The 60,000-nt window shown below is 40.1% G+C and overlaps 1 protein-coding gene across 1 annotated transcript; it reads left to right on the plus strand.

Annotated features, from left to right (window-relative positions):
* Positions 1 to 15,100: 15,100 nt before the first annotated feature.
* Positions 15,101 to 47,758, plus strand: LOC137617338 (serine/threonine-protein phosphatase PP1-beta catalytic subunit). Its single transcript, XM_068347361.1, has 7 exons — positions 15,101 to 15,312; positions 41,247 to 41,378; positions 44,560 to 44,790; positions 45,336 to 45,512; positions 45,743 to 45,894; positions 46,457 to 46,591; positions 47,357 to 47,758. The coding sequence occupies exons 1-7, from the start codon at positions 15,261 to 15,263 to the stop codon at positions 47,456 to 47,458; spliced, it is 981 nt and encodes a 326-aa protein (XP_068203462.1). The 5' UTR covers positions 15,101 to 15,260; the 3' UTR covers positions 47,459 to 47,758.
* The last annotated feature ends 12,242 nt before the right edge of the window (positions 47,759 to 60,000 follow it).

Genomic DNA, 60,000 nt, shown 5'->3' on the forward strand with positions numbered 1-60,000 from the left:
GCCAGGCGCCAGAGCTGAGCAAGCCATTCATGGGTGAATACATTACGAGTATAAGATCACATGACCTTGAGCTTCACTCAGTATTTCGGTAGTAATTTTAGGGCCTAAATAACATGTTGCTTGACACGCATTCATTACTTCCGTTGATGGATTTGCAAACAGGTGATGTAATCTTCCGCGTTAGTTTGATAGTTTGTATGTTCGCGAGATGTGTTGAAAAGTGTTGATTTTCATATGGGTCAGCTGTGAGCCAGGGAAGAGTTCATTGGTTTTCTAGATGGATTTGGAACACGGTTAGATTTTGAGATGGATTTGGAACATGGTTAGATTTTGAGATGGATTTGAAACACGTTTAGATTTTGAGATGGATTTGAAACACGTTTAGATTTTGAGATGGATTTGGAACATGGTTAGATTTTGAGATGGATTTGAAACACGTTTAGATTTTGAGATGGATTTGGAACATGGTTAGATTTTGAGATGGATTTGGAACATGGTTAGATTTTGAGATGGATTTGAAACACGTTTAGATTTTGAGATGGATTTGGAACATGGTTAGATTTTGAGATGGATTTGAAACACGTTTAGATTTTGAGATGGATTTGGAACATGGTTAGATTTTGAGATGGATTTGAAACATGATTAGATTTCAAGATGGCTTTGAAACACGTTTAGATTTCGAGATGGATTTGAAACACGTTTAGATTTCGAGATGGATTTGAAACAAGTTTTAGTTTTCCAGATGAATTTGAAACATGATTAGATTTCGAGATGACTTTGAAACATGTTTTAGTTTCCGAGATGGAGTTGAAACATGATTAGATTTCGAGATGACTTTAAAACATGTTTTAGTTTTTGAGATGGATTTGAAACATGTTTAGATTTTGAGATGACTTTGAAACAAGTTCAGTTTTCGAGACGGACTTGAAACATGATTAGTTTTCAAGGTGTATCTGAAACAAGTTTAGTTTTCTAGATAAACTGAAACAAGAGACTGATCATATATGCATAGGATCAGCGTCCTAGCCCCTTCTCCATCCACGCTGGGACCAGGAAGGGCCAGGAAATGGCTGCTGATGACTCAGCAGGTGTACCTATAGGCTCCACCAAACCCAGGAACCTTAGCTCATAAGGATGGTGAGGTTGCAGACACTACTATAAATTATCGAGCTTTGGCAGGGACGTTTCTAATAGGCTACCACAGCGCAAATTTTAAGACAGTTCTAGAACTTTATTATAAGTTTTCGAGATAGATCAATATCTTGTTTTAGAGGTGGAAATGTCTCCTTAATTTTCAGATGTATCTCAACCTTAGCTACGATTATATATGGATCTATATCCTCATTATGTTCTGTGATGTACATTATTTAAATGCTAATGAAGAACCATTCAAATATGTCATTTCACCATTAGGACATTTAAACCATAGGCGTCGATACCGTAGACTTAATCGACATCTACTGTAAGTCTAACAGCTGTTGTCTTCTCTACTTCTAAAAGACTAATAAGTAAATCATGAACGTTAAGCGGATATTTTATGTAAAATTTTTATTTTACTCAAACTATCAATGGTCGGGTCATTTATCTTATAATTTTATCGTAAAAAATACTAAAATATTAAATATAAATATTCTTTATAATCTTTCCAGAAGAAAACAAATAGGATTAAGCTGTACTGATAAGATTATGAAATTAATATATAAAACTAAGACTAAGGCTTTACTAAGGCGTAAAAAGAGTTTAAAGGTACCAAGTTGTGATGATAATAATAATAATAATAATAATAATAATAATAATAATAATAATAATGCCAAAAGGGTCCCTCAGTAGAGCACAGACCTCCGCCGCGGCAGCTTATTTCTCGACCTTGACCTTTGACCTTAACATGTATTAATTGGCGTGGATTTTCATACACTCACATATGAACCACGTTTGAAGTCTCTGTGACAACGATGTCCAAACTTATGGCTGATTACGTAAATTGGATATTTTACTTGACCGTGACCTGGACCTTCTAAAATTTAATTATTTCCAGCTTTTTACATAGCAGATTAAAATTGTGGCCAGGAAGCTGTTCACAAAAACAAACAGGGGTTAAACATAACCTCCTTCCAACTTCGTTGGCGGAAGTAATAATAATAATAATAATAATAATAATAATAATAACAATAATAAAAGTAATAATAAAAGTAATAATAATAATAATAATAATAATAATAATAATAAACAACGAAGCTTTCACTATCTATACATATCAATAAAAGATGAAAAGAACAATGCCTCAACAGCTGAGCGAGAATTTCGCGCATATTACCCAAGGACCTAAAAATAGTAATGATGAAAAAAACAAATGAAATATCAAACAAGCTGATGAACCAAGTTTGAATTCTCTGTGACAACGATGTCCAAACTTAAGGCTGATTAAGTGAATTGGACATTTTGCTTGACCGTGACCTTGACTTAAATTTAATCATTTCCAGCTTTTTACTTAAAAGTTAATCCCTGCATGTTTCATTACTCTATGTTTAAAATTGTGGCCAGGAAGCTGTTCACAAACGCACAAACAAACAGGGGTTAAACATAACCTCCTTCCAACTTCGTTGGCGGAAGTAATAATAATAATAATAATAATAATAATAATAATGATAATAATAATATTAAGAGTAATAATAATAATAATAATAATAATAATAATAATAATAAAAGTAATCATAATAATAATAATAATAATAATAATAATAATAATTATCATAATAATAATAACAATAATAATAATAATAACAACAATAATAATAACAATAATAATAATAAACAAACAAGCTTTCACTAACTATACATATCAATAAAAGATAAAAGGAACAATGCCTCAACAGCTGAGAAAGAATTTCGCGTATATTAGCCAAGGACCTAAAAATAGTAATGATGAAAAAACAAATGAAATATCAAACAAGCTGATGTTCCACGCACGTACAAACTATACGTACAAGCAACAGCTCAGCAGCATCCACAAATTCACACTGAACATGTTGCTTAACCGGAACTATATAAAAAGCAGGGATGTAATTACTGATGACAAGAGAGGAAAAAAAGGGTGTTCTCGTAATTATACAGTATTACTCCCTCCCAGTCACTGGTTTAAGGGAGGAAATGCACTATCTCGTCCTGATGCAGAACTATGTATACGTACATAACCTATGCACGTGTATATATATATATATATATATATATATATATATATATATACATATATATATATATATATATATATATATATATATATATATATATATATATATATATATGTATATGAATATATATATGAATATATATATATATATATATATATATATATATATATATATGTATGTATATATATATATATATATATATATATATATATATATATATATATATATATGAATATATATCACAAGAACACGAGATTTTATATATATATATATATATATATATATATATATACATATATATATAAAACAGTATATAAATATATATATATATATATATATATATATATATATATATATATATATTATATATATATATATATATACACATAAAACCGTGTATATACATATATATATATATATATATACATATGTGTGTATACATGTACATATATGTGTATATTTTTTAAACTAAGCCATTTCCCTAACAAGGGGTGATTCCAACGAAAATAATACAAAAGTCACGGTTACATTCATCTCTTAATTGCACAATCCTGCACTGTTGGGTGTTTAAAGTCGGAAATGCACTATCTGGTCCTGATGCAGAGCTCTGTACACATACATAATCTATGTACGTATATAAATTTATATTTTTTTTTTTTCAAAACTAAGCCATTTCCTTAACAGGGGGTGGTTCCAACGAAAATACTACGCAACAGTCACTGTTATATTCATCTTTTAATTGTTGGATCTTGCATTAACGTCTGTGAAACAAATCATTTACATTAGTCGCTTTATGCCCCTACGCAGAAGTCTGGTGACCATCCCCATACACAGCACCATTCAGCTCTATATTGCAAGCACTCATTTGCTTCCTGGATATCAAGGCTCCTCCTCCTCCTCCTCCTCCTCCTTCTACTTCTTCTTCTTCTTCATTATGATTATTATTATTATTATTATTATTATTATTATTATTATTATTATTACAAACTAAGCTATAACCCTGATTGGAAAAACAGAATGCTATAAACCCAAGAGCTCCAACAGAGAAAATAGATTAGTGGGGAAAGGAAACAAAGAAATAAACAAACAAGAGAAGTAATAAGCAATCAAAATAAATTATGTCAAGATCAGTAACAACATCAAATTATATCTTTCATATATAAACTATACAAACTTACAAAAAACATAATAGGAGGAAGAGAGATAAGATAGTGTGTGCCCGAGTGTACCCTCAAGCAAGAGAACTCTAATCCAAGATAGTGGAAGGCTATGGTACAGAGGCAATCGAACCCTTTCTAAGTCTTTCTCTCATTATACCTCCTAAAGATTTTTAATTTTAAGTTCTTTCACTAACAATTCAAAGGTTTGAAAGCTACTCAGGAATGGCAGAGGCATGAGACAGTGACAAAACCCTAGCACGACAATGACCTAGAGACTGACCATATATACATATGATCAGCATCCAAGACCCTCTCTATCCAAGCTAGGACCAGGGAGGGCCAGGTAATGGCTGCTGATGACTCAGCAGGTACACCTATAGGCTCCCCCCAAACCCCCATTCTTAGCTCACAAGGATGGTGAGGTTGCAGACACTATAAGAAACTATTGAGATTGAGTGGAACTTGAACCCCAGCCTGACAGGTCACAAAGCAAAGAAGTTTCTGGTAGGCCACCACAACCCTACCATTCTCTACACATGACCAAACCACCTAAAAATACTTATGATTAATCCGTTCACCTCTGCTAACCCTTAAAACCACTATTATGTATCTCCCCATTTCTTACTCTATCAATTCTTTTTACCCTACATTTACTAAGCAAAAAGTTTATCTCAACATCTTCAACATTCATTTGTATTTAAATACACATTTCCCTTCCCTAAAGGATGGTTACCTCAGCAATTCCACACTAAAATCCCCAATCAGGTTCCATGGACAATTCATGACTCAGCCAATCTTTTGCCAACATCTTGCTACCTTTCTTGCATCGCCTATCCTGTGGCTCGCCTTTTCTCTTATCTTACTATTAGACATTATACTCACTTTCAGATACATGAATCAACCAATTCCATTCTTCTACTACCCATAATTACTTTCATTAATCATTTCTTCCCAGTTATTTATCTGTATTTCTGTACCCTTGCTTTCCTTCCTTGCAAACACTTTCAAATTCTTTTACCTGTTATTGCACTTTCTCTTTACTCTCCATAATCAGTGTAATACCATCAGCAAACATCAATCATTCCACATACCATTTCAGACTTATTTTCATGTTCTAAACTTTCACATGATCAACCTATGTTCTTTCTCTTATAAAACTCTATCACTAAAGATGTTGAACAGCCATGGAGACATGATACACTCTTGCTTCAGACCCATTTTCGCAAATAATCCGTCGCCTTCCTTGCAGCACGTAAGCTTTTCTTCAATCTTAAAAACTTTTCATCGACCTCAACAAATCATCTATACTGCACAGTACTGTACATTCTCAACTTCATCCTTCAGTAATACAGAACCAAAGCATGTGTACAAAATGCTGGTCTAAAAGACAAAGCCTTTTTATCAAATGGAAAGATCATCAATGACCTATTACTGTCCCTTCATTTTGACCTTCCCTTTCACCTGTCCCATAACACACAAAAAGAAGTCCACTATACCTTGTGTTTCACAATCGTACACTGTAACGGCATTTTCTTGTTTTCTATTGTATATCTCGCTTTACACATATCTGTTAACAGAACCAGTTTTAGCCTATTTTTTATTGCATTGATCTGTTTCAGTTTTTGTGACCTTCTTACACTGAAATATGTTGTATAAAAAGCTCACTGTCTGTTGAAATAAAGTTAGTTGCATTCCTCTCCCCTCTCAGTTATCACCACCTAACTGCCTGCTCGTACACCGGTTTTCTAAACACAAATTTGGTCAAAACACAGAAGGAACATAGGTTGAAAAAGAAAATTGGTTAGGTCTCCAATGCCTATATCTTAAAACACTTGTAGAGATGAATCTATGAATATCCTTTCTAATCCAAAATAAGTACCATCAAAGCACTAAATCTGCTCCAATTTGTTCTTCCTGTAGACTTGTGGCAGAAGCACTGCCACATCCCTGTAGTTTCAATATCCTCTGAGATTTTGTTACTTAGCACAAGTATGCTCTGCCTAAGGTCTTTCTAATCTGTTATCTTTTCAAATTAGTTACACCTATCCTATTTGTTAGGTTAATAATTTATCAGATGACACCACATTTACCATTCACCAAAATAAATCCCTTCAGAAGATGAGAATTTTTGAGTCATCCCTTGATGCTCAATACTTCCAACACCAAAGAGATATCTTTTCTTAGCTTGCAAGCAGCAGTAATTATTACCTTACACTGCAAATTTAACATTATGCAATTCTAAATCATTTTCCCCAGTACAAGTACAGTATGTCTGGAACACCTAAATCAGGGACCATACTCCTCTATTAGAGAAAGAACATAGCCACTACTTTATAAACTAGTCTCGAGTTGCTGCTGAAGGTACCGTCCATCACATATATACAAATAGTTCTCAAATACTCTCCCTAAAGCTCATAACTCTTAGGTTGCATTTTGCAATGCTTCCTTTTTTGTAGATAGGGTGTACAGTAACCTATACAATATTCTACTTGAATGGTCCAGTTTCTTTAGTTTGTAAGAACATAACACACCCTTTACAGAAGAGAATAAGTCTCAATATATTTCTAAATTCTCTTCAGATCATACAGGATCAGAACTTCGTGTCGTTACATCCAAAAAGGGTACACCAACGCTGATTAAGTCCAAACCTCTTATTCTTTTTCATAAACTGGGAAACTCTAGCAAGAAGTGTGAAATTAAAATTAAGCTTGCAATAAGATTGCAGTAAAAGAGGATTCATCAAGCCTAACATAACTCAAGACTACTTACTGATTATGATAACTTCTCTCTTCTATCATACCTCCAGCCAGACAAAGGGTTAGTACCCAATTAAAATTTAACATTCTGACTTTGCTTTTGTTTTACAACCCTTTGTGTAGCTTTATTCTCCTCTTAATTTTCTGATCTTGGCAAGGTCAAAGATCTGAAACCTATTTGCTGGCATTTTCAGAGAATCAATATAATAGAGTACATATATTGGTTTGGTATGACCTATGTTGTATCATAACAATCATAGTCCTGAATATCCTGGTTTCAGGCATGGAGTCCATGTAACAAACTACTGTACTCGCCTCAATCTTCGAAAGTATCTAGTCAAGCGAGGTCAGTCTCAAGCATGTCAGGCCCTAGTCTGGAGTAGTGTTTTACATGTAACCTTCTGGGACATGTCATTATCAAAACTGTTCTCCATTGTTCCCGTAACGTGATACGACGCTACTACTGTCCACTTTCTCCTATGTCCAGTAGGCTATATGTTTCCCCTTCCATTTCCTTTTCTGGATAATATACATAAGTTCAATAAATGCTAGGGCAGGGCTGTCCAAGTTGTTTAGTCTGAGGGCCACTCTTAAAGACCAAAATGTCATGCAAGTCATCTGTGTGTATGTATATGTGTGTACTGTATACAGTATATATGCCTACTGTATATATATTACTAAGAAATTAAGAACAAGAAATTGACAAGGACTTATTTCAGAGGAATTCAAAGAAATATTCCTTTCTAGTGGGCCACTTTCAAAATCAAACAGCCCCTCTTGGCCCACAGACATGGGGTTGGATGGCCCTCTGCTAGGATGAAGGTCGCCTGACTACCCGGCTCTCAAATACCAATCATAAAAACACAGTTTTTTAAAAAATTACATACTGTTATTAACCATTATATATGGTAAAATACTATGATAGGATATTGCCCACAGTACTAAGGTAAACTACTCAATATGAGGAACTAACCTAACCAAAATTGCAAACACCACACAGAAGATGTTGTGGTTCACTATCTATAAAAAGATGACTATCCTACTGATACTCTCATACCTAGCATACAGCACTACTATTGGACTGTGGAACAAGTGCTGTGCAAGAATTCATGTCCAAGATAAGCTTAAAATACTACCACTGGACTGTGAAGCAAGTACTACACAGTATAAGAATTCATGTCCAAGAGAGGCAAATTAAAATTATTCATTTCATTATTACTATTATTAATATCATCATTATCATTATTCACAGCAGTAAATGGAAACCCTATAATACAGTAAATAAAATCCTATCTAATTTTAATGTACAAGCTTTTCAATTGATCACTCAAGTTATCACTGAGCAAAAAACACTAAGAATAAAGCAAACGGTACTTGTAAATTTACACACAATAAACTGTACAATTCATCCGATATAGTGTTATACTGTACACTGTATGCTAAAAAATGCAGACTTACTGAAGTGATATACCTCCAAAAACAGACATGAAAAAATACTGCCGGATTACTCAACGCCAACCATGTCTCATCAAAGAAGTCATGAGAGTTCTATTTTGTTAATAAAGAATTAGGAAAACTAACCAGGGAAAATATCTAAAAAAAGGGTGAAAGCTATTATAGTTGTAAAGAGAAAAATGCAAACTACAAATACAATAAAATGAAAATATAAATCAAGTTTATGAGAGGTATGCCATTCATGAACGTTACTAATTCTAAATGGCAAAGAGCTAGTTAAAATTAGCAATGTCCTTATGTAAATACAAAATCCAATCCCTAATAACAATAATTGCAAAAAAAATCAGCAAATTATGTACTTAGGTTGATCATTTTATATATGCCATCAGTCTTGCCATTTCTATGGGCATACAAAAAACAAACGTCTATTTCTATAACCACACAATAAACAAAATTGTTAGATGTCATTAAATTCATCTTCAATTCATACCAGAGCAATTTTTCACAACACTAAAACATTTTAAAGAAATAACTAAAGATTACTTTACAAACTTCAATCATATTAATAGGATGGAATAGAAGAAGAAAACCCTGGCTACAGTTCTTTGTACAGAGTGAAACAAGTAATTGATAAAAATAAGGTGTAAGTTTAGCTTCATATTACTATTAATTTCCCTTCCTGGCCTATGTCCTAAATTAAAATAAGATTTTTCTTCACCTTGAAGAAAAAAAACAAAACATTCAGGGATACAAGGAGTGAAAATCTATCTTAAGGTTGTGGTGGTCAATGTGGTAGGTAACGTCCCTGACTGGTGAACGCCAGACTGGGGCTCGAGTCCTGCTCAAACTCAATAGTTTTCTTGGTCACTGCAACCTCCCCATTCTTGTGAGGTAAGGATGGCATGTCTGGGGAGCCTATAGGTCTATCGGCCGAGTCATCAGCACCCATTACCTGACCCTTCTTGCTCCTAGCTTGGGTGGATAGGGGCTTGAGTGCTGATCATATGTATATATGGTCAGTCTACAGGGCATTGTTCTGCTCAATAGGGCAATGTTACTGTCCCTTGCCTCTGCCATTCATGAGTGGCCTTTAAACCTTTAAACTACAAAAACAAAATATGTGAATTATACTGAAAAAACACATATATACAGTATCAAGTTGAGGGTAATAGTAGAGGCATAATCAATTAGATATAATATTCACAAAAAAAAAAAAAAAAAAAAAGATCTGAGGTAAATTCTTGTTTTATTTTGTGTTCTTCTCAATATCAGTTTGTTTCATAGCAAAGGTTATTCTGCATAAATGATATTGAAATAAGTTTGTTAGTTAAAAGACGATCATAAAAATGGATTTGATCGAAAGTCTTTTTTAGCATCGTTAAGACTCTTAATTACTGCATCTCTAAGGGCAATTTTATGCCTGGTATAATTTTTCAAATAATGTAACACTACACAAACAAGTAGTTTAAAAATCGTAAAATAAAAAAGATTTACTTACTATTATTATAATTTCATCCATTACATAATAAAAAATGTAATAGTTCTATATTAGAGAAGTATCGAGGCAATGACTTGTTGAATTCTATTTCCATCAATAAAGCTCAAATTACAAAGTAAATCTATCATGCTTAAATAATGTTTGAATGAAAATAAAACATCTTCAGTAAATAACTAAAATCAGCTAGACTTTTCTCAATAAAGTCAAATCTATCAGATATATTCTGCTCAGATTTGAAACGAGCTCCCTAATATAGGTTAGGCAAAATATGAAAGCCAAGATTTCAATTTCTAGCCTGGGCTATGTAGTTTCAAAATAGTATCACCAGCCAACATTCTACCATATGAGATAGCAAAGTGGTTCACTTAACAAAAGCCATTCACATCAAGCCATCCCTTAATTTTGATTCATGTACAATGCACGACTATTTTTCCCTTTCAAATACATACAGTATTTAAGCTTAATAATATTCCCTACCTCTATGTCTATTTTAGGAAGTCTTTAGTGACTAATTTAATCAATAAAATCATGTAATTCCACTACTGAATCATGCCGTAAGGCTGAATTTTGAATTCAAGTTGAATTCTGATGTCAAAGTGATGGCCTGATAGAAACCTTCAATATTGATATCAATATTGTATCAATATCTAGAATAAACTAAATTTTACCCCTACAGCCTATCCTAAATTGACATAAAATACATTCCAGACATGTCATACAGACAAAGCAAACAAAATTCACAACACTCGGGCATGCTGGTCTATCTTATTTCCCTTCCTCTTGTTTTTTCAAGTTTTTATAGTTTATATATAAAGGATCTAATTTAATGTTGTTACTGTTCTTGAAATATTGATTGTTTATTCTTCTCTTGTAGTTTATCTAATGCCTTGTTTCCTTTCATTACTGGGCTATTTTCCCCTGTTGGTGCCCTTGGGCTTATGGCATCTAGCTTTTCCAACAAGGTTATAGCGTAGCTTATAATAATAATAACAATAATAATAATTAATAATAATAATAAAGAGCATAGCCATGTAAAAACCGTAGGAATGCTTTGCCTACACAAATACAGCAGTTAAGAGATAATATAATACAGCAGTTAAGAGATAATAAAATACAGTAGCTTGATTATTTTTGTATTTTCTTGGCATGTAATGTACTACAAGCTTCTTCCCCTATAGACACTATACTAGTTGAGTGTGAGCACCCTGTGTGCTCACACATTAGTGCCGGTACCCCTTGCTAACTAGCGGCGGGTTGTTTACCTCGAGTACAATGTTTATAGCTAGTTTCCAGCTTCGCCGGAACAATATAGCCCATAGTAAAGAGCGTACGGTTTGTATTTCTGTAGGAACAAACATAAGTTAAAAACTCATACAGATTAAACAACATTCTATTTGAAGAACAGTGCATAAATTAGCATGGTATGAGAGATAGCGTCAGATTTGCAGTACAAACTTTATAGAATCAGCTTCTCAACATTTTTATGACTAAGCAATAGAACATAGCAATTGTCATCAAAATTATCATAGCACGTTATCTAGAAGCAAGTGCAGTACAACGTTACAGTTAACCTACACTCAACATTATAAGCTAGTATTTATGTAACTTCCCATAAGATACTGTACTGTAAATATTTTACATTAGGCGAGTTATGTTTGCTTGTATTCAAGGGCTTAGGCCAGTGTACTGTCAACAAAAAAAACAGTAAGATCTCATCCTTCGGCAATACAGTACTGGAGATTCTGTTTACAAACAATTCCAACATAAAATAAAGTATGGTCCGCACATCTACAATACAACATCATCAACGACGACAACGACAAAATATGCAGCCGTTTCTAGTCCACTGCAGGACAGAGGCCACAGGCATGTCTTTATTCATGTACGGGGTTTGGCCATTTCATCAGTGAAGATTGATGATGATGGGAGACCTGTTTGATTAATCACAGCAAACCAACCTAGTATGGGTGGCTCTGATTAGTACTAGAGAAGCAAAACTGTACATTTACAATAGACTGCATTATATACCATATTTGTAATTTTGTGAAGAGCCTAAGATAGGATGAAAATTATAGAGTAATTTTTTTACTTTAAACAAATTATTGCTCGAGGTTAGGCCTATCCTATTCCAGAATATAAACAAATAAAACAAACAATTTAATTGTTTACCAGCCATTATCCTACAAACCATTAGTAATAGGAATTCATTATTTATAACTCAAGTCAAAATTACCAAAACTTCCAGCATACCTTAACACTCCGGTCTTATATAAGCCTAATGCCATGCTACTCTAGGTTAAGGTAGGCCTATGGAGCTAGCATATTCCCTAACAATAACAAGCAAACCTATTTATTTACTTTGATTATTCATTAATTGTTATAATCTAGCTGTTTTGAAGAATAGCCTTCTGGTTGGTGATAAAATCCCAGTTCATTGACCGGTCTGCTTGAACCTAAATTAGTACTGTATACTACCGGAAGACGTCTGGAGTAAGCCTATCGAGTAGGCTTCATTAAATCAGCTAATATGCCTACTGGATTGCAATATGGAAACACAGTTAAGGTAGAAGTAAGCTATACTTTCGAGACATTTGTGTCCCTAGACATTGACTCGTGTGGTTTCTTAAAACCTTTAAATTTAAATAGCGAAGTCTACAGTAGGCCTACCGGGTAGGCTTCATTAAACCCATATGCCTACTAGGTTGTAATAAGAAAATAGTTTTACTAAAGGCAAATTACATATTTAAGACATTATATTCCTCGAAATCGACTCATGTGGCTTCTTAAAACCTTTGAAATTCAAAAGCGACCACCTGTCAACGTAAGCCTAGACTCACTCTCAACTCACCTAAATCATCCATTGTAAAAACAAGCGTAAATCCAGGTTTGGGTCGAAATTATCCACAGGCGCTAATAAACCTATAAAAAATAATTCACTATTTCCAAAAACAGCGCAACGCAACGCTTACAACTTTATCTGTCTTATCAAATTCACTGTTCACTTGACACTTCAGGTTTATCTCGATTGCCAAATATGGCGGACATCTGGCACAGAGCCAAGATAGATAAGACTTTGCGTTTATTAAATCTCTCTCATTCAAGATTTAATTATTACCACTGTGTTTGTAATTTAATGCTCAATTAAAATTTATAGAGACGATATCGCTGGATGCTATTGGTTAAATATCTGTAACGCTTTACTTTAGTCTTTTACTGCCATGGCGATGTAAACAAAGTTATTTTCACTAATATTTACGTTATCAACAGATATGGAATAAATACTTAAATGCGTATGTTTGCTTATATTCAGTTTATTCATTCTATTTGCGTTTGGTTATGTTAAGGATAATTGTGCTGTACCTAGTAAGTATCTAGTGTATTAGATTACAGAAACACTAATTGAAAAAAAATAACAGTAAGAGAATTCTTTGAAATGACTATTCTGTATCATAAGAGTTATTTTTTATGGTCTACCACTCCACCCTTTCATAAAATCAAAGGTAAATTTAAACATAAAATATTAATTCTATTTGAGATTAATTAATAGGTAAGTAAAATATATTCTGATGCGGAAATCTAAGAGAAAAATAAATATGAAAATAGCAGATATCTCAGTAAACAGCGGTAAAGTCAATACTTGGTTTTATTGATGTGTTAATAAACTAGCGTAATGAAAACGTAAAATAACACTTTAAAAAACTCCGAAGTCAAACTTAATACAACCTTGGTCCTTTATTCACTCAAATTTCGAATCTTCTCTCAGTGCTGGTCATCTTTTTATATCAGAGAGAGAGAGAGAGAGAGAGAGAGAGAGAGAGAGAGAGAGAGAGAGAGAGAGAGAGAGAGAGAGAGTTAATCACATTAGCAATGTCATACTAATTGAATTAACTTCCTTTTAGTTTTTAAATGTAGTACTTGTGCGAAAGACGAAAAAGTAAAGCATTTTACCGATTTCTCAATTTAATTCATGTTATATGATAAATATTCCCAGCTTATTATTATTATTATTATTATTATTATTATTATTATTATTATTATTATTATTATTATTATTATTATCTAACTTACAACCCTAGTTAATAAAACAGGAGGCTATAAGTCCAAGAGCTTCAATATAAAAAAATAGCCCAGTGAGGAAAGGAAATGAATAGTCCAAGAGAAGTAATGAACAATTAAAATAAATTATTCTAAGAACAGTAATGACTTGAAAACATCTTTCACATATAAACTACATACACTTCAAAAGTATTATCTATCCCAATTCGTCCTATTTTCATACGTAAATTATAGATAAACATAAAAAAATAAATAAAAAATTACTTCTAGTGACAACTCAAGATACTTGATATGGAGACCTTGGATAAGTAACCTAATATTCTAGAGTACCGGCTAAAGCTATAAGAATACTCTCAATGTTTACATTATCAGCTGTTAAATAATAAACGATACAAAGGTTCGAAATCTCTTACGTATTCGTCGAGTCTTTAATCTGCAAAATATTAAAAAAAAAAATACAATTAACCTTAATGAAAATAAGACACAATTAAGACTTGGGGCTTTTTCAAATGTGAAATACTCTCCACCTTTAAGCTTACAAAAACAACCACTATAAGTTCAGGCAAATGAAATACAGCTTTGCTATATATACCAATAAATTATCTAGTCACATATTTCATTATTAGAAATATCTGAAATATATTACAAGTTATATTTTCATGACTTTGATATTTATTTCAAAGGGGCTTTTTCAAATGTGAAATACTCTCCAGCTTTAAGCTTACAAAAACAACCACTATAAGTGTTCAGGCAAATGAAATACAGCTTTGCTTTATATACCAATAAATTATCTAGTCACACATTTCATTATTAGAAATATCCGAAATATATTACAAGCTATATTTTCATGACTTTGATATTTATTTCAATTGAAATCTTGATCGAAACTTTATATATAGGAGATATTGACGACATTCTCTTGTCTTTTCGTCTATAACTCGTCCGTTTCGTCAGTTATGTAAATTGAAAAACTTCATGTTCAAGTTCACAGGTTACTGAATAATGAGAGTATTAATCGTAATTTAATAATTATCCTATATGATTTATTAGTGATGATGTGGATTAATTATATCCAGTCCAAGATAAAACAAGTAATTATAAACATATGTCATACTAGACGCAGTCGAACGCAGGAAAACTTTGCAAGATGGCGGATGCAGAACTAGACATTGATAATTTAATTTCTCGACTATTAGAGGGTAAGTGTAAACTAAATTTCGGTTAACCCTCACGAGCGGAATATGTATTGCTGTAATTATGCCTGTGTGAATTAAAAATCCAGTGTGTTCCGTATATTTTGAATAAAACGAGATTTTGTAGAAGGGTTGGGTTTGATAAGGTCTAGGTCAAGAGGGCTCTTGAAAGATCATTGCTACATTAAATATCCTTTAATGTTCGTTCCAGATCGAAATTTCTCTCTATTATCCCTTATTGTTGTAGTATAATATTATTTTGGTTCATTTTATGATTAAATTCTAGTTAAAATGGCTCTGCTAAGCCAGGGTAGTCAAATTTGACGAAGATCTTTCCCTTAATATTCGTTCCCGATTGAAATTTCTCTCTGTCACTCCATATTCTTTTAGGATGATATTATTATGTTTTATTTTATGATTATTTTCTTGTAATTATGGCTTTGCTAAGCCAGGGTAGTCAAATTGGACGAGGTTCTTTTCTGGGTATTATTGTACTGTATTACAATTTTACTTAACTAGTAATGGTTTGGTGTTATTTCGCAACGAACCTATAATTACCTATCATTATAGGTTATTTAATAATCCTTACCCTATCAAATAAACAAAAATCAGGTTCTATGCCCCTTTTCCACTTAAGGTTAGACCAGTGACGACTACCCTATGGCTGATGGCAACTCGCTATGTATACCCTTGTGCTTCGCTTTAAAAGCAAGAAGCCTAACCATCAGTGTCTGTCGTCACCCATGTTTTATTATATGTACGGATATGTTGGTTAATGAAATATTGCAAATTATTCACTTAGTGATATTCGCTTCGCCGGGGCTCGCTACGCTCTTAATTAAAGATTATGGGGAGCCTTTGTATATCAGCGGCCAGTTCCTCACGCATTGATTAAAAGTGGACATCAACTAACCTAAACTTTCTCCCCTAACCTAACCTACAAGCTGTGTCCTTACCTAACGGGGGGCTAACGCCTCCCTGCGACCCCCCTTACATTGCCGTATTCTAAGTTAGACATAATACACTTGTGCACACTATTCTATCTTATTTCTCTTCTTGTTTTGTTAAAAATTTTATAGATTAAGATATATTTTAATATTTTATTTTTCCTTGTTTCCTTTCCTCACTGGTCTATTTTCCCATTTGAAACCCCTGGGCTTATAGCATCCTGCTTTTCCAACTAAGGTTGTAGCTTAGCAATTAATAATAATAAAAATACAGGTGGCCACTATCGTACATACACCCCGATTATTTTATTGCTCCTCTGTTCTGGCAAGCGGTAGATATTGTGCTACGAGTGTAAGCCGAGTTGGCGATTATTTAGGCGGACGAAAAATTGGTAACCCGACCACTTACACACTACCCATCTTTCCTATCCCTGGCTTCCTTATCCTATCCTCGGCTTTCCTATCCCCCCACCCTTTCCCTAGCTCACAGGGACAGTTAGGTTGTCAATCTTGAAATCAATCAACCCGTGAGCAGACCACAAACTTGTACCCACATTTTTTTTTTTTAACCAAACCATGATATGAAAGATAGGCTAATTAGTATGAAGTGGTTTGAGGGAACAGTTAGTATTCCAGTATATTTACCGATTGTAGAATATATGGGCTTTTGTAGTTTGTTGGGACAGACCGTGTAAAAGTTCAAAATTTATGACTGAAAAACCACACTTTAAAAGGCAAACAAACACAAGAACACCACCTAACCTAAGGTTACCAACCTAACCTAAATGCCATATCCTTACCTATGTACCTACCGTGGGATATGCTCCACTGCAACCCCCGTAGACTGCGATATCATTAGCTTATAAGACTTTAAGTCTCTACCCTACGTGTGCGTCCCAGCCAGCTTTACTCCTTGCAAGGTGATACTAGATCATATTTCTTAACCCTTTCATCCCCAATGGACGTACTGGTACGTTTCACAAAACTCATCCCTTTACCCCCATGGACGTACCGGTACGTCCTTGCAAAAAACTGCTATTTACGTTTTGTATATTTTTGGTAACTATATGAGAAACTTTAGGCATTTTTCATAATAATGAGACCAACCTGACCTTTCTATTACGAAAATTAAGGCTGTAAGCGTAATTAAAAAAAAATATATTGCAAAATGTGCTTGAAAAAAAAATGCCTGGGGATTAAGGGTTGGAAAGTTCCAAATAGCGTTGGGGGTAAAAGGGTTAAATCATATAACTAGCTTCATGTTATTGTATTTCAGACCAAAGATAAAGAAAAACTTCCCCATAAATAAAATCCATCTGAAAAATGATAAGAAAGTTTACTTCTGTCCCAATGAACTACATTTACCCTGAATATAGGCTCTGCATAACTAGAGGGTTTATTCCACCTGGACCCTCCTGAAACCCTTGTAATAACCTCAACTACACCCTTCAGAAACCTATATACCCTCCTGGGCTCTCCTTAAACATCTCTTGGATTATATTGAAACCTATGAAACCTTCTCTCAGATATATTTTTTTTCCCAAGGAAGCTGGTCCTATTTTAAAACACTCCCCTCCGTCCATAACCATCCTAAACGAGAATGATTAAATTCCACTTGGAAGGCATTCATTCTAGTTTAATGGATGCACCTTCCTCCCATCCCTTACAGTGCCCACACAATCCTAATCTGAAATCCTGTGAAGTGTCCAAGGCTCTAGTGCATAAATTGTATAAGGTGACCCCATTCTTCTACATGGCCAGATATCCCCCATTCTTGATCTCAGACATGGCCTCGACCAGTCTAGCCTCTTTTTTTTCTTCGCGTTTGTGTTTTCCTGTGTTCTGTTGTCTGTCTGTGCATTCGTGCTTAGATGGAGCATTCAAGCGTGGTGAGGAAGTGCCTGGCCGTGACAAATAATGTTGTAACACTTTCATGAGTCAACATGAGGTTCACCCCCTTTCAACTTGTGCACCTTACAGGAGCCAGTAGTGTTCCCGATCCTCTACATGCCCGGGATGTTTGGACTGGTCAGAGGAACAAATGGCGCGTTATGGTAGGAGTGAGAGGAAGAAGGCGAAGAAGGTTCGCTCTCCTTCTAAGATGGGACCAGAGACTACCGAATCTATCTCTTTGTCTTCAGGCTCCTCTCCAATGTTTGCATCTCTGTCTACAGCACCGGTAGGAGGATTATGTGAGATGCTAGCTCCCATGCACCAGCGTGTTGGATACAAGTTGAACTGACCAGCGAGTCGCCGTTGGTAATAGTCCCTTCTATTAGTTCTTCTGTGATTCTGTCCATGTCTGGGCGGTGTTAGGTCGTCTTCCCACTCAAATGGCTTGACCTGAGAGCCTCTGGGGAGGTCTCCATGCTCATGAGGGTTTTTGAGCAGATTTGTCATTGTCCAACCAGATACATATGTTTAGTGGAATGAGTCATCAGGAAGGTCTTGAGATTTCTAAAATGAGCCCTGTCTAAACCGCTTCGGGAATCGTTGGACAGGGTCCGAAGGCTCGGTTAGCTTTTTCTCTTGAGAGTGGCATTAGGTGAGAGGGTCAGTGAGATCCCCAGTATCCTGTAGCAGGTCTCACAATTGGAGGGATGGAAAGAGAAGACATCCAAGTTTGTGCTGGAATTCATGGCAAAACCCAGTAGTTTGGGATGAATGATTCGAGTCTCTATCTCCTTCCTGCGGACAATATCTAATGAGCCAGAAGAAATCTTTCTCTGCTCTGTCAGGACCATCAGGGAGTACTTGAAATGGATGGTAATCTGGAATTGACAATTCAGAACCTATGTGTGGTCACAGGTAGGATAAAGAGGAAGATCTATAGGAGCACCATCTCTTTTTGACTAAGGAAAACGATCTAGAGGGTGTACGAGAATAGGGTTAACTCAACCCATACTGCTATTAAGGCTCGTGAAGTGTAGGGTGGGAGGGCAATATGATCTTCAGGAAGAACATCTCGGTAAGACAGGTGCTGAAGGTAGGAGTATGGAAGAGACAAACGAGCTTCTCGACGCATTACCTTCGGGAGGTTACGCACAGGTCTCCGGACACCTCTTTTGGTGCTGGTTGTAGTCCATGGCCAAAGTGTATCTTAATTCAGACAAAATGGAAAGGTCTGTAAATGGAAATTGTACGTGTCTTTCTTCCTCCCCTTTCCCTCCTTCTATCAATGAGATGTGGTCTTTCACCCAAGAAAGGAGAAGCGTATCTAGTGAGATTTACAGAAAAATATTGGCGTATGGTACATGAAACACCACCTACCCTTTCAAGGGGGTAGCCAGTGGTTGGCCTGCACACTGCCATCAGAAGTCTCCCTTACGTTTTCTAGACATGATGCACGGCTAAAAAAAAAGGCATAAAACTTATCCTAAAAAAAGCAGCCCTGAAGTCTTGATTGTTGCAACACGGAGTACGTACCTTGAACTACTTTCTTAGGAGGATCTGGGATCTCCTCATTTACCGACCAAGAATTTTGCGTAGTTCCCCCTCTCTCCTTTACTTTGTCGGGGTGCTCCGGGGCGGAGTGATACTCGCCCTGGGGCGACCCGGGGTCAGCACGTGAGGCTGCGCTGTTAGAATGTCAGTAAGCGTCTGGTCGCGGCGTAGATAACATCTCGCCGCTCTCTCTCACTTATCCCGTCCGATCACCTTGTGTACCACGTGTTCCTTTGTGTTCTCCATCCCTTGTGTCCCACGTGTTCCCTCGTGTTCCTTATCCCTTGTGCACCACGTGTTCCCGTTGTGTTCCTCACCTTTCCCTTGCGTTCTTGTGTCGTTTGCGTGTTCGTTTTCCATTATGAAATCCCAGCGTTGTTGTTCCGGGCCCCAAGTTGCTAAGTCTTGTGGAGCCTGGCTCTCTAGGCCAAAGGTCGACCTACACACGTTGTGCTCCTCGTGTCGGGGGAATAAGTGCTCCCCTTCCTCCACGTGCCCGGAGTGCGAGTCTTGGCCTGAATTGCAGTGGACCTTGTTCGCCAAGAAGAAGAAGAAGGCGTCCAAGAGATCTCCCAAGAAGACGAGTCTTACCTCGCCGCGAACGTCGCCCTCAGCGCAGTCGGAGAGAGGTTCTCCTTCACTTTCCCCTACCCAGAGTAGGGGACGAGGTAAGTCCGTTGCAGGGAAACGGCCTATTGCCGTTCCCCAGAGTCTGATGTTAGAGAATCTGTGGTGAAGGGGCCTACGCAGACGAGTGGGGGTCTGCTAGTGTGGCGGAAGTGTGTGTGGTAGTCGAAGGCCTGGTGCCCGCAGGACCCGTCCCCGTTGAAGACCCGGTGTAGGGTAGCCCGAAACAGCGCCTACCCCCACATCGTGGCAGTGCTTTTCAGGTTCAGCGGGTTCCGGTGGTGGTCGGGACAAAGAAAGGCGGCCCACGTGTTCTTCGGACCCCAACTCCATTGTGTGGACGGCGCCTAGGACGCCCTTCAGGTCCCCCATGAGACAAGAAGAAGTTCAAGGGATGGTTCGCCTCTGGCCCCGCTATCTGCTCACCCCCGGCTTCCTCAGCTACACTTCCGCCGGACTTCATGGAGCCCTCAACCCCGGTATCCAGATCAAGGACCCCTAGGAGACTCGTGATTGAAACAGACGACTCGGCCAGCTCTTTTTCCTCGGACGACTACTCCTCCTACAGTTCTTTCTCATCGTAAAGCTCTAGTGGACGGGACTCCAGTAGGAAGAGGAAGAGGTCCAGAAGGAGGAGAGCTAGCTCCTACGCCAGCCCGGCCAAGAAGAGGTCGAAGTCCTCGAGGAGGAGATGTAAGAAGAGGAGTTCCTCGAGGAAGAGGTACATCACGGTAGTTCGGCACCGCCGTGAGCTGAGCAAGACGGTTGCCGCTCCAGTGCCTGCCTTGGTGGCTGGTGGAGCCGCTTCCGTACCCTTGCCCAGTGTCTCTTCGGTTCCGCCCGCTCGTCGGGTGCAGCCATTGGCACACTTCCAGTTGCCCCGTCCTAGAAAGACAGCGGCTCCACCCATGCGACAGGAACTTTCGCTGGTTAGACCCAGCGGCTCAGCTCCCGGACATTTCGTCGCAGCGGCTCCGGCCAAGTTTCGGAGTACACCGCTGCCTCGACCATCAACCAGCACCATCCTGGTTCCCCCAGGAGGGGGTAGACCCATGATGATGCCCCCCCCTCCCCCGGCAGCTCTACCCGCGGTGGAGGCAGCCGCTCCATCACCCCGCCAGGAGGGGAGGGAGGCCTCCGCTCCCACAGATCCCTCCGTGTTCGATGAGGCCTCCGACACGGATGTACAGATAGTGGATGAGTTATTGGGCTCAGGCGAGTGCTCTCCAGACGAGGTCTCGTCTTACCAAAAAGTGTTAGCCCTTATTCGACACCATCATAGGTTGGATGAGCCTCAGCCAGCAGCGGAATAAGCTTGGCTCTCAGGTCTGGGTGGGATGGTTGACAATCCTGTCCAGCAGAAACCATCCCTGACCCTACCTTTAGCGCCCGACGTTGCCCTGGGGATGGAACATGTGGACCGTTTCGTGACAGGCCCGAAAAACTCGTTGAGGGCACAGGGTTCCTTCAAGCTCCTGCTGGGCCTTAGGACCCAGAAGAAATTTTCTATGTGCCATACGGGCGGCACTCAGGGTCCCGCACACTGAAGGAGGCGGTCGCTACCCTGAACCAGGGCAACACCGATGAACGGAGCCTAAACGCCGGTGGTCTTCTCGCAAACGGAGGCCGTCTTTCGCAAGCGGAGGCCGGCATGATGGAAGACACCTCACAGGACATCGTGAATGTAATATCTTGGCTGGACTGGTGGGCGTGCACCCTAGGAGGCTTCCAGCTGGCGCACGACCTGTCGGTCCCAGAAAATCAGGCTCTTTTGCAGGAACTAATCCGCTCGGGGGGCAAAGCTATGAAGTTCCTCACCTTTCAGTCCCTTACCCAGACAGCTAACTGGGTCCTGAGGAGAAGGGACATGGTATTGAACAGGTTGCCCCATAGGCTCCCCGAGAGGGAAGCAAAATTCTTGAGGAACTCCCTTGTCTGGTCCGAGACTGTGTTCCCCCTTCAGGCAGTAGCGGAGACAGCACAGACGGTCGGCAAGATGAATGGTACGGCTGAGCCCAGGCAACAAGTAACAAGACGGCCCCCAATTAGAGGAGCTTCAACAGATGGGGCCTACCCACCTATGCCTCCGGCAAGGCAGGAGGCTTCCTCCTCTTCCTGGCACCAATCCCCGCGGCCCTCCAGAAGGAGTGGTGCCCAACCTTAGGCCTCCTTTAGGCCTAAGTACTCAGGGTCAAGGAGAGGCCGTTCCAACCGTCTCTCTAGAAGGAGATAGGGAGAGAGGCCCCCTACACCTTCCCACGCCTCAGGTGGGGGGGATGCCTCAAACAATATTGGCAAGCATGGCAGGACAACGGAGTGGATCCGTGGACGGTGACAGTCCTCAGGGAGGGATACAGGATTCCCTTCTTGTCAGAACTGCCCCCTTTGATCCCCAAACATCGGGCGAAGTGGCTGGCGCCCAAAGATTCGGAGAAGAGAGCAGCCCTGCAAGTAGAAGTGGAAGCCATGTTGAACAAGGGAGCCCTACAGCCCGTTCACGAGCTTTCCCCGGGTTTCTACAGCAGTCTCTTCCTGGTGGAGAAGGCGACGGGAGGTTGGAAGCCAGTCATCGACCTCTCGGCTCTGAACAAGTTCATCAAGAAGACCCCCTTCAAAATGGACACGCCGAAGTCGGTGCTGGCGGCCTTGAGAGAAGGGGATTTCATGATGTCCCTGGATCTCAAGGATGCTTACTTTCAGATTCCCGTTCACCTCTCCAGCAGGAAGTTCCTCAGAGTAAGGTGGGGTTCTCAGACCCTTCAGTTCAAGACCCTCTGCTTCGGCCTGTCGACGGCTCCACTAGTGTTCACGAGGGTGTTCTCCCTGGTATCTGTCTGGGCATACAAACAGTGCATCAGGCTGATCAGGTACCTCGACGACTTGTTGCTGCTTTCAGCCTCAGAGGCAGACTTGAAGAATCAAGGCTCACTTCTGCTGCAGTTTTGCAAGGAGCTCGGGATCACGATCAACCCCGAGAAGGCCCAGTTAGCCCCCACCACCAGGATGACGTACCTGGGGATGCTTCTAGACTCCCAGCTGACGAGAGCCTTCCCCTCCCAGGAGAGGTTGGACAACCTAGACCAGGTGATTCGCCCATTTCTAGCTGGCACTCCAGTGTGGGCCAAAGATTGGCAGTGGCTAGTGGGTCACCTGGTCTCGTTGGAAGAATTGGTCCCACAGGGCAGGCTCAAGCTAAGACCAATCCAGTGGAACTTGAAGGATCTCTGGTCGGCGGAGGAGTCCCCGCAAAAGATAGTACCAGTATCCCCTTCCTCCAAGGACACGATCCGCTGGTGGTCCGACAGGAGAGACACGCTGAAGGGAATCCCGTTTGCCTCCACCCCTCCGGAGATGCTGCTCTTCACGGACGCATTGAAGGAGGAGTGGGGGAGCTCATCTCCTCAAAGAAACAGCAGAGGGGAAATGGTCAGTGGAGGAAAAGACCCGGCACATCAATCTTCTAGAGCTCATGGCAGTACAAAAAGCCTTAGCCACATTCGCCCATCTTCTCCGGGGAAACTCGTTGGCACTCATGTGCGACAACGCCACGGTGGTGGCGTACATACAAAAGCAGGGAGGCTAAAGGTCAAGGGAACTGTGCAACCTCACAGCTCAGATCCTGGAATGGACCAAAAAGAACCACATTCTGCTAACAGCCAGGTTCATTCCGGGAAAGAGGAACGTCCTGGCAGACGGACTCAGCAGAACAGGTCAGGTGGTAGGGTCAGAATGGTCACTTCATCCGCAGGTGGCACAGGAAGTTCTCCGGCGTTGGGGCTCCCCGGTGATAGACTTGTTCGCCACAAGACTCAACGCACAGCTTCCCGTATTCTGCTCCCTGGTACCAGACCCGACAGCAGCGTTCAAAGACGCCTTCCAGCACTTGTGGGACGGGCTCGACGTCTACGCCTTTCCCCCCTTCAGGATCATCAAGTAGGTTCTCAACAGGCTAAGGCAATCGAATTCCACAAAGATAACTTTGGTAGCGCCCTGGTGGCCGGAGAGGGAGTGGTTCGCGGATCTTCAGGACCTGGCCACCCATCCTCCGTGGCCCCTTCCGGCAAGAGAAGACCTTCTAAGTCAGCCTCACTTCCGAAGGCTACACGAAAACCCCCAGGGCCTGAGGCTACACGCGTGGAGGTTATCAAGTGCCTGCTAAGGAAGGAAGGCTTCTTGAATAAGACTGCTGCCAGGATGTCGGGTTATCTCCGGAAGTCCTCGTGCGTTGTGTACCAAGCAAAATGGGCAACGTTTGTTAAATGGTGTGCCACTCAGAATCTGCGGCCCTTAGACGAATCGGTCCACAGCATCGCAGACTTCCTAGTTCACCTGAGAGACGACCTGGGAGTCTCCATCCCAGTCATCAAAGGAGTCCGTGCGGCACTGGGCCAGGTTTTCCAACTCAAGGGTATCAACCTAGGGGCTTCTTGCCACATCTCCATGCTTATCAGAAGTTTTGAACAGTCTTGTGACCCCCGCTCCTCAAGGGTTCCCCAGTGGGATGTAGCCAAGGTCCTCAGGGCTCTCTCGAGCCCCCCCCCCTTCGAGGGCCGAGCCCCCCCTTCGAGCCTCTTAAAGACATTCTAGACAAGGACCTCACCCTCAAAGCTGTCTTCTTGTTGGCCCTTGCCTCGGCCAAACGGGTGAGCAAGTTCCACGGCTTGTCCTTTGAGGTCTCACACTCGAAAGGGTGGAAGGACATGTCGTTTAAGTTCTTACCAGAATTCGTGGCGAAGACCCAGAACCCAGCAATTGCGGGCCCTAGGTTCGAGGAATTTTCCATTCCAGCAATTCCGCGCTCGGACAACCCGGAAGACCTGCTTTTGTGCCCCGTGAGGACTATCAGGAAATACCTCAGTAGGACATCCAAACTCAGACCAGCTATCAAGAGTTTGTTCGTTTCTATAGGCCCAGTCAAGAAGGCAGTTTCCAAGAATACTATATCTTTCTGTGTTCGACAGGTTGTCAAAAGGGCTTACGAGAGTGATGGCTCCACAGTCCCTGGGACCCCAAGACCCCATGATATTAGGGGCCTTAGACACTAACATGGCAGTGGGCCAAATCTTACGGATGGGCATTTGGGCCAGGCAGTCCACCTTTACAGCCCATTACCTGAGGGATTGTACAAGAAAGTCCCTGGATGCCTTCTCCATTGGGCCAGTAATTTCAGCTATCCAGCAAGTTTAGTAGTTTGGGCCCCGGGTAGCCCGTGGGAAGTAATCGCAAGCGACACAGGTTCCTCCTTACTCTCCCCCTTCCTTGCTACCCTTTTTCCTATCCTCCTTCCATGTGAGAGTGGGATGTGGAGGCACACCATGTCTGAATTATAATTAAAGGTGAGTTGCACATAAGGTAGACTTTTTCAATATTAAACTTACCCGATAATCATGTAGCTGTCAACTCCGTTGCCCGACAGAATTCTATGGAGGGATACGCCAGCTATCACAATACTAGAAGGGGGTGTACTTACCAGCGCCACCTGTGGCCAGGTACTATAGTACTTCTTGTTGACACCTCCTCAATTTTTCCTCTGTCGTGCTTCCGGCAAGACGTTCTGGGATACGCTTATGATCTTCGAGTATTTTCACGGCTTTTGGTGAAGTATTCTCTCAGATTTCGGCTGTCGCTTTACTGGAAAACTTCTATATTAGCTTAGATAGCTATTATTTAGTCCTGATTTAACGGTTAACGATCTTTTGCTTGATTTTGAAACCCCACTTGGCTAACTCTTTTGATTCAAGATGTCTGACATTTCACAAGCCCCCACCCATAGACGATGTAGGTCTTGTAATAGGCGTATTCCGAAGGCCTCGGTAGATCCTCACACCGCTTGTTCTGACTGTAGGGAAAGGCCCTGTCAGTTAGAAGATCGATGTGAGGAATGCGCCGGACTTTCGGAACTTGATTTTGTCCGTCTTCTTAAGTACTCAACCAAGTTAGAGAGAGAGAGAGTTAGGAGGAGGAGTTCTCACTCTTCACTTTTTTCCTCACCTCATGATCCCCTACCTTTTCCTACCCCTGTAGTGGCTACCCCCGAACCTACTATTTGCCCTCAGCCTGATATGTCTGTTGTTTTGCGTGCCATTCAGGCCTTAGGCGATAAAGTAGAGTCAGTGGTAAGTGATCATAAGTCTCTTATGGCCGAAGTCAAGGAACTTAAGGTCAAGAGTGCAGTGGGTGGAATTAGTGCCAGTGCTGTGACGAGTGCTAGTGTCAGTGCAGTGCCAAGTGCTAGTGTCAGTGTCAGTGTGGTGCGTGAGGATACTTCTGTGCGTGCCAGTCGTCCTCCCAGTCCGGGACCTCTTGCAAGCTCCCAAGCCCAGGGGAGAAGCAATGTCGAAGGGCAAAAGGGTTCGGCAGGCCTTGATCGGCGCACAGAAGTATCCTCGGTGGTTGCGGGCGTGTCTTCCAGAGACCGTCACTCCCACCTGCAGACGATTGAGCCCGTCTTTTACTCGTCTGCTGAGCATTTGTCAGGGAAGAAACGCTGGACTCAGGTCTCGAGACCACTCAAACGCAGAGTCCAGACCTCAAGAACTCAACCGGGCTGCAGTCATTGGATCAGCTCTGACTCGCCGCAGTCATCAGTTGAATGCACTCCGCCTAAGAGGAGTAAGGTTCTGCCACAACAGATCTCTGCTGTTAAGGCTTTACCTCAGCAGACCTTAGTGTCTGCCGACCCCAAGTTGACTCTACTGCAGTCCATGCAGTCACAACTTGCGGTCTTGATGCGTGAGTGTCAGGCTGAGCAGGTTACACCTCCTCCTGCGATCGCTCCGCCTGACCGCAGTACTGCCTGCCAGGCGTACGATGTTGAGGCTCCTCAGAATACCTTAGCACGTTCTGAGTTTACTGTTTCCAGTGGTGTGCAGCTCCCTCCGCCTTCCTTAAGGCAACCTCAGCAATGGGAACAGGAAGATCATTCCTTACTTCCTCCGCTTCCACTTGCAGTTCCACCAGTGAGGCAACACTCTCTTGAGGTACAACAACCTCTCCCATCCATGAGTCAGTCTCCTCAGCTCTCGCTGCAGCGAGCTCAAGCCTCCTCAAGGCAACCACAACACCTTAGCCTTGCGCCTCAGGAGCCTCAACTCGCGAGACAATTACTGTGTTCTGCGCAGCCACTACCTCATCGCGCTCAGCTCACACCTCAGGAACCTCAACTCGTTCCTCAGGAACTTGCTACTGCGCATCCGCCTTCCGCTCAGCAAGCGCAACCCTTGAGTTCAGTCACTCATGCTAGGAGTCAGCCTCCTCCACCCATGCGCCTACCTTCTGCTACTTCTTTTGATCAGCCTTTGCAGTCTGAGCCTCAGGTGTTCCCTCAACAGAGTCTTGAAGAGGAAACCACTAATATTGTTGTTCCAGCTCGTGCTGACTCTGCTGTTCAGCATACCTTTCCGATCTCTTCGCTACACTCTGGTGATGAGGCGTCTGATGATGAGGCGGCACACCTGGATCCCTCATCAGACGTGGATGAATCCAAGTCTTCTCCACCTTCTATTGACTTTCGTAAGGTCTTGGCTCTGTTTAGGGAGGTATACCCAGACCCCTTTGTCTCTGCTATTCCCCGCTCTCCGCCATCTGAGTTTTCGCTGGGCATGCAGCCAGCTAAGTCTACCTATACTAAGCTAGTCCTAGCAAGGTCCTCTAAGAGAGCGTTAAGGATCTTAGGGGAGTGGTTGCAGACTAAGCAACACCTTGGAAAGACTTCATTCATGTTTCCTCCGACTAAGCTCACTTCTAAAGCGGGCGTTTGGTATGCCACAGGAGAGGAACCAGGCTTGGGAGTACCTGCCTCTGCCCAGGCTGACTTCTCAAGTCTGGTAGACTCGCCTCGTAGAACAGCAATGAGGCGCTCTAAGGTTTGCTGGACCTTCTCAGACCTTGATCACTTCCTGAAGGGTGTTTTTAGAGCATTTGAGATGTTCAACTTCCTAGACTGGTGCCTGGGGGCCCTCAGCAAGAAGACCTCCCCTGCGGACAAGGATTCTGCCATGCTGTTAATGTCCTGCATGGATAAGGCCATTAGAGATGGATCTGGCGAGCTTGCGTCGATGTTTGTGTCAGGGGTTCTTAAGAAAAGGGAACAGCTATGTACCTTCCTTTCCTCCAGCATTACACCTTGTCAAAGGTCTCAACTCCTTTTCGCTCCGCTCTCGAAGTTCCTCTTCCCCGAAGAGCTGGTTAAGGACTTGTCTGCTGCCCTGATACAAAAGGACACACATGATCTTGTAGCCTCATCGGCTCGTAAGACTAAGGTTGCTACCTCAGTCCCCAGGACTTATCGCACCCCAGTGGCTGATACTCCTGCTACGAGGTTCATACCGCCCTTTCGTGGTAGAGCCCCCAGCCGAGGAAGCTCCCGTCCAGACTCTTCCAGGAGCAAGTCTAGGAAAGGTTCCAAGGCTTCTAAAGGAAAAAACTGACTCTCCGCATCTCCAGACAGCAGTAGGAGCCAGACTCAAGAGCTTCTGGCAAGCCTGGGAAAAGAGAGGTGCAGACGCCCAGTCTGTCAGTTGGCTGAGGGAGGGTTACAGGATTCCATTCTGCCACAAACCCCCTCTGACCACATCTCCCATCAACCTCTCTCCCAACTACAAAGAAGAGGACAAGAGGCTAGCGTTGCACCAGGAGGTGTCGCTACTTGTGCAGAAGAAGGCAGTGGTTATAGTCCGGGACCATCAATCCCCGGGCTTCTACAACCGTCTCTTTCTGGTGGCCAAGAAGACAGGAGGTTGGAGACCGGTGCTGGACGTCAGCGCGCTCAATGCGTATGTCACCAAGCAGACGTTCACGATGGAGACGACGAAGTCGGTCCTAGCAGCGGTCAGGCAGGAGGACTGGATGGTCTCGTTGGACCTGAAAGATGCCTACTTTCACGTTCCTATTCATCCAGACTCCCAACCTTTCCTGAGATTCGTTTTTGGAAAGGTTGTCTACCAATTCCAAGCCCTGTGTTTTGGCCTAAGCACAGCTCCTATGGTGTTCACGCATCTGATGAGGAATATAGCAAAATTCCTCCACTTATCGGACATCAGAGCCTCCCTCTACTTAGACGACTGGCTGTTGAGAGCCTCCACGAGTCGTCGCTGTCTGGAGAGTCTCAACTGGACTTTGGACTTAATCAGAGAACTGGGTCTGTTAGTCAAAGAACTGGGTCTGTTAGTCAACATAGAAAAGTCTCAGCTCATTCCCTCCCAATCCATTGTGTACCTGGGAATGGAGATTCGGAGTCAGGATTTTCGGGCTTTTCCATCGGCCCCAAGGATAAGCCAAGCCCTAGATTGCATCATGAGCATGCTGAAGAGGAGCAGTTGCTCGGTGAGACAGTGGATGAGTCTCACAGGGACCCTTTCATCACTGGCCCTGTTCGTCGAGCTAGGGAGACTCCACCTCCGCCCTCTTCAATTCCATCTTGCAGCTCATTGGGACAAGGGGTTGACTCTCGAAGCAGTCTCTATCCCAGTCACCAAAGAGATGAAGACCACTCTCTTGTGGTGGAAGACCAATCTCCTTCTCAGGGAGGGCCTATCGTTGGCTATTCAGACCCCCAATCTTCATCTCTTCTCAGATGCATCGGACTCGGGCTGGGGTGCGACCTTGAACGGACGGGAATGCTCGGGAACGTGGAACGAGGAACAGGGAACGCTCCACATCAACTGCAAGGAGCTACTAGCAGTTCATTTAGCCCTGCTGAACTTCAAGTCCCTCCTGCTAGGCAAGGTGGTGGAGGTGAACTCAGACAACACCACAGCCTTGGCTTACATCTCCAAGCAAGGAGGGACCCATTCGAGGAGCCTATACGAGATCGCAAGGGACCTCCTCATTTGGTCAAGAAGTCAAAACCTCACTTTGGTCACGAGGTTCATTCAGGGCAACATGAACGTCTCAGCAGATCGCTTAAGCAGAAGGAATCAGGTCATTCCCACGGAATGGACCCTCCACAAGAGTGTGTGCAACAGACTTTGGACCTTGTGGGGTCAACCTACCATAGATCTGTTTGCCACCTCCATGACCAAGAGACTTCCGCTGTACTGTTCCCCAGTTCCAGACCCTGCAGCAGTTCATGTGGATGCTTTTCTGCTGAACTGGTCCCATCTCGACCTTTACGCATTCCCACCGTTCAAGATAATAAACAAAGTCCTGCAGAAATTCATCTCGCACGAAGGGACACGGTTGACGCTGGTTGCTCCCCTTTGGCCTGCAAGAGAATGGTTCACAGAGGTACTTCAATGGCTAGTCGACATCCCCAGGACTCTACCTCTAAGAGTGGACCTTCTACGTCAACCTCACGTAGACAGGTTGCACCCAAACCTCCACGCTCTTCGGCTGACTGCCTTCAGACTGTCGAAAGATTCGCTAGAGCTAGAGGCTTTTCGAAGGAGGCAGCCAGTGCGATTGCCAGAGCAAGAAGGGTTTCCACTCGTAGAGTCTACCAATCTAAGTGGGAAGTCTTCCGGAGCTGGTGTAGAGCCAATTCAGTATCCTCTACCAATACCTCTGTGACCCAAATAGCTGACTTCCTATTACATCTTAGGAATGAGAGATCCCTTTCAGCCCCTACGATTAAAGGGTACAGGAGTATGTTGGCTTCAGTTCTCCGCCACAGAGGTTTGGACCTTTCTTCCAACAAGGACCTTCAAGACATCCTTAAGTCTTTTGAGACTTCTAAAGAGCGTCGTCTTTCCACTCCAGGCTGGAACCTAGACGTAGTCTTAAGGTTCCTTATGTCACCTAGGTTCGAACCTCTCCAGTCAGCTTCCTTCAAGGACCTTACCCTCAAGACTCTTTTTCTCGTCTGCCTTGCAACAGCTAAGAGAGTCAGTGAGGTTCATGCCTTCAGCAAGAACATTGGTTTCACGACCGAATCTGCAACATGTTCTTTTCAGCTCGGATTCCTAGCAAAGAACGAACTTCCTTCACGTCCTTGGCCTAGATCGTTTGAAATACCTAGCCTCTCCAACATGGTAGGTAACGAACTAGAGAGAGTTCTTTGCCCTGTCAGAGCTCTCAAGTATTATCTTAATAGGTCTAAACCTATTCGAGGACAGTCAGAAGCCTTATGGTGTGCCATCAAGAAACCTTCGAGGCCCATGTCCAAGAACGGGGTTTCGTATTATATAAGGCTTCTGATTAGAGAAGCCCATTCTCACTTAAAGGAGGAAGACCTTGCATTGCTGAAGGTAAGGACCCACGAAGTAAGAGCCGTAGCTACTTCGATGGCCTTTAATAAAAACCGTTCTCTGCAGAGCATAATGGATGCAACCTATTGGAGGAGCAAGTCAGTGTTTGCATCATTTTATCTTAAAGATGTCCAGTCTCTTTACGAGAACTGCTACACCCTGGGACCATTCGTAGCAGCGAGTGCAGTAGTAGGTGAGGGCTCAGCCACTACATTCCCTTAATCCCATAACCTTTTTTAACCTTTCTCTTGAATGCTTTTATTGTTGTTTTTATGGTTGTTACGGTAGGCTAAGAAGCCTTCCGCATCCTTTTGATTTGGCGGGTGGTCAATTCATTCTTGAGAAGCGCCTGGGTTAGAGGTTGTGTAGAGGTCCTTTAGTAGGGGTTGCAGCCCTATATACTTTAGCACCTTTGAGTTGATTCAGCCTCCAAGAGGAACGCTGCGCTCAGTAAGGAAGACGAACTTAAAAAAGAGGCAGAGTAACGGTTCAGTTCGACTTCCTTACCAGGTACTTATTATTTCATTGTTATTTGAGATAACTGTTATATGAAATATGGGATACTTAGCTATCCTTTAATCTTGTACACTGGTTTTCACCCACCCCCCTGGGTGTGAATCAGCTACATGATTATCGGGTAAGTTTAATATTGAAAAATGTTATTTTTATTAGTAAAATAAATTTTTGAATATACTTACCCGATAATCATGATTTAATTGACCCTCCCTTCCTCCCCATAGAGAACCAGTGGACCGAGGAAAAATTGAGGAGGTGTCAACAAGAAGTACTATAGTACCTGGCCACAGGTGGCGCTGGTAAGTACACCCCCTTCTAGTATTGTGATAGCTGGCGTATCCCTCCATAGAATTCTGTCGGGCAACGGAGTTGACAGCTACATGATTATCGGGTAAGTATATTCAAAAATTTATTTTACTAATAAAAATAACATTTTGCGTGCTTTCCCCTGCTCTCCTACTTCTCCACTGGGCAGTCTAGACCTAGTCTCCTATCTAGGTCGTGTGCCCCAGGATGTTACGAGATATTCCGAACTGTAAGCCACTCCCTCCTCCTAAGGTATAAGTCTCCTAAGAAAGTTGTTCGAGGTAAGTACTCCGTGTTGGAACAAATCACAAATTTTAAGTAATTTGTATTTTTCCTAACAGTACTTGCCTCGAACTATTTTCGGGTTATGGCCCACCCATCCTACCCCGAGTATCTTACAGGAGTTCAAGGAGGACTTAAACATACGCTTACTGACGTTCTAACAGTGCAGCCTCATGCGCTGACCCCGGGTCGCCCCAGGGCGAGTATCCTTCCGCCCCGACAAGGTAACGGAGAGAGGGGGAACTGCGCAAAATTCTTGGTCGGTAAATGAGGAGATCCCAGATCCTCCTAAGAAAGTAGTTCGAGGTAAGTACTGTTAGAAAAAATACAAATTACTTAAAATTTGTGATATTCTTATCTTAAACAAAGGGGGCAAGCTAATGGTGAAATGACGCATAATGCACTACTCCCTGGTGTTAGTTGCTGTCTGTGTGGGCAAGTAGTTCATTATATCAATGAGCCAAGCCTCATAGCTTGAAATAGAGTTACAAGGATTTTTTTTAACTATCTTATGAGAGCCCGTTCGTAATTGTGAATCATTGTAACTTCAGGCCGTCATAACCCGAGGACTCTCTGTACAGTATACTAGAAGTTTTATTCCTATTGTGACCTAATTGTGTAATGATCTTCAAAAGTTCTATGTTTATTCAAATGCTCCTGAGCAAGTTGACGTAACTCTAATTTCAAAGTTAATCTGTTATTTTTTGATTTAACATTGTTATTTATCATAATTAATTAAAATTGTTTTCTAGTTTGTTCTGTATTTCTTGATTTCTTTTCTGGATCGAGGGGGTTTCCCTATTGGAGACCTTGGACTTTTAGCAATCTGTTTATTTAATTATGTAACTACTACTGTACCTTAGCCTGTAATGATGATGATTAGGATTTTTTTAAGATTTATACACTGGAAGTTTTTAATATACTCAAGAACATGTTATTTGAATATTTCCAATATTAATCTTACCCGGTGATCATGTAGCTGCAACTCTGTTGCCCGACAGAAAAAACCTACGGTCGGGATACGCCAGCGATCGCTATACAGGTGGGGGTGTACAACAACAGCGCCATCTGTCGAGTAGGTACTCAGGTACTTCTTGTCAACAAGAACCAATTTTCTCTCTGTCGTGCCACCGGCAAGACCTACTTGATACGCTGTTGTTTCTGGAGTTGATTTCACGCTATTTGGTGATGTATTCTCTCTAGATATTAGCTTTCGCTGTACAGGAGTTATTATCATTACCTTATCAAGCTTTTTTGATTAGATTTGGATTATTTGTTGACGACTTGGATAGATTTTGGATTCCCCCCTTTGGCTAATTCAAGATGTCTGACCATACTCAAGTCCCCAAGTACAGGCAGTGTAGCGCTAGGGACTGTTCTAGGCGTCTTCCGAAGGCCTCTATAGATCCTCACACCGTTTGTTCCAATTGTAGGGGTAAATCCTGTCAATTGGAAGATCGATGTGAGGAATGCGCTGGGCTTTTGGAATTCGATTTTAATGAATTCCTTAAGAATGCACGTAGGCTAGAGAAGGATAGGATCAGGAGGAGTTCGTCTCGCTCTTTTGATTTTTCCTCTCCCCATGCCCCTCAACCTATTCCTTCCCCTGTAGTGGTGACTCCCGACCCTTCTACTAGCTCTCAGCAACCCTCGATGGCGGACATGATGCGTGCCATTCAGGCTCTTGGTGACAGAGTGGAGTCATTAGCTAATGACCGCAATCAACTCTTGGCCGATGTCAAAGAGTTGAAGGAGAAAAGTGCAGTGGGAAGTGTAGTGAGTGCAAGTGCGGTGAAAAGTGTCAGTGTCAGTGTTACGCATGAGGGTGCATCTGTTCGTGCCAGTCGTCCTCCCAGTCCGGGACCTCTTGCAAGCTCCCAAGCCCAGGGGAGAAGCAATGTCGAAGGACCAAAGGGTTCGACAGGCCTTGATCAGCGTACGGATGTACCCTCAGTGGTTGCGGACGTATCTTGCAGAGATCGTCCCATCCACAAACAGACGAGTGAGCCCATTCATTCCTCGTCTGTGGAAGAAGTTTCTCGGCAGAAACGCTGGACCAAGGTCTCACGACCTCTCAAGCGCAAGGTCCCTTCCGAGCGAGTCCAACGGCCCAGGTGTAGCCACTGGGTCAGTTCGGACTCGCCGCAGTCTTCCGAAGACTGCACACCTCCCAAGAGAGGTAGAGTGGTTCCGCAACAGGCAATCACTCCGTCTGTTGCCGCACCAACCGCTGTAGACCCTAAGTGGTCTATGCTGCAGTCTATGCAGACTCAGCTAGCTTCATTCATGCAGGAGTATCGTGCTGAGAAGGTTGACACTGCACCTGTTAACCTACAACCTGCCACGGTTGTGCGCTCAGCAGACACTGCGGCTGCCTGCTCCCACACTCCGGCTGTGAGAGCTCCACCACCGATGCGCAGTCGACCCTGCCAGACGCATGTTGACGTTAGCCGACGTGCGGCACCCTCCGTTGACATGCGTGAGCTACCGCATCAGCAGTGGGAAGGTGCTGTCAAGCTGCCGTGTTTTGACGCAATGCGGCAGTCTCCGCAACCCACGGCAGTCCCCACCACGCACCATCACTCCGCTTTTGTTGTTGCCAGCTCTCAGACTGACCAGCAGCGGCATGATGTTGGATCCAGTGCAGCTACGCATGCACCCGTGCTGCCGGATTCAGCCGTTCAGCTTTCTTCTCCTCCTTTGCCGCTTCCTCCTCAGCATTCGGATGAAGGAGTCTCTGATGACGACGAAGCTGCGCATTTGGACGATCAACACTCCGACATAGAGGAACCCAAGACTACGCCTCCCTCCTTAGACTTTAGAAAAGTCCTTGCCCTGTTTAAGGAGTTGTATCCGGACCAGTTTGTGTCTGCAACCTCCCTCTGAGTTCGCTTTAGGCATGCAGTCAGCAGCCCCTGCCTTTACGAAGCTCGTACTCGCGCGCTCATCCAAGAGAGCTTTAAGGGTACTGGGAGAGTGGTTGCAGTCCAAGAAGCAACTTGGGAAGACATCCTTCATCTTTCCACCGACCAAGCTTGCTTCCAAATCTAGCGTCTGGTATGCCACGGGAGAAGATCCCGGCTTGGGAGTTCCTGCCTCTGCCTAGGGCGACTTCTCAAGTCTGGTAGACTCTCCCCGCAGACTGGCTATGAGACGCTCCAAGATTTGCTGGACCTTTTCGGACATGGACCATCTTTTGAAGGGAGTTTTTCGTGCTTTTGAGATCTTCAACTTCCTGGACTGGTGTTTGGGAGCGTTAAGCAGAAAGACCTCTCCTTCGAATAAGGACTCTGCCATGCTCATCATGTCATGCATGGACAAAGCCATTCGGGATGGGTCTGGCGAGCTTGCGGCTTCGTATGTGTCTGGAGTTCTTAAGAAGCGAGATCACCTTTGCTCCTTCTTGTCGGCGGGGATCACACCATGTCAGAAGTCAGAGTTGATGTTTGCTCCGCTTTCCAAGTGTCTCTTTCCTGAAGAGCTGATCAAGGGGATTGCCGCCTCGTTGATCCAGAAGGATACCCATGACCTGGTGGCGTCATCCGCACGTAAAGTCACAGCTTTACCTTCCGTGCCTAGACCTAGGATGGACACACCAGCGTCTAGGTTCATTCCGCCCTTTCGTGGCAGAACCTCCAGCAGAGGAGGTACCCGTGCCGATAGTCAACGTGGCAAAAAGAAGAAGGGTTCCAAGTCCTCAAAAGGCAGAGTCTGACTGCCAACCTCTCCAGACAGCAGTGGGAGCCAGGCTCAAGAACTACTGGCAGGCCTGGGAGAACAGGGGTGCAGACGCACAGTCTGTTAAGTTGCTCAGAGAGGGGTACAGGATTCCATTCTTGCGCAAGCCCCCTCTAGCAACTACTCCCATCGACCTCTCTCCCAGGTACAGAGAGGAGGACAAGAGGCTAGCTTTACAGCAAGAGGTGTCTCTCTTGCTACAAAAGGGAGCGGTAGTCATAGTACGGGACCATCAATCCCCGGGCTTCTACAACCGTCTCTTCTTAGTAGCGAAGAAGACAGGAGGGTGGAGACCGGTGCTGGACGTCAGTGCTCTAAATGCCTTTGTCACCAAGCAGACGTTCACCATGGAGACGACGAAGTCGGTGCTAGCATCGGTCAGGAAGGAAGACTGGATGGTCTCGTTGGACCTAAAGGACGCGTACTTTCACGTCCCCGTCCATCCAGTCTCCCAACCTTTCCTAAGGTTCGTCTTTGGAAAGGTCGTTTACCAGTTCCAAGCCCTGTGCTTTGGCCTAAGCACGGCACCTCTAGTGTTTACCAAACTGATGAGGAATATTGCCAAATTCCTGCATTTGGCAGACATCAGAGCCTCCCTCTATTTGGACGACTGGCTTTTAAGAGCTCCGTCAAGTCGTCGCTGTCTGGAGAATCTCAAATGGACTATGGATCTGACCAAGGAATTGGGTCTCCTGGTCAATATAGAAAAGTCCCAACTCGTCCCATCCCAAACTATAGTCTATCTAGGTATGGAGATTCAGAGTCGAGCTTTTCGGGCTTTTCCGTCGGCCCCCAGAATCAGTCACGCCCAAGAATGCATCCAGAGCATGCTGAAAAGGAACCGATGTTCAGTCAGACAGTGGATGAGTCTAATAGGGACGCTTTCATCGCTGGACCAGTTCATCGCGTTAGGGAGACTCCACCTCCGACCCCTTCTGTATCACCTAGCTGCTCACTGGAGAAAGGACATGACGCTAGAAGCGGTCTCAGTTCCTATATCCGAAGAGATGAAGTCTGCACTGACTTGGTGGAAGAACAGCATTCTTCTCAAGGAAGGTCTACCACTGGCTGTTCAGACCCCCGACCACCTTCTCTTCTCGGACGCATCGGACACGGGCTGGGGTGCGACACTGGACGGTCGGGAATGCTCGGGCACGTGGAATCCGGATCAAAGAGCACTTCACATCAACTGCAAGGAGCTACTGGCAGTTCATTTGGCCTTGAGAAGCTTCAAGTCCCTCCTTCTAGGCAAGGTGGTGGAGGTGAACTCCGACAACACTACAGCCTTGGCGTACATCTCCAAGCAAGGAGGGACTCATTCGAGGAAGTTGTTCGAGATCGCAAGGGACCTCCTCACCTGGTCAAGAGATCGAAAGATATCGCTTGTAACGAGGTTCATTCAAGGCGACATGAATGTCATGGCAGACCGCCTCAGCCGGAAGGGTTAGGTCATCCCTACAGAGTGGACCCTTCACAAGAATGTTTGCAGCAGACTATGGGCCCTGTGGGGTCAGCCCACCATAGATCTGTTCGCTACCTCGATGACCAAGAGGCTCCCAAATTATTGCTCACCGATTCCGGACCCAGCAGCAGTTCACGTAGATGCCTTTCTTCTGGATTGGTCCCATCTAGACCTGTATGCGTTCCCCCCGTTCAAGATTGTCAACAAGGTACTGCAGAAGTTCGCCTCTCACGAAGGGACACGGTTGACGTTGGTTGCTCCCCTCTGGCCCGCGAGAGAATGGTTCACCGAGGTACTGCAATGGCTAGTAGACGTTCCCAGGACTCTTCCTCTAAGAGTGGACCTTCTACGTCAGCCACACGTAAAGAAGGTACACCCAAGCCTCCACGCTCTTCGTCTGACTGCCTTCAGACTATCGAAAGACTCTCAAGAGCTAGAGGCTTTTCGAAGGAGGCAGCCAGAGCGATTGCCAGAGCAAGGAGGACATCCACTCTCAAGGTCTACCAGTCAAAATGGGAAGTCTTCCGAAGCTGGTGCAAGGCAAATTCAGTATCCTCAACCAGTACCTCTGTAACGCAGATAGCTGACTTCCTTTTACACCTAAGGAATGTAAGATCCCTATCAGCTCCTACGATCAAAGGTTACAGAAGCATGTTGGCAGCAGTCTTCCGCCACCGAGGCTTAGATCTTTCCACCAACAAAGATCTACAGGACCTCCTTAAGTCTTTTGAGACCTCAAAGGAGCGTCGGTTAGCCACACCTGGTTGGAACTTAGACGTAGTTTTAAGGTTCCTGATGTCAGCAAGGTTCAAACCGCTTCAATCAGCCTCTTTTAAAGATCTCACTTTGAAGACTCTTTTCCTCGTTTGCTTAGCAACAGCTAAAAGAGTCAGTGAGATACACGCCTTCAGCAGGAACATAGGATTTACATCTGAAACGGCTACATGTTCCTTACAGCTTGGTTTTTTGGCTAAAAACGAGCTCCCTTCTCGTCCTTGGCCCAAATCGTTCGAGATTCCAAGTCTGTCCAGCTTGGTTGGAAACGAACAAGAGAGAGTACTTTGCCCAGTAAGAGCTCTTAAGTACTATTTAAGACGTACAAAGCCATTACGAGGACAATCAGAAGCTTTATGGTGTTCTATTAAGAAACCTGCTTTACCGATGTCAAAGAACGCAGTCTCTTATTACATCAGACTTTTGATTAGAGAAGCCCATTCTCATCTGAATGAGGAAGACCATGCTTTGCTGAAGGTAAGGACACATGAAGTTAGAGCTGTCGCTACTTCAGTGGCCTTCAAACAGAACAGATCTCTGCAGAGTGTAATGGATGCAACCTATTGGAGAAGCAAGTCAGTGTTCGCATCATTTTACCTTAAAGATGTCCAGTCTCTTTACGAGAACTGCTACACCCTGGGACCATTCGTAGCAGCGAGTGCAGTAGTAGGTGAGGGCTCACCCACTACATTCCCATAATCCCATAACCTTTTTTTAATCTTTCTCTTGAAATGCTTTTTATTGTTGTTTTTGGGTTGTACGGAAGGCTAAGAAGCCTTTCGCATCCTGGTTGATTTGGCGGGTGGTCAAATTCTTTCTTGAGAAGCGCCGAGATTAGAGGTTGTGATGAGGTCCTTTAGTATGGGTTGCAGCCCTTCATACTTCAGCACCTAGGAGTCGCTCAGCATCCTAAGAGGATCGCTAGGCTCAGTAAGGAAGACGTACTTAAAAGGCAGAGTAATTGTTCAAGTCGACTTCCTTACCAGGTACTTATTTATTTTATGTTTGTTATTTTGAATAACTGCTAAAATGAAATACGGGATACTTAGCTTCTATTGTTAACATGTATGCTGGTCTCCACCCACCCCCCTGGGTGTGAATCAGCTACATGATCACCGGGTAAGATTAATATTGGAAAATGTTATTTTCCTTAGTAAAATAAATTTTTGAATATACTTACCCGGTGATCATGAATTAAAGGACCCTCCCTTCCTCCCCATAGAGACCCAGTGGACCGAGGAGAAAATTGGTTCTTGTTGACAAGAAGTACCTGAGTACCTACTCGACAGATGGCGCTGTTGTTGTACACCCCCACCTGTATAGCGATCGCTGGCGTATCCCGACCGTAGGTTTTTTCTGTCGGGCAACAGAGTTGCAGCTACATGATCACCGGGTAAGTATATTCAAAAATTTATTTTACTAAGGAAAATGACATTTTTTTTTTTTTACAAGCGCCTTACTTTGGAAATTATCTGTTCTCTACACCTTAGTTCTGCCACAAATCCTTAGTTTTTGCGGTGAGCCTGTTTTTTATTCATCATAAAGATCATTGGGTTTACTGCATGATTTCCCTAGTCTGCAAAGCTAAAGTGGAAGTGCCGTTACTTACACTGAACTGGTTTTGTGACGTGAAGAAGGCTTCTTACATCTGAATTGCCTTCCATGTAAAATACAGCACTTGGAAATATTTTCTATCTTTCATCTTGCCAGGAAGAGATCCAGGCAAATGGATGAAAGGTAAAAAGATAGAACGCACCGCAACTAGTGCTAAGGGGATGTTGCGAAAAGACCTGTTGTACCTTTTACAGTGGACCATAAAAGGCACACAGTATGTGATTATTGGTATCCCTCTTTGAAGAGTGAGTAATGTTGCTGGGATTTTTGACAAAATTTGGATGTACTGTATTGATACATTTGAAAGAAATAGAGGAAATAAGTTTTTAAATACAGTACTGTATCCTTTTTCTCTAGGTACTACAAAACTTACTTAGAAGTCTTATAAAACATTAATTGAATTTGTTTCTTATGTATTTTGAGATGGTTCATTGTTTATGGGATTTAGTGTTTACAGTATAAGGATATTCTTTACACTTTCAGAGATGGAAGGCAGAACTGTAATTTTAAGATCCTTTGGTAGTGTTCAGTATGCTTAACTTACAGTAAATACCTTTGTAAAATTGTAGGCTGTAGGGTGATAAACATTCCAGCCCCTACAGTCCTTGTCACCTCTGAAATTTTTTGACTGGTTCCAGCAACTTTCTTAACCCTTTTACCCCCAAAGGACGTACTGGTACGTTTCACAAAACCCATCCCTTTACCCCCATGGACGTACCGGTACGTCCTTGCAAAAAAATGCTATACAAATTTTTTTTTTCATATTTTTTATAATTTTTTGAAAAAATTCAGGCATTTTCCAAGAGAATGAGACCAACCTGACCTCTCTATGACAAAAATTAAGACTGTTAGAGCAATTTAAAAAAAATATACTGCAAAATGTGCTGGGGAAAAAATAACCCCTCGGTGGTTAAGGGTTGGAAATTTCCAAAGAGCCTGGGGGTAAAAGGGTTAACTGCATTAGTTTGATATTATTTTTATTCTATGATACAAAGTTCTTGAAAGGGTACGGTATTTAATTTATATTTACTTTCTTCCCAACAGTTCGAGGATGCCGTCCAGGGAAAACTGTACAAATGACAGAGGCCGAAGTTCGAGGCCTCTGTTTAAAGTCCAGGGAAATTTTTCTACAACAGCCAATATTACTGGAGCTAGAAGCTCCCCTTAAAATTTGTGGTAAGAAACTGATATGAATGATCTACTGTCTGTGATTTATTTACTGTACATTTATGTATAAAAGTTTCTATAACTCCATATACTGTACATTACATATTTATAAATTAAAGTTATGTATTTGTACTCATGTCTCATAGTTTGAAACAGTTTAAATTCATAGTTGTTCCCACACATGTAAAAACCTTTGTCCCTTACATGAGAATGATATCAGCGGAGCTAGAATACGGCATTTAAGAAAATATAACGAGGTGTCAACAATCGGCTGATAGTTACCTGTCGGTGGCGGGGGTGTAACCCCCCTCCTCCCCTGCTGGCTCACTGATAAACCATTACAATATAACCATTAGTGAGAACAGATGTTCCCGCTGGTTGGAATTTTGGCAAACTTTATTTTTTCCTTTTTTTTTCCAGTATGTTTATGAATTGTGTGTTTGTTCCCACACACTATACAAATCTTTGTGCCTTACATAGGAGAATGATAATAGTTCAAGTTGGAATACAACAGTTAAAAGATTAAAAAGGGTGTAAACAACAAGAACTGCCAGGCCCAATATCTGGAAGGCAACTGCTTCCCTGCTTCCTGATAGACAATTCACTTTGATTCTAGCTGTTGATGAGAAAACTTACTACTGTAATTCTTTCTTTCGCTTATACTTCTAGCGAGTGTTTGTATGTTTTAGGATGACAACATACATGCAAACATGTCCTGGGGTACCACTGAATACCTGCAGTACCTTATGAGTTTTAAGGAAATGGATCCTCATGCACTTTGCCCCTCCTGTAGAGGACACTCCTGCAGCCTGGGGTCGCCATGTGCTAAATGGTGCGAGTGGTCGGCCTCCCAATGGATTTAGTATGGCAGAAGAGGAAAAAGTCAAAGAGGGATTCTTCCCCTAGTACTCTCCCTTCTGTTACTTCTCCTTGGTCCTCCTCCAGGGGGTGATCGAAGAAGAAAACCAGGGCAATCCCTGGGGAAAGGGGGTCCCTCCGATTCCCTTAGAGAAACGAAAGCTCCTCCTCTTCTGGGTGAGCCATTACCTTTTCAGATGTTTGATGTCCTATGATTGCTGTGGCACTTGTGGGTTAACTGGTTCTCCTTTGAAGGATCACCTTAAGAACCAGCAGAAGCCTCCTCCTGCAGGGTCCTCTTTTCCACCCTAAGAGGGTCTGGAAGGGTAAGTTTCACCTAGGAAATCTTCCCATCAGCAACGTCCTTCATCTTCTCACCAAAAGTTGGAGGATTCAAGACCCAGGTAACAAGTGTATGCCCCTTTCTATGTCCGAAGGGCTTCCCCTTTAGATTCTAGCTCTTCAGATTATGCCCACAGGGTTGCATGTCAACCTCAGTCAGATCTTTCCTCTCCTATGGAGGATCGTAGACTCGCCCCCTGTAGGCTTCCGAGAGATGCCCCTCTTCGATGCGTCTCTGCCTCACACACCTTGCCAAAGATCACCTCGCTACTCCGACTCTCGCCAGGCCTCAACCTGTGATCCTGCCTTCTACAAACAAAGAACTACCATTGAGCCTCAAGCTACAAGCATGACTCTCCCCAACGAGCTTCACCCTGTGAGCTTACCTCAACAAGACGCACCTTGCCAGGATGCTCCTCGCCTGTACGCACTCGCTCTATACGCTCTAATCCTACACGCCCTTTCTACAAGCGTACATTGACAAGATACAAGTCCTATGTGCTATTCTTCAAGGTGTGCAACCATCAGGCAGTAGTCTTCAGCATGCAGCTCTCGGGAACGAAGTGAACACGCTGATCATGCTGCATCTCGAGTTCATCGCTATGCTTGCTTTCCTGGACGTGCTTTGCCCAGTAGCGCTTCTTTTAAGCTCTCTTCTGTCGACCACTTGTCTTGCAATAGTCACACATCATCTAAACGAACTTCGGATGAATGGGCCACTTGTTCTTGCTCCCCCAGGGTGTGACCAACATCTAGACATGCTTCTTGTGAACCACCAATGTATGTCTCCCGTCTACGCAACGCATCCTTCAGACAACCTGTAACGAGGAAGATGACCCGAAACATCTCCTAGTTCAGCCCTTGTGCCGGTCAATACATTTCCCTCCCACATGAGTGTCAGATTCCTTGATATTGAGATTGTCCCAAGCAACTTAAACACTAGGAGATGCAACAGGAATAGGCCTCTAGTATCTTCTGTAATTTTGGACCAGATTCCTGTTTTTTCGTTTGTCCCTTTTCACCTGCTGAAGGTTTGGAGTTGGGAATCTTTGACAGTTGGACAGAGTTAGGTAGTCTACTTGTCTGTTGTTTTCTTGCTATATATATTTTATGGAATGGTAAATTTGACATGAAACATTTTAGATGTTAAATCCAATTGTTGTTGGACTGAACATTGAAATGATCGGTCACCCTCACATATATGGGTAGTTGATGAAAAACCTACTAGTTCCATTCTGAATGCATAATAATACTTAGTAGTTAATATGTTTTGTGGGATAGTGCTTTTCAATTTTCAGCAGATAAGAAATATTAACTTTTGGAAACACCTAATAAATAAGTTGTCAGAAATATCAAGTTTTGAAAAAAAATATTCCATAAAAATCTTAGTAGGAATACAGTATTTAACTTTTATAGTACATCGTGTATAATCGGTAAGATTTTACCGTATTGTAATTTATTACAGAGAAACTAATCTATTTATGGAGAGCAAATTATCTTGGAGAGTCAGAAGTATTTACTTTGTTTCATTAAACTTTTTCAAGGAATGGTAATACTGTATAGTACAGTAATATAGGGCTTTATATAAACTCAGAGTTTTTATGCTATTCTGTGTAAATGACTAGTTTGTATTTGAACATATTGACATAACAACATTTTCATGGACATTATTTATAACTATTTGATTGAAAATGCTTCATCAACTATTTGTTTATGATACAAGGATCGTAAAGGGGAGAGGTCCCCTTTTATTATTTATTTTTTTTATTTTTGTTTCATTTGTTGAGGTCGGCAACCCCCCAAAATTGGGGAAAGTGCCGTGGTATATGTATGTATGTACAAGTATATTTTTTCTTGGAGACTGTGTTGCTATTATGTCATCGTGGCGTGAAAGCTTAAATGTTTCGTAAAGATAACCGAATAATATTTGACATTCAAGAATGAAGAAAATATCTCTAAAAAAAACTAATAATATTTTATGTGTTTTCAGGTGATATTCACGGTCAGTACACAGACTTGTTACGACTTTTTGAGTACGGTGGCTTTCCTCCCGAGTCGAACTACCTCTTTCTGGGAGACTATGTTGATCGTGGTAAACAGTCTTTAGAGACTATATGCCTCTTATTAGCATATAAGATCAAATATCCAGAGAACTTTTTCTTATTACGTGGTAATCACGAGTGTGCGTCGATCAACAGAATCTATGGGTTTTATGATGAATGTGAGTATGAAACGTCTTTATTTTCTTTGGTGGTAAGTTCACTTATTAACTCAGACATGTAAAGAACATATTTACTACCTGCAGTGTGACTTGTGTGGCGCACTGTGTACAAAATTGGTTCTTTGCAGTGGTCTTTCTGATTTACTTTTCATACATTGTTTTTGGTCTCTTAGCCGTCCAATTTCTGTAGTGTAAACTTTGCTCCAATTTACACCTCTTTTGCAAGCCTTGTGAAACCTGAGAAATGTGATTTCATGGTTTGAGTAAACTTCTAAATGAAAATAAATTGAAGGTAATATTTTTATTCTAATACTAGCTATGGCTTGCTTATTTCAGTGCATAAAAGTGTTGATTTCTTTTGAAAGTAAGAAATTGCCAAATTCTTAATCAATTTAATCAAACCATTTTTAGTTACTTTATGATATTGATATTGGAAGTAGGAAGAAGTACAAATTTATGTAGTTATTTTAGTTACAAGGAATCATTTGATTTGTTGAAATTTTGAGTTTCATCGCCACTGATACCAAATTCAAACACCTTTGCAGGTCGTAGGAGATACGGTACAAAACTCTGGAAAACTTTTACAGACTGTTTCAATTGTTTACCTATCGCAGCCATCATTGATGAAAAAATATTCTGTTGCCATGGAGGTTTAAGTCCAGACTTACAAAGTATGGAACAAATTCGTCGAATCATGAGACCAACAGATGTTCCAGATACAGGTTGGTACTTTTATAATTATCCTCTTACCGTTTCAAGTAGACGCTTCATATTTGCAATTGCATGGATAATGTTATGCCTTAAGTTGGGTTCTTATATGAAACGTGTGTAGGATTCAAGTTAGGTTCTTATGTGAAATGTGTTTAGGATTGTAAGTAGCCCTTTGCTAAAACTTGAGAGACTATAATTCTCTTCCTTGGACGTGTCATTATTAATGTTTTTTTTCCCGCAGGTCTTTTATGTGACCTTCTATGGTCAGACCCAGATAAGGAAGTCTCAGGTTGGGGTGAAAATGACAGAGGAGTGTCTTTTATCTTCGGTGCCGATGTCGTTAGCAAATTCCTGAATCGTCACGACTTGGATTTGATATGCAGAGCACATCAGGTAATGATTTTTTTATGGCTAAATGCTGATGTACATAGCAACTCAAGATGTTTATTTAGCTTCAGAAATGTAAAATTGAGGTCAATTGTGGAGAAAAAATGTTTCATAGTGAAAATGTTCTCCACATCCTGTTTATTACCGCTGCTAATTTGGTATTAATAATCAGAACTTCCCAAATAGAATTTGAAAACTAAAAACAGTCAAATTTAGAGCAGTATACGGTACTTAGATTGATACAAACAGTATTGTGATTAGTTGTTGTAATGGCTTAAATAGTATTTCAATTTCTCCTGAGAAGAAACTAGTCTAATGCACTGGTCATTTATAAACCAGGTAGGATTGTTGGGGAAATAACAATATAGAGATATCATGCCAGATGACAGGCTGCCAACATCTCCATCCTGTATTCACAATATCTTTTTGTATACCTGCCTTATGAATGAATTACTGTAGAAATTATATTAGTATGGTGTTACTGTAAATGTATTTGGTCTTATGAAAATAAAATTTTTGTAAGTTCATCAGGAATATAATTCACTAATAAAGTTGAAAATATTTTCAGGTTGTAGAGGATGGCTACGAGTTCTTTGCTAAACGCCAGTTGGTAACATTATTTTCTGCCCCCAATTATTGTGGCGAATTTGATAACGCTGGGGGAATGATGTCGGTCGATGAAACATTACTCTGTTCTTTTCAGGTAAGTGTTATTAGCTTTAACTTAATATTGATATGTTACTAATGGAAGAAGAAAGAAAGTCATGGAATTCAATTGAGCTAAACTGCAAGACTAAAAATTGTAACAGCAATCTTAATAAGTGTAGGTTAAACTAGATAATTATATAACAAGGAAAGTAAAAATATGAGATGACTAGAGAAAGCTAGCTGGAGGAGAATAAGAATTACAAGAAGACGAGGGCAAATTATTGAGGATTAAGGTTTAGGGCATGGTAGTGGCATAAGGCCTTCTCTGAGTTCACTCTTACCATTCCACAGAAGCAACATTCATGTTAACCTTCACATAAATAGGTGGCAAAAATGAGTGAAGAGTGAAAGCAGGGACATTGATGAATACATAATTGGGCAAAAGGGTGCATCTAGCATGTAGATGAATCTTATACGTTTATCGTCTTTAAAGAGAAATTTTAGTCTTTAATACTGTTATTCTAGTAAGATCAACTACCAGGCAGTTGATCTGTGGAATGAGTAATGGAGAAGTATTGAATTAAAAGCTCAAGATAGAGACGACTGGGGAAATTTAACCAAGTCCCTTTGCGTCAATAGGCGTAGGAGATGAGGATGATGAATACTGTTATATATTTCACTTTATAATTTTAATGATACAAAGGGCATTGGCATATCTGGAACTTTAAGTCTCTTTTCTAAACTTAGGGAATTAATCTTGAACGAATGACAAAATTAAAGCTATCCAAAGACTCCTGTTAATTCCATTTTTTCTTTCCAGATTTTAAAACCATCTGAAAAGAAAGCTAAATATCAGTATAGTGGCTTAAGTCAGAACCGCTCTAAGCTTCCAAATCAGCAGCGGTCGATGCCCAAGAAGTAAGTCTTTAAGAGCTTTGTTCGTAGAACAATAATATTTGGAGAGAAAAAGTTGGTCGGAAGCAGAAGAAAATGAAGCATCTCTCTGTGCCTAGAATATTATTGTACTGTCTCCGTACGGATGACGGTAGGATTCTTGTGTTGTTTGTGTTATCTTTGACAGAAAGACAAAAACAACTGGGGAATTGTCCTATATTTACTGGGCATCATTAATCTTAGAAACATTCATTTTGCATTAATTATTCTCATGTTTACCTATGCATTTATGTTTTGATTCTTTAGTACATTATAAACTTTTAATAGATCCTCTGTTTTATTTTCATGTTTTCTCTTCATTTTCTTTCATTTCTTTTTTAATGTTTTAGCAAATAAAGTATATCACAAAAAGTACACATGTAATAATTTGAGATTACTTAGATTGCTGTTTTTGTATTTGTAAATACGTACAGTATATTTTATTTTTTCCCAAAGTATTATTTTACAGGTAGAAATATTCTCAGTTGATTGTAAACTCCCAACTTTTAATAGAGGCTCTTCAGGAAATTCTATACGCACACACGCGCCCGCACACACGTATGCAAGGTACTGTACATGTTTTTGGTATGTGCTCATATACGTACATATTAAAGTCACCTAAGTTGCTGGATCTACATGGAATTAATGATTATTTGCTTTAATGTATTATACATACTTATATTTATGTATACTTATTTATTTATACCTATGTGCCTGCATACAAACATACATACATATATACATATGCCTAAGAAAACACAATTGTAAACGTGTATATACAATACGTATATATTGATTGTACACGTACATCTACATACATAGACACGTACATGAATTGCATACGCAACCTTTACATGTTTTATGCGCATTGTATTTGCATCTACCTTTTATGTATACATCATGTGTGCATAATTATTAATGGGTAATATAAATATATGTGTAAGATGTAACACAGTAAGTACACACATTGTATGTGTATGTATATATGTATGTGCGTAAGTATGTATGTATGTATGTATGTTATTCACACATGTAAATAATCGCAGAAGAGTCCTTTTTTTAAATATCGCAGGTGCAGTTGCGTCATTCACGTAAGCCATTTCAAAGATATTGAATAAATCTATTCTTGTAAAAGTTTATATTTTTTAGTTTTCGTTTGAATGAAATTCCTGTTTTTACATTACCTGTTTAGTCTAGATGCTTGCCTATTTGTAGTCGGTTTGTTTCAGTATATTCTCCAGAAGCTTTCAAATCTGAGTTTGAGTGTACTGTATCATTTTAAAATGCACAATTGTCCCTAGTAAAAATTTACTATGAAAACTATCATTGTTGTTGAAATTGATATGTATATCCATTATATCTGTTGTGATCTCCTACTGTCGTCTATTAGTCATGAAAGGTACAGTACATGACAAAATTTCCCTTTTTTTTTATGGTTTAAATTGCAGTATTTACATTTGCATTCAAAGTAGATTTAAAATGAAAGGAGAGAGGAAATCTTCAATGATGCAGTCTACTCGAGTATAAATAGACATGATTTTGCGTTACGATGAGAAGAAAATCACTCAAATTGAAAAGTATTAAGCGAAACTTTCCATCTCGCATATTTTCGGTTTTATACTTATTTACAGTGGTTCGTTACCGCTATGGTTTTTGTTAATTCATTCGGAGATTTGTTCAGTGTCACTCTTAATATTATTATTTGCACTTTTTTATGGATATTTCAATATTGAATCAGGCTTGTTACTAGACTGCAAGTATCTTAAGAGCTTGTTAATTCTGCAAATACTGTGACAAGGACTGTGTATGTCTATGTGTGTGAATGGATTATATATATTATACGTTTGAGAAATGAGTTGCGCATTCTCATTGTGTCAGTTGAATGCTGTTTCATGATGTTTTTCTTGGGGGGGCACTGCTGGACTCTAGGGACCTGTATATAGTTCTTTGGTTTAGATTCGGAAAAAATTGTGAGATGGCCGAGTATGGTAATCAATGTACTTAAAATCTTGCAGACAAAATCTATGATCTTATTTAGTCTTAATGTCTCTTCCTGACCTCGGTATTTTGAAACTATTTTATTTTATTTTCTTTGCTTCCTTTTACACTGTATGGTACTACTGTATAATCTTTTATGGAGAGTGGAGGAGTTCCTCACCAATTTTCTATCCAAGTTATTGTTTTGTAGCTGGTAAACACCAGAGTACGCTGTATAGTCTTCATGGAAATCACTCACTAGAAATCTCACTTTTATTTTCAAGAATTTGAGCCTTAGAGAAATGAAATACGAGTGCCGTCTTCCCTTGTCATCACTATACACTGTGTAGATGTAGAACTAATGGATTTTTACAATTAAGGGATTATAAATCGATGGCAGGGTCCTGTCATACTAATGTTTTATATCACAAAGTTGTTATCCTTACTATTTGAGGGCCAAAAACATCTGGGAATTGTTGATAGGAATTAGATTTTAATATATTTATGGTATGAGTACAGAATAAATTTCTAAGCATGGTGAAAAATTGTGGCCTCTTATTCGACAGGGTATTACAGTCACCCTTTAACATTCGGGGGGAGATGGGTAACTTGCACCCCAGAATGTTGAAAATTTACATAGGTTGGGGCCCTTAATACAATACTGGACCATCTATGTCTATATATAACTAAATAAAAGAACCGTTGTGTACATTAGCAATGACAGAAAAGAAATAGAAGCAATAATATATCTTATATAACAGCAAGTACCAATACAATAATCACAGTCGATTTTCAGCGAGTGTAGACTACACCGTAAATAAAAGGCTAAACGTCATTATTACACAAGGGCATGAAAAATTTACTTTTATACACCAGTGTCAATCTCCTCAGCCCACTCATTCTTATTGGAGTACAGTATAACTGAATATTGTCCTGTATTTGCTTTTATAAAACTGGGAATAGTACTATTGATTTTATATCTTATCAGGAAAGACCTCATCTTGTATTGCTGTTATGTAGCATTGATGACTTGAAGTGTACCCTTCTACAAGGGTTGAGGAGACTGATAGGGTCAATTAAGAAATGTTTTAAGCCGTTGTGTGTTAATGGCTTTAACTTCGCAGTATATCTTTTCAGTTAGGGAACTATGTTCTAGTTGCCTTCATATGACTGTGATTGCTTTCTTGTATTCATTATTTTATAGTAACTATAAATCCAGAGAATATCCAACACTGTCACTGTACTTTTCGGAATTGTGGTTGAATTCCGAATAACCAAATTCACGAATGTTAAGGGATGACTGTATATATAGCAGATATCTTTATGTGAACCACGAAGGAGAATAACAAGTAATGTCACTACAGAGTATTTATCAGTCGGTGTGCAATTTGTTATATTGAAATGATAGTTTTAAGAGATTGGAAAGGCAATTCAATTACAAGTGTCCTTTAAAGAGTGATTAGGGAATTTTCAATCATTTGTGGCAGTTGGTACATTTGATGGAGGCTTTGATTAGACTTTTTTTTTTTTTTTAAACCCCCAAAAACCGAGTTTCACAAAAGCTGTTCCACGAGAAGGTAATTGATTTGTTTTGTTGATCACCATCATTGTATAAAGGATTTGCGAGACACACTAAGTTTGTTTTGCAATAACTATGTTTTTATTTAATTTGAATTTTTTTTACCTATATAGAGGACAGTACTGTACCATCTCTGGTTGCACGTGTTAGGTAATTTGATACATTGTCATTATTGCAGTACAGTTTTTTCACTTCTAGATAAAGGTGGTTAGGTATAAAATCAAAAGTGTTTTTGATTTTATTGCACAAATGTTTCTTTTTTGCAGGTCACCTTTTTGAACAATATTGAAGTAATGTGCCTAATGTAGTTTATCTATCAGATTACGTCTTTCAATAAGATAAAAGTAGCTCTGTACATGTAAGGATATAGAGTATGGTATAATGTATTCTAGATATATTTGTGTGACACTTCCAAAAATGATTTGACAGTAACGAGAGGATGACGAATGGGTTTCCTTATCATTGTTTAAAATTACAACAATGAGAACATAGACTGAAGCGTTAATTTCACGTAAGTGTGGTCATCATAACACCATAAAGGACTTAGCCAAGTTACATCGTCCTAGCAGTGATGCAGTTATGAAAACGGTCTATTGAACTTGGAAGACATTTTATTCACTAAGGTTTCACATGGAAGAAGAAAATAGCCAGAATATCATAGCTTGAGAAGTTCCCAGTGAAATGCTCCAGGTATTCACTGCGAAAAAGAGAAATTGTGGCTTTTATGTGTTGGATATGTTGAGAAATTAGCTTTTAAAGAAAGATGTGCAGGTATGCTAGATATTCTAACTTTATATCATTTTACTGTATGCAAATTTTTCTGTGGTTTGTTTCATGAGACTCCTCCCTTGGAAAATATAATTTTTAATATTACAAAAGCTATGCCAGGTAATTTTACCCTTCTTGATTTCTGGAAATCTTATTGTATTTCAGTTGATTATACAATGTTTTATGTTATTGCTAAATAGATTGGTATATAGTAAGGAGAAACATTTTCTGTGAATTTTAAGGTACCATAACTGATTTGGATATGTTCTAGATGATTTTCGGAAGTCCAGGTAAACAAGCGATTGTTTTAATGGAAGCAATCTTCCTCGTGAACTGTCTCGGTACAACTGTTTAATGCCAAATTGAAAATTACGTAAAAAAGGGATTTTGAGGATTAATTTTAGTGTTGCCCCTTTTCATAGAACATGATTTTATTGAAACAAAGTCATAATGTCTTAATGGTATGAGATATAACTCCAAGCTCTGTATCCAGTCCTAAATCGGGACTGTAGAAAATTACTGATCACTGCAGAGGCATCTTTGATAACAATATTCATTGCTTAGCATTCTGGGCGCGGATTCTCGGAGGGAATAATAATGTTGTAGTGCTAATAACAGTCATGAAGCATTGAAGGGATATTTTTTGGATGTTTAGTACATTTTTAATGGCACTTTTAAAAGTTTTCATTGGACTCGATAAAGTAAAGGGTCCACTGAGGGAAATTGACAGATGAAAGCTACTATGTATACTATGGTAGTAACAATTATGTAAAGGCCTTTCAGTGTCATTTGACAGTTATGAGTGCTAGTATTGGAACTTTCGTAGAGAATCTAGTCCTTGGTATTGTTACTATTATTCTATGCATTAGAAGTAAGAAAATCTTTTAGTCAAATCTCATAACACTATCTGTTGCCTTAATGTGTTAGTGTATATAGTAAATGTAAATTAGCCTGTGTACAGAAAACTAATTTTCTAAGGAACTTACCCTGCTTTTTAAGGAAAAGAACATCTTACTTGAAAAATAAGAAGAAAACCACCGGCATTGAATTATCATAGAAGCAGAATTTTGTGCGAACTAAATGTGTTAGGTTACTGCAGACTTTCCTGTACTAATTTTACTTGTAATCCATTCTCAGACTCAAAAAAAATTTTGTAGCGTAAACTTCTCAGGTAAGAACAGATTATATCTTGTTAAGGACTGTTTTTGACCATGCATTATCTGTTGCAAATATTTATCAAAGGAACCAGTACATATTTGGTGAAGGTTTAAATACATTGTCAAAATCACGACTCATGTTCAAGTTTTAAGAAAACGATGATTGCAAATATGTCTTAGCCTTGGATGATGGTTTATTCATGATTTGGGACATTAAGTTTGGAATATGTGTAGTATTTACTGCAGATGCTGGCTGTTAACTAAATGAACCCCGGTTGGCAGACAAAATTTGTATGATTGCCCATATTTGTGGCAGTTATATGTTCTTACAATAAACAGAAACCTTTGAGTACTGTTATTTGTAGATAAATGATTATGGTTACACACTTTAAATGAGCTAAACGGTCATTAAGGAGAGTGAAACCCCTTTTTACCAGAGACAGTTCCTCCCTATTTCTCACCTGCCACACCAATTCTTTTGATAGTTTTGTCCTGTAGAGGAAATATCAGCCTATTAAGTACTCCTCATGTCTTCCAGTTCATATACAGTATCTTAATTCCAAAGCTAAGATGGTGTAACAATCTCTGTTGAATTACTGTATAGTATTATCATGCGAGGAGTGATCCTGAAGCGCTATATTTTTGCGTATTAATGTTGAAGTAGTATTACCATATCACGTATTCAGGTCTTGATCAGGGGGGTTTAGCCTGAAGAATTTGTTCTTCATTTATTAGGAAAAACAGAATCAGTCATACATAATAAGAAGGAAAAAAAAGAATAGTTGAAGGAATGGAAGGAAATACAAATTGACAAATCCATAGGGATTTTTAATGTTATTCAGTTTTTCTTAAAGATAATTTAAAGTTATGGTTGATAAAATTTTATTCGATTGACAACGTTTTGTTATTGTTTTCATATATTATATGTATTTGAAATATAGTAAATCTTTACTACCTAATCTGAACCTTAAAATCTAAAGACCCTCACAAGATTGTGAAGACAATTTGTTTTTTAATAGATGCAAAAGTACAGTAATGGGGAAATGAGAAAAATTTGTTTAAAAGATTTACACAATAGTACAGGTACATAAAGTCATGCATCGATGATATTTAGGAAGACATGAAAAAGACCTTGGAGAATAAGGGTTGTACGTATAAACTCGCAAACAAGTTGGAATAACTTGTAAACACGTAAGCCAAAAAATAATGGGGCAAACATTGAAAATATGTCATACTTGTTTGTTTCTTATTCTTGTTGATGTATAGTTTATATTACATGATATGGAACCTTATTTTTAACTTTTTATATTGAAGTTTTTAAAGGCCAGTGCATAGGCTCACAACTTTCATTGTCAATAGAATTTTTGAGTTTAATTCCCAGGTGATTCATCATGTAAGTAATGTTGTTTATGTACACATAGAATGAAATTGTATATCTTATACGAGTTAACATGAAAGGTAATTCAAATAAGCGCCATAGCTCTAATGAATATATATGTACTGGTGTTACATTTTAGGAAGATTGCCATCTCTATTTTGGCCTCAGAGTAAGATTACTTTTACAAAGATTAGTGTGTGTTGAATTTGAAAATGTAGTTTTCTACTTCTTGAGATTTAGAGTTTGGTTGACCAGTTTGCAGAGGTCAGTGCGTATCATTTTTGTCGTAATTTGACGAATATCTTGATGATTTCCTGCCCCACAGATATTCTAACAATGAGTCTAATCCATATCAAGTTTAATGCTGCTTATCCATCATAAGGACTATAATAGAAGTAATTGAATATACGAAGGTTTTACATGAATCAAGGTCTGTGTGATATGCTTAGTTTTACTAATACTGAAGGACATTTATAAACAGAAGCACATCTGTATTAGTATCTGCCTTGTTAATGGTCATGGTTTCTTGGAAAATCATTTAGTCCAAGTCCTTGCATAACACTTGTCATCTCATGAGGGCTGTGCCTGATTTCTCGTGATATGAGGATAGCGTCTGCTGTACGTCTGTAATGATGTTTTTAATCATGATGAGCATTAGACATGAAATAACCCAAATAGGTACACTGGATGAAATTAAATCAAGGGAACTATCAACTCGAAAAAATCACCTGTCAAATAGAAATACTGATAACAAGCCTCAGGCAAAATCTAAAGTTTTACTTTCTGTAACTTATAAATTTTTGCAATTTACATAGATTGCCTTAATGAAGTCCCTGTGGTTGACATACTTCTACAAAATACAGGGAGTAAACTGAACTTACCTGGCAGGTGAGAAAAGGGACATGTTACACAACATTGATTTCTTCTTCACTCGTTTTAAAAAGATCGGCTCGCTGCTAACCTCCCTTTAAAATCCAAGCAAATACATTTTTATACTCATTTGACCTTTCCTTGTTCGGACATCTTGAATCGTTTACTGTCTTGTACTTGATGATTCAGTGGAAAGTATATTTCCCACTCACTTGTTAAACATATTCATTACTTGAAGTTCGCACTTCTCGGGTAAAAATTTACGTAAAGTAGTTCTTTTATGGAGCTATGAATATTTGCCAATGGTGGTCATGTAATACCTTCTCTGAGATTAAAGTTTTGCATAAATGAGACTAGAGGTTAAGTACTGTAGTTGTGATAACGTAATTCATGGAATGAATTGCTTAACTAGATTTTTTCACTACAGTGTATTTAAATGAGATTTGAAATGGGGAAAAAATCATGTCATGTGGTGGAATGTTGGTCCTGAAAACAGTGAATCTGGCAGGATTAAAAAGTCCCGTCATACTTTACACAACAAACGATTAGTTGCAACAGTGTGAGACGGGAGTTTAACTTAGTTCAGTTTTCGTCTTAAATTTATCTACAACTTTTAACACGGCTGTTCTGGTATGTAAAAGGTTATTTGACTATTTTAGGTGGAAATTTAACTGAAAGAAATAGGGTCTTCTGTATTCTGTGTGTTATTATTATGTACATTTCTTGAAAAGCAGTTCTGTATATCTCAACTGGCATCCATATTTATTGATTATATATCTGTTCAAGTTTATTATAAAAATGTTTAATTGGATAGTGTTTATCTCATTTCGTTTGCAAATTTCCATGTACTGATTATTGGTCTTGTTGATAAATTTGTGAATTTATTTGATAAAACATAAGTGGTTGATCTTAAGTGTGGATGTATAGTTAACCTCTCATAGAGAAAAAAAAAAAATTTAGAAATAAAGTATAAAATATTTTTTGTACTTACAAATGTTCTGTATGTAGAAATTTTTGAGTAACAGCAGCAATACAGTAATTTTGACTAGCTATGAATAAAGATTCAGGAACTTGTACAAATATTTCTTTTCATAACTTTTCCATATGAATCATGCAGATTTTTTTCATCATGTAATGTTTATGTATAATACTTTGATCGTATGAGGCTGCTAAGATCAATGTCGTTCAATTTGCTTGTCCTTAGGGTCGTCTTACCTGTTTTAAGAGTATGTGTTCTCCAACTCCTAGTATTTGCTTTTAGTGTTTTGTTCCTAATTTATTAAAAAGGACTGCTTAAGTACCGTATATACTCGTGTAATGTTCGATTTTTTAAGGCCTATTTTTCAGTTAAAAAAGTAAGGGTCGAACATTACACGAGATATATATTTGAAAAAGTAAAAATTTCTGGCCTACCGGTAGGTAAACATAAGCTAGGCCTACGCGAACATTACCCTAGGCTATGCTACCTACCGTTAGGTAATCGTAGGCTATACTTACTAGCCTACTGCCAAAATCAAGACTCGAACATTACATGAGGTATATGATGAATTCATGATTTTGAAGGCAAAATAGGGGGGTCGAACATTACACGAGTATATACGGTAGTCCCTTTTTTTGTACTTCAGTTTGCAGATGTTTAAATATTCGTAGTAATTATGAAGTGGTACAGCATTCTGTACAGTACTTCTGTACGTTCAGTATTTAGTTTGTCTCCCTCCCTATCAAAGCAGATGAATTATATGCCCTTTCACCAATGTATTGTCCTTCTTTTATTCTAGTAAAACAGACCACTTTAGGGGTACTGGGCCATCATGGAATTGTATAGTGTATATAGAAACTCTTCATGGTCTACTAAGGTTATTTGATCTCGGGCTCTTTTTTTTTTTTTTTTTAGCAATGACACTTATATTTATGATAAAAAAAAGTTTCTTCAAGTATTCTATGGTTCTTTGTAATATTTAGGAATGTAGTCAAAAAGAGTTTTACAGCTTCAAGTATGAAGGTTGAAGAAGGTTTTACTGCCGTATTGTTTTGACAGTTTTAAAGCTATGAATTTGAGAAGCCTTATTCCTTTTAAATAATTTTCTACCCCAAAGCATAAACCTTGCAGTTTAAGAGTCTTATTTGTTTCCGTTTGATCCCAGTAATGGAAGGACTAAAGGTTTTATCTATAGTATTTATAATGGGTAATTTTCATATATAGAAACAGGGCTACCGTATGAGATTACATTTTAGTAGAGCATTTTGTTTGATGTAACTATTATCAGTTTATAATGCTTGCTTGAAAACAAGGGATTTTTGAGAAACTACAGTAATGATAAATGATGATCTTGATCGTAGCAGCCTCTAGGATTCAAAGTATTTATAAAAAAAAAAAAAAAATGAAAAACGCATTTCAGCCATGTACAGTGTACATGATTTGGCTAGCTTTTTCTTATTCAGACTACAGACATTTCGTCAGTGTAATGTAAAATTACAGTTACATAAAAGTTTTATAAAATTTACTTTGATTAATTATCCTTGTTGTATGCTTATGATTTTTTTTTTTTTTTGTATTTTATTTAAGTGGAAACCACTTGAGCTGCAAGTGAGACATTTGTTTTACAAATATATTTATGAAATAAATAAAGTTTGTTTTATTTATACATCCTTAAGAAAATTTTAAAATGTAATCTATTGTATCCAAAAAGAAAATCGAATGTGGGTAATAATTGTGCCATCTGATGCCTTAACTGTTTTATTATTGTTCAGTAGACCGAGTTACAACTGAACTGTAATTATCTTGAGGTTGAGGTTGATATAGGAGTACATAATAACCGAGATAATTGTAATATCACATTTCCTTAAAGATTAATTTGCTATGGAAGAATTTATCTACAAATTTATGAAGAGAAGTATTCATTGCTTCTTTTCAGTTATTCAAATGTTTGACGATTCCCTTAAGCCTTTTATTTTGACGCAGATTCCTCTACGTTGTGCACTGTATGGGTCTTAAAAGTAGCAGTACAGTTCTTGTAATAATGATAAACAGAGTAGGGTATGCAGTATTAAGAAAGTACATTTAAATAGATCTTGTTATATATGTAATTCAACAAAAATATATTGTCACCACACACATCTTGTACTTGAAACTTAACCGATAATTGTATAATTAGTCATTTGATTGAGGAGATTATTGATACACTGATAGATCACTAATTTGTTTAATCGTAGTTGGATGACCTGAAAAGATGGAAATTGCCAATGGTTGCATCACCATACAAATATCCTAATGGTTTTTTTTTCTAGCAAACAAAATCGTGAAGAGATTACAGTTGGAACTGGAAAAATTACTGTAACCCTATTGATAAGCAAACTTTGTTCATGTCCATATTGAAGTACTTTCTTTGTTCCGTTATAGTAACAATTGATTTGAAAGATGAAAAGGTTATCAGAGCAACACTATTTTTAAATTGGTTCTCAAATATTTAGTTATGACCTACAGATAGTTAAAATTCATCTTATGTGTGATGGCTCAATGTATATTTCTATGTATGCTAATGCCTTTACTTAAATATTTAGTTTCAATGTAGAAGGGTTGTTGAGGAGTTTTTTTTTTCTTCGTGAACATATCGTATACTGTAGGTCAAGTTTTCAGTCAAATGAAGGATAAGTAATAGAGGGCTTAAATATTTAGTTTCAATGTAGAAGGGTTCAAGTTTTTTTTTTTTTTTTTTCGTGAACATATGTACTGTAAGTCAAGTTTTCAGTCAAATGAAGGATAAGTAATAGAGACAGAGGGATTTAACATTCACAGATGGGTACTGTACTCTGGGAAAATGAAAACTGTAAATTTCCATGGCTTTACAAGGGACACTGAGGTTCTGATTCCCACAGCAGAATGCAGGCATTGTACTAATCTTCCATATATTTTTATTGTCCTCCCTACCTTGTACATTTAATGTCTCCATATCCACTGTACGTTTATGTTCTGTTCTGACCTCTGACAATTTTGCGTGGATGACTCCTCGGCCACATTATTTACCTCATTGTATTTATTGAGTTTAAGTGCCTCTTTGTTAACATTTTTAAACCATTTATAATCTCTTTCTAATTCTCAAGCTTACTCAAATATCACATTTATAGTTTGGTGTACAATATAAAAGTAGGATGTTTTGGACATGCCTAATTTTCACAATTTATATTTTGCCTGTGTATCTCAAACTACTGTTTTGAATTTCGGTGTTCAGTTCCTCTTGTGTATGTTCTTGGGCCTGTATTGAATTCTAGATGCAATCTATGTTTTCTAAATAACCTTGTCTACAGTATCTGAAGAAATTCTACATTCCCCAGCCAATTGAAAATGGTATTAAGTACTGTTGTATCCAGCCTAATTTCATATTAGCTCACGAATGATTGTAAAGTGTGAAATTACTACCTCTCATATAAAGCATTTAATAGCAAAACAAAGAAATAGGAATTATTCAAGCACTAGCTGGTAGTGTTGCAAGAACACAAATGTCTCCATTCTAACATCAACAAGGTTAGGACATCATTTCTTGTGTTGTAAAAGTTACAGTGGTTTGCCGTGTCTTCATACAACCTGCTGTGATTGCTAAGAGCATTACAGTAGTCTCAGTTTATGGCAAAAGAAAGCTTCCACTCCTACCTTTCAGTTGATTAAATACAGTACATTACATAGAAATTTACAGAGTGATGAATTGACAGGTATGAGAACTATCTCTTTAGCACTGAAGTACAGTGAGGATAACAAGGTATCGTTTATAAAGTACAGTATACTCAATGTTCAAATCATATACTAC

This window comes from Palaemon carinicauda, chromosome 23 (genome assembly GCF_036898095.1).
Source record: "Palaemon carinicauda isolate YSFRI2023 chromosome 23, ASM3689809v2, whole genome shotgun sequence".
In the NCBI taxonomy this organism is placed as follows: domain Eukaryota; kingdom Metazoa; phylum Arthropoda; class Malacostraca; order Decapoda; family Palaemonidae; genus Palaemon; species Palaemon carinicauda.

Bases quoted from the DNA above. Each gene is read 5' to 3' on its own strand.
- LOC137617338 (XM_068347361.1), top strand. From the start codon at position 15,261: ATGGCGGATGCAGAACTAGACATTGATAATTTAATTTCTCGACTATTA. The intron at 45,895-46,456 runs GTAATGATTTTT...AAATATTTTCAG, and splicing joins TGATATGCAGAGCACATCAG to GTTGTAGAGGATGGCTACGA. The intron at 46,592-47,356 runs GTAAGTGTTATT...TTTTCTTTCCAG, and splicing joins CATTACTCTGTTCTTTTCAG to ATTTTAAAACCATCTGAAAA.